Genomic DNA, 72089 nt, shown 5'->3' with positions numbered 1-72089 from the left:
TTCACCATTCCCTTGTGTGGTTCCTCCTTAAAGACCATTTTCAAGAAGTCTTTTCATATGCGTTGCAACGTTCCATGTCATGTGGCCCGACTCTTTAGACTCACAGATGGGTAAACCAGTGAGGAAAAGCAACTCCACAAACTGCCTGCCCCCAAATGGATAAAGGTGATTATTTAATCCAATCTTCCTTGACAAATATTTTAGTTTTCCTAGGTGGCACAATAGTGAAGAATTTGCCTGCCAGTGCAGGAGACACAAGCATCGGGGGTTTGATCCTTGGGTTGGGAAGATCCCTTGGAGAAGGAAATGGCAACCAAGTCCAATATTCTTGCCCAGAAAATCCCATGGACAGAGGAGCCTGGTGGGCTACCGTCCATAGGGATTTCCCAGGCAAGAGTACTGGAGTGGATTGCCATTTCCTCCTCCAGGGATCTTCCCAACTCAGGAACTGAACTTGCATCTCCTGCTTGGCAGGCTGATTCTTAACCACTGAGCCACCTGGGAAACCAAAATTAACATTAGATAAATAAAATTAGATAAAAGGAAACTTCAAAATAAAAAATAGCAAGCTTCAGTTTCATATAATACTCATTTACATGCAGTTTTATTTCCCCACATTTTAAGATGTGAATTGTTATACAGGTTATTTTCTTCCATTTGAAATGTCTCTATGATAAATAATACAACATAAATAAGTGGTAATATTTGGAGCCAAATGATTAAGAAATGTATGGTTTTATTATGAATATAAATAGGCAGAATTAAAACTTTGAAAGCTGAAGTGAAGTGAAAGTCGCTCAGTCATGGAATTCTCCAGGCCAGAATGCTGGAGTGGGTAGCCTTTCCCTGCTCCAGGGGATCTTTCCGACCCAGGAATTGAACTGGGATCTCCTGCGTTGCAGGGGGATTCGTTTCCAACTGAGCTATCAGGGAAACTTGTACCCTAAATAAAGCAAGCATAATGGCTTACTTGCCTCTAGAAAGAAAGACTAAACTAAGCCTCTTTTTAGGAGTCCGTGATCTTGGCATTATTACTACCCCTGTTTTATTGTCTTATCCATCCTGTAAGGCTGAATACAAGCTCTGTCTCTTTTTGGGCTGCTTCTATCTTAGAAATCCATTACTTGCTTGATTCATTAGTTTTGTTTTGGGTGTGTGTACGTGTTTGAAAATATGAAATACGCCTTGCCTGAAGACTCTCATTGCATCCTTCTTTGTATCAAGTACATATTCACCAAACAGAATGATAACCTTGTAAATGATGACAGTGACTTCGGCCTATAATGTGAAGTAAGGCTGTGTACAACTAACATTTTAAGTTGTGTGTTAAGTTATGTGGCAGCTGAATGTGGCAGACACATGAGAAAACACTGCATTTTCTACCTCCATCATGATAAAGTTGGGTTGGGCTTGGAGACTAAGTTACGGTCAGAGTAATTGACATGAGTTTGAGCAAACCCCCGGAGGTAGTGAAGCCTGGCATGCTGCAGTCCATGGGGTCGCAAAGGGTCAGACACAACTGAGTGACTGAACAACAACAAAACGCAGATAAAAGATCTTGCTTTCCTTCTGCTCTTTCCCTGCAACTGGAAGAAAAGGCTTTCAAGTGGGCAGAGCCACATGAAGAAAGGAATCTGGACTTTTCAGCCCTTGCTCTTCTGCTAGGGGATTGCCACCAGGAAAACCACTAGGTTTTTATAGGACCAAGACATGAGAGAGAAATAAAACACAATAGTGGTAAGCCATCAAAACTTTAGGGCCATTGGCTAGTATGAATTTTTATAGCTAATTCAAGCCTCATTAAAAAAGTGGGGCTGAATCATCATCATCATTATAGTTATTGTGATTATAAAGTTAAATAAATATAGCACCTTGTTTTAATTATTTACTTATTTAATAACTATTTAATGCCTGGCATTGAGAATTTACTGCAACCTAGATTTTATGCTAAGTAACTTTGTGTATGAGCTCATATTCGATTCCCCAAAGTATATAAACTAAGTGCTACATGCTACAACGTGCTATGTTGCTCCATCGTGTCCAACTCTTTGCGGCTCTATGGGCTGTAGCCCTCCAGGCTCCTCTGTCCATGGAATTCTCCAGGCAAGAATACTGGAGTGGGTTGCCATACCCTTCTCCAAGGGATCTTCCTAACCTAGGGATAGAATCTGCATCTCTTATTTCTCCTGCATTGGCAGGTAGGTTCTTTAACACTAGTGCCACATGGCAAGCTCCATATAAACTAAGTGGATTTTATAAATAGAGGAATTCTTCCAGACTGGTTGCCAAGTTATCAGGTCAGGATTCTGACCTAAATATGCCTATCTTCCACCTCTGCAATCTACTTGCCCAGCCCTTAGACTCTCACCTGCTAAAAGAGGAAGAGCAGAAATGGCCTGAACTACCACAAGGCAGTGACGCTAGAAACTGGTGGAATGAAGAGGGTGTATCAGTCAAATGGGCGATGTTACACACAAGGTAACAAATGATCCCAACCCAGTGACTCTGCGTGGTGAGCAGAGTTTTTGAAAAAAACACAGAGATTTCCCATCCAGACACTGACAAGGCAGGCCTCTCTGAAACATGTCACTGAGTGGGGATGTCATTCTACAGAAACTTGCAGCCAGCTACTCTGCTCTTTTCAATGAATCAATTTTCTGTTACTTGAAATTAGGAGAGAGGTGTTAACATCTCCAATGAGATGCATGCAAAGTTCAGAGAAAAAAACACTGGTTCAAATCCAAAACATTACAAACCTTTCTTCCATAAATAGCACTTTGCCAACTGAAATCAAGCATTAACTAGGCGATGACTCAGAAATGTGCAGAGTAGAACTCAAGTACTAAGAGGAAAAGCAGCAATTATTCTACATGAGGTAACTAATTTGTCAAAAGAGACATAAATGAATTCAGTTTCTCCTTGTCGACCATAAATATTTAGCATTTCTGAATACATCCCATTTGGACTGGTGAGTAACAACTATTTTATTTATCAAAACAAACTTGCCTTTCATCGCAGAGCTACTGGAACATTCACTAAATGCAATTACCTGCAAAGTGGCCAGGTGAACTTGGGCAGGTCCCTTCTTCCTGGGCATCATACATAAAATAGGATAGTTATTAGATGAGGTGATATGTAGATCTCTACCACACCAGGCTGGGTTACTTCTCACCATGGAAAAGCAGACAGTACCCCGTGTAGAGTCAGAGGCTTGGATTCAAGATTTACTCTGTTTTCTTTTTATTAACTTTGAATTAAAGGAACTATTTTTATTCCCTAAGCTTCAGTTTCTTTCATGTGTTGTTGCTCAGTCTCTATGTCATATCTGACTCTCTGTGTCCCCACAGACTGTAGAATGCCAGGCTGCTCATCTGTGGGATTTCCCAGACAAGAATACTGGAGTGGGTTGCCATTTCCTTCTCCAGGGGATCTTTCCAACCCAGGGATCAAACCCATGTCTCCTGCATTGGCAGATGAATTCTTTACCACTGAGCTACCTGGGAATCTTCCACATGTAAAGGAGTGACGCTAATGCTTACCACTTCAAATGTATGTGATAATTAAGACAAATATTTGAAATATGATGAGTGGAGTGGGAAGTCTTCCATATACCATGTGTCATGTTAATCTCTACAGATACAACGTTAGCAATAAGAGGCTCCTGCCTTCTGGATGTTCATCATAGTGAAAGGAATGAATGGATAGTGCACTAATAATGGATAACCTTTCTATAAACACTTGCTCTGTGCAGACTGAGTCACTCTCTTTCTTTTATTCACTCATTTAACAAATATTTGCCGGGAACCGGTACCAGGTTAGTACCAGGCACTGCTTTATCACTTGTCTTATCTTCTTACATCATCTTCTTGTGTTAACCTTCATAATAAGTCATAAGACAGTTTATCTTGCAAAGCTCCTTTCAACAGGAAGGGTTCTGAAGCTCAGAAAGTTCTGGTAGCTTTTGCCAATTCAAACGGAAAGCTAATAATTAGTAAAGTTGGGTTAGGATCTTAAGCTTTTTTGTATTTAAGATCTGTCATTGTTCACTCACTAAGTTGCTGTCTGACTCTGTGACCCCATGGATTGCAGCCCGCCAGGCTCCTCTGTGCATGGGATTTTCCAGGCAAGAATACTAGAGTGGCTTGTCATTCCCTTCTCCATTAAGATCTGTGTTTTTACCTAAAATTTAACTGGCCTGAAAATGAAGGCAATCAAGGAGGGTTTACAGAGGCAGATGGAGGAGATATAGGCTTAACACGAGAGGTCTCTGAGGAGACAGATGATTTCGGAGCCCTTTCAAAACAAAAGATCCAGCAAATGTAAAGATATGGAAACCAGAAACAGCATGACATGGCACCTGAATCTGAAATGTCACTAAACAAGTAGGTCTTTGGTTTATATGATGCAATTATTATTGTATGCAAAACTGCCACACAGTTGACCTGGCTCATATGTTACTTTCCTCTTCTCCCCTCCCTGTCCAAGCCTCTTCCTTCCTCCTTCTCCCAACTAATTCTTCTGAATTGAGGTTCGAAAGAAAAATGAATTGCCCATCCTAAGAGCTGGTCGAAGTGATTTTTGTGAGAATCTGGACAGCAGCCTGCATCAGTTTCAGTTCAGAATATGCATACTACCAAAAATAAACTCATCACTGTCTATGACTTTGCAGCTGGAGGGAACCAAGCAGATGACCATGAAAGCAGATCAACCTGCATAGACTACTTGGAGCACATAAAAGGGTCAGTACCAGGAGGCCCAGAGGGAAAGTTTGTCGTGTGTGTGCACTCACATGAAGCCTGCTTGACATTGTTCTGAAAGTTACAGTTCCTTCTTGTAACCACAAATACATTGTTGATGATATGGTGAATATTCAATCCCTGCTCCATTATCAATTTATCAATTAAAATGCAATCTTCAGAGGTGTTTTATCTAATTTTTTCCAGTTTTCTTGAGAAATAATTGACTTCCATCATTGTATATGTTTAAGGTACACAACATGATGGATTGATTTACATAACTGTGACAAATGGTACAAGAGTGGCTGATAGTCCTGATCAGATGTACGGGTTAGGGAGAGAAGGGCATACATACTACTTTAGTATGAGAATAGTCTTTGAGAAAATATCTAACCCAACTCCTTTGGGGAACCCCACCATGCTATCTTGGTTGGAATCTAAAGTGTACAGAGTCAAGGGTGAGAGAGAAAACAGCCCCACACAGACCTCAAGTGGCAACAAAGGAGTTTGAAATTCAGCCTCCGGGGACTGAGCAGCCTTCATAGAGTCTGAATCCGGAGAGGAGCCCATGAGAAATCCCAGGGGAGAAATAACTGGACGCAGAGACCCAGCTACTGAGGGGCTGCCTGTGAGTTCAGGTTTCAAGTAGGTGTGAAAAATCCCCCAGAGGGGCTTTGCTGAACCAAAACTCAACCCAGTCTACCTGCCAGGTTCACTGCCTGCTTCATTTGATGCTGGTGCACAAGATGGGATTCAGTTCTAAGGTCCCTTTTTGAACACTGTTTACAATATTCTCTTTTATGTTTCTTTTTCTGAAAAGAATGGGAGTGTGTGTCAGACCCTTTTCAAAACTTTGCAGTAAGCGTCCTCAGCTTCTTTTGCAACTTCATCCCTTCCCCCCCACCCCCCACCATCCTCTCACCACCCTCGGATCCTTAGGTTGTTGTTTGCCTCTAGAGGACAAGAGCAGATTGGGAAGGATGGACCAGCCTAGTGCTTTGTCCTAAAGTTAGAGATGCCAACTCATGCTGCCTGGGAGGGACTGATGCTGGAGCTGCCAGAGGCTATGAGGAACCGCAGCAGGGGTACCTGTGGATCAGTGCCTTCAGCCAAACTAAAATCGATACATCTCGGTCTAGGTTAACAACCCGCACAGCCCCCTCACCCATGTGAACTAGATAAAAGGCATTGCTAAGAATGTACTGCAGTATATACTCATTACCTGTTTTCATAAACAAAACATTCTCTACTCTCCCTCTATCAGGCCCTGGGTATCATTCTAGCTTTCTCCTTTCCTCTTATACCCAAGTATTCTTTTTTCTTTTTTTTTTTTTTTTTGATGCGGACCATTTTTAAAGTCTTTTTTGAATTTGTTACAATATTGTTTCTGTTTTGGTTCTTTGTCTGAGAGGCACAGAGGATCTTAGCTCCCCAACCAGGGATACGGCCCTATACCCTCTGCAATGAAAGGCAAGATCCTAACCACTGCACAAACAGGGAAGTCGCTCCTGAGCACTCTACATGCAAGCAATGTCAAACCTCTCACCAGCCCTCAGAACATCCTCTGTTTATAAAACTCTGTTTCCTGTATTTCATTCATTCGTTAATTTATGTATGTGCCAAGCAGTTGTTGAGGAGCTATTATATGCAAGTACGTTTTGGGGAGATACAGAAGTGAACAAGCCTTATTACTTAACAATGGCTTCCTCCTGGTGTTACATACTAAGGCTACCTACACAGTATTGTCAAGTAATCAACACCCTCACCCATCTTATTTTTCTCTAGGATATAGCAGACCACCGATTAGAAGGGGACCACCTCCTGAAGTTAAAACTGAATGACAGTTAACAGCAGGGAAAAGACAGAAAAATGTTCAACCGGAGAAGTACAGATGACCCAACCTATAATGTCAAGATATATCCATAGTACAGGTCATGTACTTTATTGATATGCAGAAAGACGATTGATGGTTTGTCAAAAGGCTCATTTTTCTCATTCCGTCCTTTCCTCATTCAATTTATGACCAAGTTCTATCAATGACACCTCCTTATCGTTTTCTATGTGAATTACTTTCCTCTCTATTTCCCTTGCTACCATCTTGATCACACCCATATCATCTTTTGCCTGGATTATTGTCCTAACTTCCTACCTACCATATATCTTTTTCCAACAGCTCATGAATCCAGTCTATCCTCCTCAAAGCTACCGAGCTAATCTCTCCAAGATGAAACTATCACTGAGCACCCTTTTTTTTGAACCTTTTTTGAATTCTTTTTTTTTTTAACAAAAGCGTTGCCAGCAGCAACAGCAACCTTGCGCTTTACAGCCAGACAGAGGCAGGGACTTTTCTTTTTTAACTCTTTATTTTGTACTGGAGTATAGCCAATTAACAATGTGTGATGGTTTCAGGTGGACAGCAGAGGGTCTCAGCCATACATACATGTATCCATTCTCCCCCAGGCTCCCTTCCCATCCAGGCCACCACCTAACATTGAGCAGAGTTCCATGTGCTACAGTAGGTCTCTGTTGGTTATCCATTTTGAATATAGCAGTGTGTACATGTCCATCCCAAACTCCATAACTATCCCTCCCCCCTGGCAACTACAAGTCCATCCTCTAAGTCTGTGAGTCTGTTTCTATTTTGTAAAAAAGTTCATTCTATCATTTCTTCTTTGGTTCCACATTTAAGAGATGTCAAGCAATATTTCTCCTCCTCTGTCTGACTGAACTTCACCCAGCACAATAATATCTAGGTCCATCCATGTTGTTGCAAATAGCATTATTCTATCCTTTTTAATGACCGAGTAATATTTCATTGTATGTATGCATACTATACCTTCTGAACGTAAAACTCTTTAGCTGTACCCTACTGCCTAATGAATACCCTAATGAATCATTTGTGTTTCAAACCGGCATACAAAGTCCTTCATGATTTATCCCCTGAAGCCCTGTTCTGTCTCATCATTAGAAAAAGCATTATTCATTTCTTTGTGCCATGGATCAACCTGTGGTTTAGGCCTCTAGGCATTAAGTCACTCTTCCCACTGCCTCAGACTCCTTCTTTCCATCTTATATCTGGCAAAATCCTAGTGACCTTTCAAGATTCCAATGCCGTTGTTACCTTATTTTGCCTTCTCAGACTATCCTTTGCCCAGACATATTGACCACTTAAGCTCCGGGTCTCCCTTCACCCCTGTAATCTGCAGATTTCACCAGAGTTACTGTGTGAATATATTGATAGCTATCTATGTATGTATCTATCTATTTTTCCATTCCTGACATGTCTATTCTCTGCTGTCCCAGATGCTGACCAGGGCCAGGTCCCATTCATCTCTATGACCCTAAACTTTGAAAAATGCCTGCTGCATAGTATTTGTCCAATAAATTTGTGTCAGTGAATGAAAGTAAGTATAAATAGATGAATAATGAATAAATGCTCAGCTTCCTCAATACAGTTAAACAGGTAAATGGGTAATGGTTTAGAAAGGTTTCTATCACAAGTTGTTAGAAGCATGTTTAAAATGTTTTGGGTGTTTCAACAGAAAATTGTCAGCATTCGGGGGGGGGATTCATTGATTCAGAATATCTCTAAATAGAACTGTTAGGATTCTGTATTATGTTTGGTTGTTTACACAGCTATGGCTCCAAATAGATAGATGATTGATTTCTTGAAATAATGGGCCATGCTTTCTCACAGTATCACTCACCCTCAGTAAAAATAAATATACCTCATAAATAATGTTTTTAAATATTGCTTTTAGAATGTAGGAAATATACATAGCATAAAATTGATGGTTTTAATCATTTTAAGTGTACAATGGAGTGACATTAAATACACTCATGTTGTGCAACCCTTGCCACCATCTTTCTCAAAAACACTTTTGTCATTCTAAACTAAAACTGTCCCCAGTAACCAGTGACTGCTCTCTGCCTCCTTTCCCAGCCTCTGCTAACCTGTTAAGTAGAACGGTGCTCACTCTGCTACTTTGTGTTTCTATGAGTCTGACTCTTCCAGGTCCCTCATACAGGTGGAAGCTTGCAATACTTATCCTTTGGAGACTGGCCTATTTCATTTAGCATATTGTCTTTAAATTTCATCCATATGATAGCATATATCCAAATCCCAATTGTTTTTAAGACAGAGTAATATTCCATTGTGTGTATATACCATATCTTGTTTATTCATTATTTGTTCTTCATTCAACTCTTGATGGACAGCCAAAAGGCTGTCTCCACCTTCTGGTTGTTGTGAAAAATGTTGCTATGATCACCGGTGTACAAACACTTATTTGAGTCTCTGCTTTCAATTCATTCGAGTACATACCCAGAAGTGGGACTGCTAGATTGTATGGTGATTCTGTGTTTAAATTTTTGAGCAAATTCCATATCATTTTCTACAATGGCTGTACCATTTAACACTCCCACCAGAAATGCACAAGGGTTTCAATTTCTCCATATCCTCACCAACACTTAGGCACTTAGTTCCTTTTTTTTTTTTTTTAAATAATGGCCATCCTGACAGGTGTGACATTATAAACACTTACAAATAAATGAAAAAACATACATGATCTACTGGAGTTTTCAATAGCGAAGACACAGCAGGAAGGCTGATAACAAAAATGTAACTTTAGGGTAATGGTGCCTTGTTAAAGCTCAAATTTGGGGGTTAAATTTCTGGCTCAGTTAATAGCTCAGCAGATCAGAGTGAAACCAGAATTTTCCCATTTCCCCATCTGTAAAGAGGGGTGAATGATATCAAGCTTACAATGTTATTTTGACAAACCAAATTAATGCCAGTACAGGTGTTCCTGAAAGTTTTTCTCCAAAGACACTTATTAATATATGATCACCCCAGTTTCAGCCAGTCAGGTGCTATAAAGTCTGTCCTGGGCCTGAACCTCAGACAAGAACAACACTCTGTATTTTCATTTCCACAGGAATGAGACAAGACACTGGCTGGAGTCAAGAGTGTGGGATCTACATTCTGAATCCTCTTATTTGGAGCAGGTGACCTTGCACAGGGCACCTCACCTATGTATGTTTTTTTGTTTACTTCACCTGAAAAACAGGGAACAAGATAAGTACCTACAAGCACAGTGGTGATGAGTCAATGAGATAATGTCTGAACAAAAGTATCAAAAGCCTGCAATACATAATAGCCATATTTGACTGCAAATTCCTGCTCTCTACAGGGTGAAAATGGGCATCAGTTGTTCAATCAGAGGAGCTAGCCCAGGCTTTCATTCAAACCATCCCACTGTGTTCCCTCTTTCCCTACCTGCCATGGAAGATCAATGAGATAATGCATGTGTATAAGTCCCTTGAAAGTGCTTGGGAAAGTATAAAGCACCATCAAATGCAGGTTGTTATTATAATGCTTATTAGGGGTCTGATTCAATGCTATTAAAATTCGACAGCACAGAGGATGGGAAAGGCAGGCAGATTTCCAATTGGATAAAAACTTTTATCAGCATCAGACTGTATCCAGAGCATGTTTTGTCCTTCTGATCAGCAATGAAAAGTGCTGTAATTAACTTGACAGCCAAGCAAAGCCATGAATTAATGGGAAGTCATTCTCTGAGGAACGTTTTTCCCCATGAATGGGGAAAAATGACTGAAATAATCAAGCAGATATGTTAGTCTTGGAAACTGGTATCAGGGCAAACTTCACTTGTGTGTATACCATTATCACCTCCTTCTATACAGGAAGATCAGAAGCATGATAAGATACAGAGAGTAAATGCTGTTGGAAGACCATCAGAAGAGAAGACGCAAAATCAATTGGGGTGCAGGAGGGAAACGGAAGGTCAGAGGAGAAGTGATATGTAGTAACCCAGCCAGTGAGAAGTGAAACCAGGCCTCGAATTCATGCTTCCTGGGTGTGTCACCAAAATAAATAAATGAATAAGCTTAAATTCAAATGACCTTGACTTGAATCTAGACTTTGCTACTTTTAAGAGTATGACCTCAGTAAAAAGTTGTTCTCTCTAGGTTCCATTCAAGCTTTATCCTTACAAATGTAGAAAAGCATTCCAGTTCCTTTTTGGTACATTTGATCTGAAATTGCTTCATTAAAGTCTTAATCAGTTACTATGTGTGGGTTATTTCCTCATTGGCTGGCCATATCTGGAATTAAAGCTTGACATAGAACCATGCTTTTTAAGCTGGAAGAGGCAATCCAATCACCTGAGGAGTTGGTAGAGATTCAGATTCTAATTCAGGTAGTTGGGGATGTTTCCTGGGGCTTTGCGTGTGATGTTGATGCTCCTGGTCCGTGGACTTCCCTCCAAGGCTAGAGGACAAAGAGAATGCAGAGAACCAACACCGACACAGACCTTTGGGAGGGTTATTTTGTTATCTGAATGATGCCGACCAGAGTCATGGAAATATGCTGTGCTATAACTTTAAACCCACATCCAGGAATCAAAGAGGACAAAGGTTGACAGAAGTTAAGACTATATCCCCACTGCAAATGCTCTCACCATGTTTTCCCAGCTCAGCCATCTTCCTATCACCATAACAATTGCCACTAGACAATAAATACAAAATAAATAAATATTTTGTCACTGTGAGACAAAATAACCTGAACACGTCTGTGACTTAATCTTTGTTCCTAATTAGAGGTAATTGTCCTCACACATTGATTTCATCATTTTTCAGGAGAGCTGTGTCTCCTCATGATCAGCAGACAGTTTTCTAACTACAAAGGATGTTCTGATGTCTTAATGGCAAGGAAGATTTCTGGATCTATCTGTGTGCTTCTTGTACTCATCCCAGCTGCCTTTCAGAATCTCCCTTGATCTCAAACTGAAAGGAGAAGGACACCATGGAGTTTGTAATGATGATGATGATGGCAACCATTTATTAAGTATTTTCAGTGTGTGATGCATTGTTTCAGTCATCCTACCATGTGATTTTGTTCACTTTTTGCAATGACACAGGAATAGATACCACTATTAGTTGCTATTGCTAACCAGTCTGCCTGAGATTGGCACTCTGAATGATCTGAGCCCGAAGTCCACACTCCTACCATCCACATCCTGAAAGTGTGAATGTGAAAGTGTTAGTCGCTCAGTCATGTCCTACTCTGCAAACCCAAGGAGTGAAGCCCGCCAGGCTCCTCTGTCCATGGGATTCTCCAGGTAAGAATATGGGAGTGGGTTGCCATTCCTTTCTCCAGGGGATCTTCTCAAACCAGGGATCAAACCCGAGCCTCCTGCATCACAGCTTCTTTACAGTTTGAGTCAAATTTGTAGCCCCCACATCCTGAAAATAAAGGTCAAATTCCTATTGCAAAGGTCTTCCATGACATTGCTCCATAAACCATGAGTTATAAACCTAGTCCTCTCTTCCTTAACCTTTGCCCTACCTGTCAAAACCCTATTCTTACCTCAACTCTCTGTTCAAGTGGAATTTCCAGAACATCCTCTTATAACCCTCAGGTTGGTGAAAATGCTTCTCTTTTTGCTCTAATGAAACTTCATGTAAGTCTCTGAATATTTTCTCATTCGGGACTCCCTTAACAATGCCTCAACTAAGCCCCCGTTTACAGTCTTCATGAATCCAAATCCAGCCTCTGCACTGCAACTCTGAATCAAACCTTGGAGATGGAGTTTTGGGTGAAGTAGAGAAGAGCAGCTTTACTGGTTTGCCAGGCAAAGTGGGCCACAGAGGACTAATGCCCTCAAAACTGTGTGTCCCAACCTGGGGTCAGGGGATAGTGAGGACTTTTTTAGTGATGGTTCAAAGATGGTGTGATCAGCTGGTGGTGGATGCTCTTCTGACTGTTGGCGAGAGATAAGTGGGAGTCAGCATCATCAACCTTCTGGTTCCAACAGATCTGAGGTCTGCATGCTGGTGGGCAACATACTATTAACTTCCCCCATCTGGTGGGGGTTTCAGAATCTGCAGAACAGCTCAAAGATATTGCTACCTGTAAGCCTTGAGGGGGAACACGTCCCCAGCCCCAAAGCTGCACTGCTGTTTCCTGACTTCTCCTCCCTTGTCTCTACAGCTCTTCCTTTCCCTAATTAGAAACTGTTCGGATCTGCCCTTTGGATCTCAGGGAAGGCAACACAGAAAGGCTTTTGTGTCTGGTGGGGGGTGGGGGGCCGTCCCACAGGGTCCCTGTTGTTGTTCATTCGCTCAGTTGTGTCCGACTTTGCAACCCCGTGAACTGCAGCACGCCAGGCTTCCCAGTCCTTCACCATCTCCCAGAGCTTGCTCAAACTCATGTCCATCTAGTCAGTGATGCCATTCAACCATCTCATCCTCTGTCATCCCCTCCTCCTCCTGCCCTCAATCTTTCCCAGCATCAGGATCTTTTCCAATGAGTCAGTTCTTCACTATAGGTGACCAAAGTACTGGACCTTCAGCTTCAGCATCAGTCCTTCCAATGAATATTCAGGATTGATTTCCTTCAGGATTGACTGGTTTGATCTCCTTGCCATCCGAGGGACTCTCAAGAGTCCTCTCCAATACCACAGTTCAAAAGCAGTTCACAAGGCCCTGCTTGCTATCCATCACACTTGAATAATATGTGTTTTATTATCTTATCAAAATGCAATTATTTTTTCCAAATGCTTCATTTTTATTGTCTAGTTATTTAACACATCTTTCTGCTTGCATATGTATCTGCCCAATGATCTAGGAGTACTTTGAGGGTGTGAGTCAGATCCGTCCACTTTATCTCTGTCTTCCTAAGGCTCAGCATTTACTAGTTGCTCAAAAAATACTTTTGTCCAATTTACAGATGGGAAAACAGAGGCTCATATCACCAAGTGAGTTAGGAGGTGGATCCAGGGCTTAAACTCATTAACCACTGGTTGTTCCCCTGCATTTCATACAAACACAGATCTGTCTACCATGCACACAATTTTAAAATTCATACTGAGAGAAAAGGAGGATACTAATCCACATATCATTAATGGGAATCCTACAATTCTAGAGAAGCCATAGAGGAGTACATGAGGGAAATTCCACTTGATAACACATTCTAAAAGCTTCTAAACCTTATTCTAGTGTCATGATTAGGAGGAACTGTACCAGAAGATGCTCAGAAAAGCTGGTGCTCAATTTCTTGTGAACAGGCCCTCTGAATTTTGTTTTCAGTTCAGTTCAGTCGCTCAGTTGTGTTCAACTCTGCGACCCCATGAACTGCAGCACGCCAGGCCTCCCTGTCCATCACCAACTCCTGGAGTTTACTCAAACTCATGTCCATTGAGTCGGTGATGCCATCCAACCATCTTATCCTCTGTCATCCCCTTCTCCTCCTGCCCTCAATCTTTCCCAGCATCAGGGTCTTTTCCAATGAGTCAGCTCTTCGCATCAGGTGGCCAAAGTATTGGAGTTTCAGCTTCAACATCAGTCCTTCCAATGAACACCCAGGACTGATCTCCATTAAGATGGACTGGTTTTGTATTACTTCCATTCAAAACCAATTTTGGGGAACCAAATTAGTAAGGGACAATTGTTTCCTTTTTCTAGTGCTTCTGAATTGATGAGGCCATTATCTGTGGCACACAATACAGGATATAAAATGCACATTTCAAGTGTCAGTCAGTCAGTCAGTTCAGTTGCTCAGTCGTGTCCGACTCTCTGTGACCCCCATGGACTGCAGCATGCCAGGCTTCCCTGTCCATCATCAACTCCCGGAGCTTGCTCAAACTCATGTCCATCAAGTTGGTAATGCCATCCAGCCATCTCATCCTCTGTTGTCCCCTTCTCCTCCTGCCTTCAATCTTTCCCAGCATCAGGGTCTTTTCCAATGAGTCGGTTCTTCGCATCAGGTGGCCAAAGTACTGGAGTTTCAGTTTCAGTGAAGCTGAATATTCAGAACTGATTTCCTTTAGGACTGACTGGTTGGATCTCCTTGCTGTGTATATTTCAGGTATAATTTGGGGCTTACACATGCAATGGTATTGCCACTAAGAAAATAAAATTGAGTTTAGAGAATATTTTCTTTTTGGTAAGGAGTCAGGTCTTTGGGAAGAAGTGTGTTCGATCCCTGTGTCGAAAGGTCTCCTGGAGTAGGAAATGGCTACCCACTCCAGTATTCTTTCCTGGAAAATCCCATGGACAGAGAAGCCTGGTGGGCTACAGTTCATGGAGTTGCAAAAGAGTCAGACAGAACTTACTGACCAAAACAACAAAACAACATGTTTTACATATTCACTCATTATTCAGTTATCCATTTGACAAACCAATAAACGTCTATTCATTCATTCAACACATTCAACCAAAAAATGTCTGTTGAGCTTCTTTTGTACAGGCACTTAGCAGTGGGCAGGGCACAGAGTGGCAACTGAAACACAGGAGCTACCTGCTTCTAGTTTAAAGGCTGGGAATCTAAGTGACTGCTTCTGCCTTCAGGGAAGCGAAAAATCACTCATTCTTTCTTTTATTAATTCCACAAGCACATGTTGAGAATCTACAGACATATCAGTTTTTGCCTGCTTGTGTTTATAATTGGCTGGTTCACACAACAAGGACTTTGTTCAAAGATCAAGGAACAAGCAGGTTGAACTGACATGCACATTCTCTATACACGTATGGTTCATCACCCCAGACTTTTTGCCAAGGCAGCATCTGTAAGGAGCTCGGGAACCTTAATCAAGTTGCCCAATATCATGCAATATAAAAGAAAGGGGGAAATGAATGACAGATATGGTGTGTCTACTCTGTACCATTTCTATTATACTATACCACTTATGTCAGCACATGACATTTTTCATACATTCAGTCCATGATTAATACGATAGTGATAGTCATCTTTTTACTTACTAGATATTTATTAGGTATTTTATATGCATTAACTGTTTTAAGATACAGCAGAAAGTGTGGAGCACTACACCAGGGTCACAGGTCTAGAGCTCTGAACCAAAGTCATAGGACAAAAATCTCTGGAATTAACCCAACCTGGTAGCAACAGCTTGCCATGAGCCTTTGGATTCAAACTGGTCCGTTCCCTGACCCCATATTAGGTAAAACACCCACCCTGTTACCCATGCTTAAGCATCTTAACCACCCTATTACCTATCCTATAGCATCCTAACCAATTGCCTGATGCCACTCTTCCAGGAGGAATTTGCTCTGTCTTGAGGCTATAAAAATTGGCTACTAGTCCATGAAAGAGGTCGGCTCTCCCTTGCGCTGGACTGCTGTTCTAACAACGTCTCCCACTCTAGTAAACTTTATTCTCCTCTCATTCTGCCTCATGTCTGGAACTTCTTTTCCAACCCGTGCACGGACCATGACAGAAGGAACACACAGCTCTCTTCTCAAGTGCTTCCATACCTGCTAAGAACTTGCCTTCCAAAGTCACAGCCTCAGCGCTCTTTAGAGGATAGTTAGTGCTGCCCTGAGGAGCTTGCCCACCTATCCTAGAGACGTTCCTATGGCTTTTAATTTCTTCACAATTCTCCACCCTGACTTTGTTCGGTCTTGCTGTCTTAGCCCTTTGGGGCTGATATAACAAAATACTACAGGCTGGGTGGCTTATAAACAACAGAAATGTATTTCTCACAGTTATGTTAATGGGAAGTCTGAGAGCAGGGAGCCGGCATGCTTAGGCAAAGGCTCTCTTCTGGGTCATAGACTTCTCTATGACTGGAAGGGATGGGAGCTTTGTGGGGGGTCTCTTTTATATTGGCACTAATCCCATTCACAGGGCTCCACCTTTGTGACCTAATCACCTCCCAAAAGCCTGCCTTCTAATACCATCACATTGGGCATCAGGATTCCAGCATTCGAATTTGGTGGAGGCAGGGACACAAACATTCAGACTATGACACATGCTAATTCATTATCTTTTCTCACATCTCCTAGTGACTGCGCCTTCTCTGAATTCTGGGGCCCTTGGATGTTAGCTTTCCCTGTCTGAGTTTCAGCAATAGTAATAAAAAAAACTATGAGGTTCTCCTCTGTGTCTGTTACTAAGTCCCCCCCTCGGATAAGATAGAGGGGGCAAGACAAAGGACCGTGGTGAAGCCAGCCAGAGACGTAGTAAGTGAAGCCAGCCAGAGACGTAGTAAGTGAACCGTGGAGAGGAGTGTCTGGTACAGTGGTACAGGGTGGTCTTTCCAAGGCTGAGGTAGCCACAGTTCAGATCTGGAAATTCACCCTAAGTTAGGGTTCTGGCAATAAGATCTACAGTCTCCCATTGGCCCTACCCTACAAAACATGAGTTTGAGTAAGCTCTGGGAGTTGGTGATGGACAGGGAAGCCTGGCGTGCTGCAGTCTATGGCGTCACAGAGAGTCGAACATGACTGAGCAACTGAACTGAACAAAACACTCACAGTAGACATCTTTTATGTACCCTACCCTCACAACTTTTACTCAACACTTGATTTCTCTGGCCATTGCTATGGCAACCATTTCTGTAAAGATGCATCCTAACCTCACTCACCTTCACCTACATGGGATGCTTGAGATGTAACTGCCTGTTCCGCCATCTCACACACCCATACCTAAAATTTCTATGAGGTTAACCCCTCCCAAGGTTATGGGCCCTAAACTGCTGAATAAAGACTCCACTTTCTCATGCTCTGTGGGACAAGTCTGGGGTGTGCTCTACATGGCTCCTCGGAGGTCCTCAGTGGGACTAGACCCTCTGGGTTCTCTGCCTGGAGCAGAGCCTCATTCCACAGCACAGGGTGGGACTGGCTTTCTCGCCTTTGCTGTTAACTCTCCCCAGTCCTTGCTCTCTCATCCCCTGAGGTCACTGCTCAAAAGATCTCTACACAGGCCCCTGTCTCTGGTTCTATGTTTATGAGAATCCAAGCAAACAAGTGAAACAAGATTTTGTAGTCTTATGAAATGGACATGTTACATGATAAAAAGTAAGGAACTATTCACAGGGCAAAACATGGAGAAAAAACATATTAAGAGAGATGAGAAGGCAGTCAGGTCAAAGGTTATCCTGGGGTACCAACTGACTTGTGGTGGCCCCCCAAAGTCTTCGGTTCAAATAAATGTGTAGAGACAGGAGATAAAACTTAGACCAATTGAATGGAAGACACAGATTTGAGTTCGCACTCCCCTACATAAAACCACAATTTCTGAAATATGACAGCCCCAGAGAAAGATTGACTTAAAAAAGGACACACCCAGATAAAAGAGATAATAAGAAAACTTAATTGTTTTTGCCTTGTCTCTTGATGGGGAGGGTAGACGGAGTACATTAGTCTCCCTTGAAGACTCATAATTATACTCTACTAATCATGAAATTTTAGGACTAGAATTAAACCTCTTTGAAATGAAGAATGTATTTTAAAGTGGCCCTAGATTTGTAAAACCTAGGTCATTGCATAATGCTGGGTCATCCTAACATGTGCTGTCTCTTTGAATTGACCCCCCTGCCTTTCCATTTTGGGCTGTGATTCATCTAGTCTTTTTCCAGTCTACCTAAAATCCACCCATCTTACATTATAAAAGCAAATTATGGATTTGGTAGATGGTGAGAGACATAAAAGTCTTTTGAGTGATGTGATTCAAATAGTGGAAATTTCACAGAATGGAATACTCTACAAACCAGTGCATTTACTCCCAGAAGATTCTTCTGATGTTTAATGGTGATTCAATTACAATAGAACAGTGCTCCATAGATTGGAAAAACAATGAATGAATAAAAAGCAATATACTTGAGATTAGTGTAGGACTAGATTCTTACTAGCCCCCAGCACAATCTATATTGATTTTCTTTTAAAACATGTGGCTTAGAAAGGAAGGTAATAACCAACTCAATTCAAACAGAGATGGAAATATTTTCACCTATTTTGAAATCAACCAAAGGAAAGCAATTCTCCACAAATACTCTCACAAATAGAGAGTGTCCTTTGACAGAGCTGGGGAATAAAACAGTGCTTTCCCATTTTCATTAGATTGGTGAGTGTGATTACAATTTTAAATCAAGACTGTGAGATGCCAGCTCTATAGCAAGGTGTCAATAAGGAACAGAATCCCATACATGACTCCCTATTTTACCTGGATGAATTTGTCTCCAAAGCCCCACATTAACAGTGCTTTAAAATACCTTCTGGGTGAGGATTTCCCTGGTGGTCCAGTGGTTAAGACTCCACCCTTTCACTGTAAGGGGTGTGGGTTCGATCCCTGGTTGGAGAACTAAGATCCCAAATCCTCAAATGCTATATGGCATGGCCCCCCATAAATATTAGCTTCAAGGAAAAAAGAAAGATGCCTTTTTGGTGAGACCCAGTATATGTCTTCTACAAACTATATCTGAGTAGTGAAAAGACTGAGATCATCATATTCTTTTTTCCCAGCTTTACTGAGACATATTTGACATATACTATTGTGTACCTCTAAGGTGCACGGCTGTTAGCTAGCCACACATGTATTGCAAAAGGTTTACCACTATAGCGTTAGCTGATATCTCCAGAAAAACATCTATTTCTGCTTTATTGACTATGCCAAAGCTTTTGACTGTGTGGATCACCACAAACTGTGGAAAATTCTTCAAGAGATGGGAATACCAGACCACCTGACCCACATCTTGAGAAACCTATATGCAAGTCAGGAAGCAACAGTTAGAACTGGACATGGACCAACAGACTGGTTCCAAATAGGAAAAGGAGTACATCAAGGCTGTATATTGTCACCCTGCTTATTTAACTTATATGCAGAATACATCATGAGAAATGCTGGGCTGGATGAAGCACAAGCTGGAATCAAGATTCCTGGGAGAAATATCAGTAACCTCAGATATGCAGATGACAGCACCCTGATGGCAGAAAGTGAAGAGGAACTAAAAATCCTCTTGATGAAAGTGAAAGAGGAGAGTGAAAAAGTTGGCTTAAAGCTTAACATTCAGAAAACTAAGATCATGGCATCTGGTCCCATCACTTCATGGGAAATAGATGGGGAAACAGCGGAAACAGTGTCACACTTTATTTTTTTGGGCTCCAAAATCACTGCAGATGGTGATTGCAGCCATGAAATTAAAAGACGGTTACTCCTTGGAAGGAAAGTGACGACCAACCTAGACAGAATATTAAAAAGCAGAGACATTACTTTGCCAACAAAGGTCCGTCTAGAAGGCTATGGTTTTTCCAGTGGTCATGTATGGATGTGAGAGTTGGACTGTGAAGAAAAAGCACCGAAAAATTTATGCTTTTGAACTGTGGTATTGGAGAAGACTCTTGAGATTCCCTTGGACTGCAAGGAGATCCAACCAGTCCATCCTAAAGGAGATGAGTCCTGGGTGTTCATTGGAAGGACTGATGTTAAAGCTGAAACTCCAATGCTTTGGCCACTTCATGCGAAGAGTTGACTCATTGGAAAAGACCCTGATGCTGGGAAAGATTGAGGGCAAGAGGAGAAGGGGACGACAGAGGATGAGATGGCTGGATGGCATCACCAACTGGATGGACTTGAGTTTGAGTAAACTCTGGGAGTTGGTGAAGGACAGGGAAGCCTGGCGTGCTGCGATTCATGGGGTCACAAAGAGTCAGACACGACTGAGCGACTGAAAACTGAATATCTCCATCTTGTCACATAATTACCATTTCCTTTTTAATCTACTCTCTTAGTAACTTTCAAGCATATAATAAGGTATTATTACCTATAATCACCTTGCTGTACTTATGATTCCCAAAACTTGTTAATCTGGAAGTGTGTACATTTTGACCAAAACCTACCCATTTCTCCTGCTCCCCACCCACCTGCCCCAAGCCCCTGGAAAACCACCACTGGACTTTTTTCCTCTGCTTTAAGCTTTGGATTCTACATGTAATGATATCTCTAAGTCTTCATTTACCTATTCCAGTTCTTAACTTGGCTTCACCTCTGGGTTCATGACTTCAAGCCCCCTTCTAAGATTTCAGGTTGTGATCCTTTGGAAGAATGAATGACTGTACACAAACTACTTCCATCTAAACCCGCCTATTACAGCTCATAACAAGACCGCTTTTTTAATGATATAATTCTTTGCGACTTACTCAGACTTATTTTATGACCTGATATCTGGTCCATTATTATAAATGTTTCATTTGAGCTTCAGGGAAATGTATGCTTTCTAATTATGGAGCATAATTTGGGCTCTGTCCTTGTCCATTAGCTTGAGCTTGTTGATACATTGCTCACAGCAGCTACACACTTATTAATTTTGCACTTCTTCTTCTATCAGTTCCCAAGAGAAATATATTCAGACTGTCTCTGTATTGGTGGATTTGTCAATTTCCACTTCAACTTCTATTGATTTTAGCAAGTGTTACAGCTTTCTAATGAAGTGCCACTTATAATCTTCATACACTGAAGTTTTAAATCTAATAATAAATTTTTACTTAATATATATTTGCATGATTTTAATATGGCTCCATCAATTTTTTTTATTGCTTAGGGTTTGCCTAACATATATGTCTCCATCTTTTTAATCTTTCAGCCTTCTTTATAGATAGTATGTAATTTAGTTCATTTCCTTTCTTTACTGGTGAATCTATTTTCTTTCTTACAGTGTATATTGGTAACTGCAGATATATTTTGATTTACTTTACCATTTTCTTTTGTGCTTTCTATACATTCTGCTTTTTTGAAGCTTTTTTTCCCCTTCCTACCTTCTTCTGAGTAACCAGGTTTTTTTATTATCCTTCTATTTGTTCAAAAGTATAGACTATATACCTTCTCTTACATTATACTTAAATTATTAACATACACACTAAAGAGATTCTCATCTAAATATATTTTTAACCTATCTCTTGAAAATTATAAGGACCCAACACACTTAAACCCTTGGCATACCTTTCCTTTTCTACATGTTGTCTTGGCCTGTGTTTAATTCCTCTTCATTTTCTGCCACAGAATTAATCATTCATAGTTCTATCATTGTATTATACAGAAGTTGCTTGTTTTGGTTGACCCTTCTGCTTGTTTCTTTACATATTGTTCTTGTCAAAACTTAGTCCTTTCCTCTGGACCAATTTCCTTCTATTTCAAATGTATCTTTTAGAGTAATTTCATTAAGTGAGGTTCTATTGGTGGTAGACGGACATAGCACCACTTACTAAGTTTCCAGATACCAGAAGAAAACTGGATTCAAAGCCCAGCTTTGCCAGTCACTGAATTTGTGCATAACTCCCCTATGCCTCAGTCTCTTCATTTGTGAAATGAGGACATTAGCAATACCTGACTCATAGAGTATTTTGCAGAATTAAATATATTACACATGGAAAGTGCTTAGAACAGTTTCTGGTACAAGTCTAACATCCAGTATTAGTTTTGAAGGATTGGGGCAGAATGATTCTTGAATAAAGGGCAAATATTCACTGTTGATCACTATAAGGCAAAAGGACCAGGATTTCAAATTAAAAGATGTGCATGGGAGTCCTGATCTCTGGCAGGACTTGTGGCTCTTAGGCTCCTGAGTTTCATCACTGTTCACGATGGACTCAGTGAATCTTGGTTACTGTGCAGGAAGATACCACTGTTTTCCAACAAGGCTGATTTCACTCCAGGCTGGATGTGTGTCTCCTCTAGGTTCTCACAGCATCCTGTTGCTTCTCTTTGGGAGGATTTATCATGCAGTTTTGAAATAACATCTTTTTTTGTCTGCCTTTCCCATCAGTTCGTTACAAACACCAAGTCCATGCTTTGCCTCAGTTCATTGGGAAAGAAACACTTCAGCCAATGCTTCTGACCCTTAAATCATTCCTTTTACTGACTCTTTCCCAAGAGACATAGAGTTGCCAATCAGAGCCAGGGCTTTCACTGAGCCCTCTCTGGTGAGGGTGGGAGACTATTTTTTAAATGTCAGGACCCTTGTGATTCACGTTCTTTCTCTCCCCTTCCCGAACTCCAGGAGCTATTTGATAAAATGTGTTTACTGAATAAATAAACAGATGCTGTGTGAAAGTGCTCTATAAACATTGCACGGTTTAACAAATGCCAGTTATACATAAAAAGCATGAAACATTAGGCATATGTTGTTGTAGATTTTTTGTCTCACACCCAAGGCTTCATCTTGACATGTTTCCCCGGATTTAATTCATTCTGGTGTTCCTCCCTACACATGGGCACTTCTTCCCTTAGCAGATTACTTGCAGGCATTATTAAAAAGCGTTATCATGTCTACCACAGCCCAACCTGTTTATATCTGCACAAACAGCAGCCTGCTTAGGGATGCTGAGCCTTTATCCTCACTGGGCATCTTTTTGTTATCTTCCTTCATCAGATAAATGTGCTTCCGGTAGGACTATCCCTTCTAACTCATCTGGTCCTGCTGTTTGGATAATGCAGAGTGTAAAGTCAAGAAATCATTCAACCCCAAGGTGGAAAGGAGTCTGATGAAAAGCTGATGCAGTTAACCATATCAATCACTATTTCCTGAAAAATATTTATTTATATAATTTGTAAATATCTATTCTATTAACACCCTATTTAAATGTGTATGGAGAGAGACAGAGACTCTAAGAGACAGAAGAGAGAGGAGAGCAAAAGAATCATATCTTGTTTAAAAACTTTATTAACTTTATCCTACAAAATGTATGCATCATTTAATCTTTCCAAAAGTAGGAGTATAGTCAAGGAGGAGTGGCCAAGAAGGCAGAGTAGGAAGACCTGGAGGTCACTTACTACCAAAGGCATGCCAAAATTACAACTATTTTACAGGGCAATTATCTGTGAGGACAACATGAAGATTAGCAGAAAAGATTTCCCAAAACTAAAGATATAAAGAAGGAACAACAATGGGAGGGATAGGAAGGGAGGAGAGGGCTTCCTTGATGGCTCAGATGGTAAAGAATCTGCCTGCAATGCAGGAGACATTGGTTTGATTTCTGGGTTGGGAAGATCCTCTGGAAAAGGAAATGGCAACCCACTCCAGTATTCTTGCCTGGAACGTACAATGGACAGAGGAGCCTGGGGTGTTACAGTCCATGGGATAGTAAGAGTCAGACACAACTTAGCGACTAAACCACCATCACCACCAGGAGGAGAGGAGACACGGTACAGTCAAGACCCCTGAGAAGCGACTCACGAACAGGAGGATAATCACAACTGCAGAGGTTCATCCCAAGGAGCAAGGGGTCTGAGCCCCGTACTGGCTTCCCCAGTCCTGGGATCCCACACTGGGAAGATAACCCCCAGAATGCCTGACTTTCAAAGTTAGTAGAGGGGGCTTGTTTTCAGGATAGCTGGAGAGTTATAGGAATGAGACTTTTCTCTTAAAGGGTGCATACAAAATTTCACAAGCTCTGAGACCCAAAGCAGAAGCGGCAACTTACAAGGAGCCTGGGTCAGACCCACTTGCTAATCTTGGAGAAGCCCCTGGACAGACAAGAGGCCATGGGGACTCGATTTCTCAACAGGGACATAGACACTGGTGACATCAATTTCAAGGAGTTCATTCTATCCTAAGGACTCTAGGGCTAGCAAGCACCATTATGGAGTTCTTCTAGTCTATTACTGGCCAGGACTTGGCCCCACCCACCAACCAGTCTACACCAATCCTGTGACCCCCCAAGGCCAAGCAGCCAGCGTCAGGGAACAGAGCCCCACCCATCAGCAGGCTCCCAGTTCCCACTGCCAGGAGGAGCACAAAACGATACAGCCACTGTGGAAGACAATGTGTCAGCCTCATACAAAACTGAGCACGCTGTGACCATTTGAGTCAGCAGTCACCTTCCTTGGTATTTACTAAAAAGAGTGAAAACTTATGTCCACACAAAAATTTGCACATAGATATTTATAGCAGACTTGTTCTTAATTACCAAAACTTGGAAACAAGCAAGATGACCTTCAGAAGTAGGTAAGTAGATGGATAAATTATGGTATATCCAGACACTGGAATAGCATTCAGCACTAAAATGAAATGAGCTATCAAGTCATGAAATGACATGAAGAAATCTCAAATTCGTATTGCTAGTGAAAAAAGCCAGCTTGAAAATGCTGCATGATTTCAACACTATGTCTGAAAAAGACAAAACTATGAACCAATAAAAAGATCAGATTATAAGAGGGGAGTGACATCAGCAACACAGCAGAGTGAAAAGCTACCTTTGTCTCTCCCCTTCAACCCACAACCAGTAAAACATCCACGGGCCAACAAAGCTGCCCCTGCCCAGTGCGATAGGATGCTGGGCAGTTCCTCACGTCTGTGCATTTAAAGGCGGGTGGACTTGAACACGCGGAGGAGGCGTAGAACCAAAAGCAGAGTGAGTGCTTGCCATGCCAGCCTTCCGACTGCAGTGACGGAGCCCACGGCCACAGTCAGCTGGGCGACGGAATCAGCGGGACCTGAGACCTCACTCCGCCAGTCACTGGGTGCCCCTGACCACAGTCCCCACGCCCTCACCACAGCAGCAAAGCCCACAAGCCTTACAACAGGGGACGTGGCCGTCACTCGCAGGAACTGCAGGCTTCTCTTCAACGTCCCCTCCCCCAGCAATGGTAGAGCCTGTGACTCACTCTGATTCACCAGGTGCAACCCCGGTGACACTTGCAGAAGCAAGGCACCAGCGACTCTGGAGGCACAAAAGGCAATAAAAGGCACAGAGCCACACCTCTGATAGAGGCAGCAGAGGCTGAAAACTGCAGACTCACCTAACTGGAGTCAGTTGGAGTAAGACAAAGCCAAGAAAAGAAAAAGAAAGGTGTGCTATTGCGCCACCTACTGGAAAATAAGAAAAACCTATTAGCTCTAACCTGTCACTACTTCAAATGCCCCGGCAGAACCCGAAGAACCTCAGTAACACTGGAACACAAAAACAAAACAGCAATTCTTTACGAACCAAACTGAAAATCAAAGAATGTTGCCCTCTATCTGATAAAGAACTCAAAATAGTTGTCATGCATAAACTCAATGAGATACAAGAAAACTCAGTTCGATGAGCTCAGGAATAAAATTAATGAACAGAAAGAAACACTTTACCAAACAGATTGAAACTCTACAAAAGAACCAAACAGAAAAACTCTGAAGCTGAATAACTCAATTGATGAGACAAAGAATGCATTGGAAACAGCAGATCATATGGAAGAGAGAATTAGAAAGCTTGAAGATAGAAATTTAGGAATGATACAAGCAGAAAGAAGAAAGATAAATAAGATATTTTTAAAAATTAGGAAATTTTATGAAAGTTCTCTAACTCTTAGAAACGGCATCACTGTGGTAATGGGTGTTCCAGAACGCTAAGACACAAAAGGGAGCAGCAAGTTTTTTTAAAGAATAGTAGCTGAGAACTTCCCAAACCTGGAATGGAAATGAATATGCAAGTTAATGAAGCTAAGAAAACAGTTAACTACCTCAAAGCAAAATAATTTATCAGAGACATTGAATGATCTTTCTTATAGATATAAAACTACAATGCAAAAAATAATTACATAGACAATTACTACAATATTGTTTAAAATTAAAACCCCAACTAGAAAAATTTGAATGTTCACTCACAGTAAGAGAATGCATAAGCAAGTTATGCTGCATCTATAGTGTATGTGTTTTTTTAAGTGAGTTATATTTATACACATTCACATGGGAGTATGTCCAGGAAACATTGTTAAGCAAATAAACAAGTCTCAGAGTAATTTATGTATAATGCCTCTATTTGGGGGCTTCCCAGGGGGCACCAGTAGTAACGAACCCACCCACCAATGCAGGAGACATAGGAGACACAGGTTCGGCCCCTGGATCGGGAAGATCCCTTGGAGGAGAAAATGGCAATCCACTGCAGTATTCTTGCCTGGAGAATCCCAGGGACCGAGGAGCCTGGGGGCTGCAGTCCATAAGGTCGCAAAGAGTCAGACAAGACTGAAGCAGCTTAACAACCACACCTCTATCTTAAAAAGGGGAAAGAGAAGCAAGAAGTCTCTGTGGCTATTGTATCCAGTATTTCAGCAAACCCAATGCACAATCCATCAATCCATGACGACACACTATTAACTTACACCACTAAGAAGGAACAGCGTGTACTGCTTCCTAAAACAGTGAGATAGCTCAAAGCGGCAGATGCATTCCAATTGCAGTGATGTTCAGATGTTTAAACCGTGCATCTTAGAATCAATGGAGTATGATATATTTTGTGAACAAATTAACTTTAAATGCCTATTATAGGCCACGTATAACAGACACTCGAGGTAGAACTGAGAACAAATCAGGTAAAGTTTCTTCCTTAAAGCATCTTGTTTTCTGTAATCCATGCTCAATGTTTCAGGAGCAGAAAGAAAAGTATGGAAGAACACAAGTCAAAGTAACATTCTATGAGGTAAATAGATCTGAGGGCTTCGGTACCTTACCACAATCATGTACTACTTTTGAACTTTAAAGAATCTAATAAAGTACATTTTAAAATGATTATTTAGGGACTTCCCTGGTGTCCCAGTAGTTAGGGCTCTGGGTTTCCACTGCAGGGGGCACAGGTTCAATGCCTGGTGGGGATCTGAGATCCCTCATGCCCCACGGCATGGCCAAAAAAATTTTTTTATTGATTATTTATTCATAGGTATAAGCACATCAGAAATGTTTTCATCTATCCTGACAATGCCTAGAACCAGAAAGTTGACTTGTATAGTCCCTTGCCACTCTGGAAAAGAACCAATCCCATATACCCATGCCCACATCCTGTACTGCAAATGTGAGAATTAGAGTCTTCCATCCTGACAGATTCTTAATTTAGAAGATGGTCACTATAAATCCACAAAGGGCTGAATTTAATTTCACAGCTAGGATGCTGCTGCATGGCATTTGCAGAGCTGGGGCGCTTGGCTGCCTTTTATGAATTGTCATTCTGCCGCGTTTTCCCCACTCGATAATGGCTCTCAAACTATGGTCTATGTCATGTTTCTCCTCACTCGAGGCGTGTCATTTCCTGAACGCCCAGACCTCTTCAAAAGTGCCACATGTCACCCCGACAAATAAAGGCTGCAGATCTCGGCGCGGCGGCAGCTGTTAAGACTGAGCACACTGGCCTCCGCAGAGCTTCTCAGCACAGTCTCCACTTGATCTTAGCCAAAAGGCCGAGAAGCGATTCAGCACGGTCTTTTAGTAGCGTTTTACACGCCAGTGGAAGACTGAAAGGCCTTCAGGTCTCTTCGGAAAGGAGAGCTATAGTTCTGACTATTCTGTAAGGTTTGGGTTGGGGGCGGGGGGTTAGGGGGAAGGGGGTTCTTTTGTTTTTATCATCACAGTTGCTGTGATTGAGCTAATGGAATTGTGACATACTGATGCTGACCTTGGAAGAAGGACTTGGGAGGCTAAGGGAGAAGGCATACTAGCAGTTTTTATTTAAGAATTTTTACTAGATCATTCATTCAGTTAGCACATATTCTTTTGTTCTCTTTGAAGGACACTTAATATGTCAGTTAAGAGTAGGGGCTCTACACAGGCATGAATTTTAGCAACTCTAATTCTACTCTTAAGAGAAAATTTTACATCTATGTGTTGGAAGCCTTGTGTAAGAACATGCATAGCAGCTTTGTTTCTAACAACCACAAATGTTTATCAAAACAAATGCTCAACAAATGCGTGTTGAGCTATATAAAAACAATAAACTATTGTTGTTATGCGGTTAGGTGAGTTACGTGGACTGGATAAATAAATTGTGGTGTGTGTGTGTGTATATATATATATATATATATATATATTTTTTTTTTTAATGAGTAGGAGCATCAAGTCCACAAGGCTTTGTGTTTGAATCTTAGTTCTACCCCTAATAGCTTTGTGATTATGGGAAACCAATTTAATCTTGACAAGCCTCACTTTGCCATACATCAGATGGGATTCACAATTGCATACATTTCAAGGTCACAGAAGAGTAAAGTAAAGCAGGGTAATATATGTAAAGCACTTAGTACCCAGCATATAATGAATGCTCAATGTATTTCAGTTGCTCTGTGGTAGGCACTAAAAAGCCAGCAGAACTTAGAATATGTAGCTGGAACTGTGCATACAAATGGATGGTTTAAATTACTCCCACTCTTTTGTTGTGAAAATCCCAAACCAAAACATTCAGGGGAATAACTGATCTAAAATTAGAAAAGCCTGACAGTTCTGACAGATGCCAATGTGAGGCGACTGAGGAACCTCTATAACTCAAAGCACATGTTTCTTTCACCAAAACAAACAAATAAGCAAAAACAAAAAAACACACGAGAAAATCAAATCACTGATAGTAGGATTAAGTCACCTAACCCAAAGCAAAAGAAAAGGAGCAAGGCAAGAGTTAACAGGACCATTTGAAAGGGATTTTAAAATAATATTTAAACCGAATTTTAAAAAATAATTTAAATTTAAGAACAGAAGATATTTTAAAAATTTGAAAACAAATGATATTTTAAAAATGAGAATTACATAAAAAATTAAGTATTTAGTCCATGAGTTAAAAAATAGATTAGAACATTTCAAGATAGAATTTAAGTAGGGAAGATAATCTATTAGAGGTGATAATTCTATGCATGTATCACATTTTTGCATATTCAGTAAGGAACAATCTGTGTGTTCTAGGACTATCTTTTCAGGAATGTTTATATGAGCAGGCAGCCCCAGAAAGATAGAGAAGCTCCTTCTAGACAGAATGTATTAATATTTTGGATAAGTAAAGGTAAAGACAGTGACTCTTTCTGGAGGGATTTTGAGATCTCTCTCCCTGGAGATATTTCAGGGTAATAAACCTACAGATATTTCCCTTCTTCTCTAGAGACGATTGCTTTCCTGCCAGAGTGATAAAACTCATGTCTTTCTCTGGAAAAGAAGTAAGGCAGGTTGATCGGCACTTTTTATGGTAAGATGAGTCTACCCAACTCAGGATTTCTCTTCTATAACACATCACCGCTATGTATGCAGGTATTATTAATACTTGGCCTTCACTGTGACACTCTATGGGAGTTGGGGGCTTGTTCATCCGAAGGTACAATGTAACTCTGATTGTTGCTTTTGCTGTAAATAGCAAACCATCTTTCTCTGACCCCTAGGTCTTCTGTTTTCTTACTCCTATGTGCATAAAATTGTGACGTTAACTTAATTGCAAAAGAAAAAAAATGTTAAATCTCAGACTCTTCACGGTTCTTCAAGTGGAAATCTCAAGATATCATGCAGAAAATAGCTCAGAGATGTAAGGAAAGGAAAGTTATTACAAAGATATAAAGAGACTGTGAAGAACAGATTGAGGAGATCCAAACACATCTAAAAGGAGTTCTAGGTCAAATAAATGAAAGAATAGGAAAGAGACAGTATTTAAAGATGTAATGCCTGAGAATCTCCACACATGAGTCCTTAGATATAAAGAGTTCACCAAGTCCTGAAAAAGATTAAAACAAACAATGAATTTCTGTGCAACTGCAGGCCATCCAGGCAGTGGTGGACTTGGATGCCATTATCTCTGGTTCTAACTATATTTAGCTAGGATTCAGAACCTGATGGAATCGAGGTGGCTCTGAACTCAGCTTTCCCCTTGGCTCTTGCTTACCTACAGCTCACACAGTGTGGATGGCTGGCTCCACTGGGGAAAGTCCAGCAGGACCTGAGAAAGAGGGCCAAATGGTATCCCTTTGCATTTCTGCACTCTTCATCTTATGAGTATTAGAATTACAACCTCTACTAACAATTTCTGCACTGTGCTCAATGTTTACAAACATTAAACTCTCCAGGCTACAGTCCAATACTAGGCAAAGAAAGCTGATTCAATGCCCAGACATCACTTAAAAGTCTTTCTGCCTCCAGAGTGTTCCCACTTATAGACTAATGACTCCACTCCTAGGCTAATCTATCCCCAAATGCTTCTGGTACAACTTTGGTCCAAGGACCAAATTAATAGAGGTATAGACTGTGTTTATAGGAAGAATAATCTATCATAAAGATGTCTTTTTATGCCAAGGTAATCAATAAACATAATGAAATCTCAAACAAAAGCACAAGAGATTCAATATGTTGTGTTATTGGGTGTAACTTAAATAGCTGATTCTACCATGTATTTGGAAAAGTTAGGAGCCATTAAGAGTCAAGCACTTTTGCAGATGGAAAAGGAAAACAAGAAGGAGGAGAGTGGAGGACTAATCATAGGTATTTTAAAGAAATTGACATGAAAATATTCAGTATATTATAGGAATGTGCAAGCTGACATGTGGATCAACTCAGAAATATCCCACTCAGGTAAGGAAACTCAACGTGTGGCAAAGTTGGTGTTGCAGGTCAGAGATGAAAGAAATGGAATTCAATAAAAGATGTTGAAGAAAAACTGGATACTTCTATGCAAAAATAAGCATGAATAGATTCCTACCTCACACCACACAGGAAAAAAAAATTGATGGATCAAAGATTACCATTAAAATGTTTAAAACTTTAAAGTATAATAATCTATTTTAGACAATTTAAATAAAACAGATTATTTTTAATAATCTGGGATAAGAAATGAATGCCTAAGAAAAATGCTTAAAATGAAAATCATAAATAAAATAATAAATATAGCTACATTAAAACAAAAATGCTCTGTGCAAAAAATTCACTATATCAGAATTGAAAGACAATCAGAGAATGGGAGAATTTATTTGCAACCCATATATCCTCAAAATACTAGAGTTCATAAAATATTTTTTAATGCTGCCAATTTAGTTTTTTTAAAGAAACTCAATAGAAGAAATGAAAAAAAGCATACAAATATTCAACTTACAATAAAATAACTTAGAACATTGATGAATATTTTTTAAATTCTTCAACTTTTCTTATATTCACAGAAAACATACTTTACAACAAAATTAAATAAAAATTTGCTCCTCTTAAACTGGTAAAAATATAAATCTAAAAAATAATTTTTTAAACAGTATGGAGTCAGGAAGTCATATGATACTGGAAGAAATATAAATAGTTGCAAATATATTGGAGAAGAATTTGGAAATATCTAGTAAAATTAAATATGCACCTAACTGTACAACCAGCTATCCCACTTCCAATTAAATACACTGAAAACTTTCATAAACACAAGGAAACACATCAAAGATGTTTAATGCTGCACTATTTATTAAAAAAAAAAGAACTTTAATGTTAAGTAGTGTGGGGAAATGACAAATATAATTTGAAATACTCAAACAATAGAATACAGTGTTCCAAGCTGTCGATTCCAAATGACAGAATTACTTCTATCCATGCACCTATTCAAATTATAATGAGTATTTCTCTAAAATCTAACATGCGTCCTGTTTGCATAGGTGCTCAATTGTGTCCAACTCTTTGTGACCCCATGGACTGTAGCCCGCCAGGTTCCTCTGTCCATGGAATTTTCTAGGCAATAATACCGAGGTGGGTTGCCATTTCCTACTCTAGGGGGTCTTCCCAGCCCAGGGATTGAACCCACATCGCTTGCATCTCCTGTACTTGGAGGTGGATTCTCTACCACTGCGCCACCTGGGAAGCCCACTGGAAGAATGAGCAGGGGACAAATTCTAACTTCTTCCTTCTAACCAGCCTTCTCCCTTATGCGTCATTTCTTGGGAGGCTTCCTAGCATGCTGGTCCCATGGTCATATGTTTTTGCAAATTTTGTGAAGTTCAGAAATTTTATCAGTAATCAGTTAAGACCAAGTCTTTCCACTCTATTTTAGCCTTTACATTTTCCCTGGACCACTGACTGGAATGGTCATGAGAAGGTTTAGAAGTTACTAAGGGAAAGTTGGAAAACTTATTTCTTCTGGGGAACATAATTTTGTAGTTCAGTCACCTACCTACATACATATCCCCAAGCAGGAATGGATTCTGGAACACTGCTACCTCTGTCGATGTTCAGTCGCTAAGTTCTGACTCTTTGCGACCCCAGGGACAGTCATGCTCCTCTGTGCTAGATCACCTGACATTGGCACATTCGGGTGTAGGGCCCGAGATCAGAGCTGAACATGAATGTGTCTGAAAGGTACTCACCACCGGAGGACGTGGGTAGATTAATCAATGTCGTCAACTCAAAGGGCAATTAAGATTAAGCACTGCACAAGAAAACTTGATTTACCTTGAAATATTACAGCTCATATACAAAGAAAACATAAATCTTCTCCAAATTGGACAACAATTCTCCAAGTTTACAAGACATTACCAAGATGAAGTAAAGTTTAAACAAATTATTCTACATATCAATAATAAAGAACCAAGTTATAATCCACTGTGTGGGAGAAAAGATTGAATTATCTTTCTAGTCTCTCTATAGAAAATGATATTACAAAAGCATTCCAATTTGAAGTGATAATCAAAGAATTTGCAGCCAAAACAGTAAGGAAAAAGTAATACAGAGATGAGTCAAGCCTTTAGTTAATAAAATGTTGTGTTATTTTTCTAGATTTTATTATTTATGTCACATTTGTCAGCTTAGTTTTTCTCAATTGCAATGTTTTATTTTTTAAATAAATATAAACTCTTGTGCTTCATTTTGAAATTTTAACATTGTAATTTTTTTCTATATTGACTTTGCCCGAATTGCATAAGCTTTAGATCCCACAGAATGTGAATTTTCTCATGGGAAAATAGTACCTCAGATAGCTGCACACCATCTATCGGGTAGTGTTAACTTCTGTGAGAGAAAGAAAAGAAATCAAAACTGTGATATATACAAACTGAAACTTCAGATTTAATGTTTTATTTAGAGACTTTATATATAAAGAATCATATTTATTTCTTTAAAAGTATCTGAAACAAATGACAAAATTCACATTTGTTAATTCCCAATGTAACTACGTACATTTTGTATTATTTTCTGATTTTTCTGCTTGTTGGAAATACTTCATGTTATCTGAAAGGACTAAAAAATTTCAACATATCTGGTGCACGGACTGAATACAGGGATACTAATTAGGAAGGTGTTGGTCTACATAAGAGATGCTAGTGCCCTGGCATAGGACAAAAGCAATGAACTTAAAAAGCAATGGGTGAATCTGAGAAATATAGGGAGTAGAATCAATGAGACTCAGTGACTGATTGTGGGTTGACGCTCAGATAGAAGTCTAGCATGAAGCCCAATTTTTGGTGGAGACAATTGGGTGAATGGTGGTACTGCTGGGAAGTTTTTTGGGCTTAAAGTGACAGATGATAGAGATGGGAGGAAAAATTTGTTTAGTTGCTAAGTCGTGTCCAACTCTTTGGCAACCCCATGGACTATATGTAGCTTGCCAGGCTCCTCTGTTTATGGGATTGCCCTGGCAAGAATATTGGAGTGGGTTGCTATTTCCTTCTACAGGGGATCTTTCCGACCCAGGGCTCAATCCCATGTCTCCTGTATTAGCAGCTGGATTCTTTACCATTGAGTCACCAGGGAAGCCTGGGAGGGAAAATAGATATGATTTTATCCTAGTCCTTTTTTCCCACATTATACATGAAAAAACTGAAAACCAGAGAAGTGCAGTCACTTGCTCACTTAGGAGATGCTATTTTCTCTTTGAGCATCCTTTCTCACCTGGACTTTTAAAGCATCTTGCAGTACAGTGTTTCCATAAAAACCGACTAAGCCTTTAGAGTTTTATGAACCTGTAATTCAAAAACCAAATGAGAAACCTATCAGCTATGTAACTTGAAAACACGGCTTAACCTTCCTCAGCCTAATTTCTTGTTTCTATCATGGAGTCATGATGCTTACTTACCCGAATTGCAGAGAAAATTATATGAGAACTAACTAAAGAACTAAACAATTGGATATTTCTTCAGCAAAATATTTCCACTCGATCTAATGATTAAAGAAAGAATTAGCAGACAATATTGCAAATGCATAATACCCACAAACAGATGAAAAGTAGTAGGTGGTGAACTTCTTCAGACATAATTTTGTCACTAAAAAATAAACAATTCTGATGTTATCATCATTAAAAATGAATGTAGAATTTCAAATTTTTTGCTAAATAAGTAGCAATCAATCCCATCTCCATTTATTTTTACCCACATATTTACCACTTCCAGTGCTTTGAATTCCTGTGGAAGATTTGATTTTTCATCTAATTTTATTTTCCTTCAGCATGAAAAACTTCTGTTAATATTTCTTTCAGTGAAGATCTGCTTGTGATAAATTCTTTAAGCCTTTTATTGTAAGTATTTTATTTAGCCTTTAGTTTTGAGGGATGTTTTATCTGATTATAGAATTCTAGGATGATAATTTTATATCTCTGGGAGTTGGTGATGGACAGGGAGGCCTGGCGTGCTGCGGTTCATGGGGTGGCAAAGAGTCGGACACGACTGAGCGACTGAACTGAACTGAACTGAAAAATATCAGTCATCTCAGAGAAGGAAACATATCATATGACATCCCTTATACGTGGAATCTAGAAAGAAACGATACATAGATCAACTTACTTACAGGGCAGAAGACTCACAGTCTTAGAGAATGAGCTTGTGGCTGCCAGGGGAAGGGTAGTTTGGGAGGTTGGGATGGACATGTGTGTGTCTGTGTGCTGTGTGCTAAGTGGTTCAGTCTTGTCCAACTCTTTTGTGACCCCACGCCAGAGAGTTTTGAGTACTGGGCTCCTGTGTTCATGGGATTTCCCAGACAAGAATACAGGACTGGGTTGCCAAATCCTTCTCCAGGGGATCTTGCAGACCCAGGGATCAAACCGGTGCCTCCTCCACTGACAGGCGGATTGTTTACCACTGGGCCACCATGGGTGCCCAATCTGTGTGTCTATTTATTGTCACCCGAACAAGGAGGGTGGCGGTTAACACTCAGACCTTAACAGGAATGTGGTAGAAGCAATATGCTGACAAAGAGACTCTTAATGTTGAAAGCAAGAATGCAAAATTGAATCTGTGCAATAGTTTCAATTACGAAAAACTTATGTAAGCATACAAAAAAACTTCAGCATGAGCCAATATAAATTCTTGCTCCCTCTGGACAGCTTTTCAAATTCGGGATTACTAATGAAGGTCTAAATAAAAATTTGTATTTTTAATTTTTTTGTTTGTTTATATAAAGTCTTTATTATTCTATAAAGACTGATAAGCATTTTAGATCTATACCAAAAACAGTAAAGAACCATCAAGAAGCTTCAGTTGCTTCAAAGTATTTTTGTAATTTAGTAACTTAATTAGGTTCAAGTTAATCAAGTGAACAGAAAATTGAATATATCTCAAGAACGAGAAAAGTCAGATCTTTCAGGATTAGTGCCAAAATAAAATTTTTCAGTGGGGAAAGGTACCTATTCACCTTATAGCTCTTGTGTAATCTCTTACTGATGGTTGATGTCACAACTATTTTAATCTCTGGATTTAAAGGGTAGGGAGAGAGAGAAAGGGTCACTTTAATGCTTATTATTAGCTTTATCCTTCAATATTATGCTTTGAAGCTGAGCTGAGACAAAATTCTAGCAAGCAGACTAAATGTTTATTATGCCTGTTACAGCAGATAATAGTAAGACAATAAACAGGAAACCAAGTGAAGTTTGGATATTCTTGGATACTGTTATTTCTTTGCTCCCAGACTGCCAGCAGAGGAAGAACACCAGTATCTTTATCCAGGAAAACACTTCCAAAATGGAAGTCCCATTTCCCATATGGCTGAGATTTGTCTTCTGAGTTCTGGTTAAATCAGTCCTGAATATTCATTGGAAGGACTGACGCTAAAGTTGAAACTCCAGTACTTTGGCCACCTGATACGAAGAACTGACTCGTTGGAAAAGACCCTGATACTGGAAAAGATTGAAGGCAGGAGGATAAGGGGATGGCAGAGGATGAGATGGTTGGATGGCATCATCTATTCGATGGACATGAGTTTGAGCAAGCTCTGGGAGTTGGTGATGGACAGGGAGGCCTGGAATGCTACAGTCCATGGGGTCACAAAGAGTGGACACGACTGAGTGACTGAAATGAACTGAACTGAACTTTCCCTTTTTAAGAACCTGATTTTCCTCCAGCAATTAATGGTAGGCAATGCACTTCTTGGGACTCAAAATTAATTCTTTACAAGTACATCAGACTAATCCCAACCTTCACAGATTTAGTATCAGAGTACCCATGAGGATGAGATAGGAGTGGTTACAGACCAACAGAGACCAAGATCTGCTCTGAAGTTAAACTGAGGAGACCTCCCGTGTTCCCAGAGTAGGTAGTCCTTGATTTTTCTTCCAAGTAGAAACTGGGAGGAGATTCTTACTTGGTAAGATGAGACATGTATGTGGCAGTGCTGAGTGTCTTTGGATTTACTTACAAGGAACTGTTCTCAAGTGTAAGATATCATGACCTAAGTTACTAGAGAGTAAGGGGGAAGCCCTGGGAAAGACCAAGGCCATGACCAAGGGAACAGTTCCTTCTTCAGGTGTGAGCTACTGATGTTTGGAATCATTATTTCCCCCAGCTGGGTGGTGCTGGTGTTCTGCCAATAACAGCATCCTGATTTCTGATGACAAATGTCTTTGCTAGGGCAAGGTCAAAAGAGAGCTGGGGAAAGTTGTGACTTGCACAGAGCAAAGGGGCATTACCATAGGGGCTTTGGGGTCCTTGGAGACAGGTCATTTTCCACACCTGGGATTCTGCCCACCCAGGGGCACCCTCTTCTATTTGGGGTTCCCCTGTAGCTCAGCTGGTAAGGAATCTGCCTGCAATGCAGGAGACCTGGCTTCCATCCCTGGGTTGGGAAGATCCCCTGGAAAAGGGAAAGGCTACCCACTCCAGTATTCTGGCCTGGAGAATTCCATGAAATGTACAGTCCATGGGGTTGCAAAGAGTCAGACACCACTGAGCATCCTCCACTTGCACTTTCCAGGGCCCCTCTCAGCTACCAGGGTCCTCTCTCTTAGACTCTGACCCACTCCAGTGGGTGGGTTTTGACATCATTAACTGAGATCTCTGTAGTGTCATCTTTTGGCTCTTCTCAAAATACTTCTCTCCTTGTTTTTAAAAGACATTATAATTTACAGCATTTTTATGTTCATAGCAACATTGAGGGAAAGGTATGGAAATTTCCCTTATACCCTCTGCCCCCACCCCCCACATATACATAGCTTTCCTCATTATCAACATTTCTCACCACAGTGGCACATGTTTTACAACTGATAAACCTACACTGACACATCGCAATTAACAAAAGTCTATAGCTTATGATTAGGGTTCAACCTTGGTGGTGTACATTCTGTGGTTTTGGACAAACATACAATGACATGTCTACTTCACTGTGGAATTATAAAATATTTTCACTGCTGTAAAATCTTTCTTTTCTGTGACTATTCATCCCTCCTCCCAAACCCTGGCAACCACCAATCTTTTTACTCTTTTCATAGCATTTCCCTTTCTGGAACCTCATATAATAGGAATCATGCTTTAGCTTTTTAATTATGGGGGCAGAGTGGCAATTTTCAAGCTCCTTACATGTAGAAATGAAAACATAAATTCTTCCACACTCATTTATATTTGTCTTTTCTATTTTTCCTTTAATGACATTTATGTCCATTTTCCCTAAGTGCAGACACAAATGTCTGATAAGTGATAAGATTTGTTCTTTACTATAATGAATGCAATTTCCAAATTTTATTTGATATTCTGAGCTGAAATTTTGATGAAATATATCACTATGTGGGATTTCTAAGCACTAGGACTATATGAAAAGTTATTTTTATTTTCTACTAATTTATTGTCTTAAAAGCAACAAATCAATTACCAGTAGATTTGTTAGTAAGTGCTTAGTGAACAAAATCTGCTTATACTTAATGTTATAGTAGAAACTGATTTGTTAAAGCATACAACTCAGTTCCTTTTGAGAAAAACTTGATGAAAAGCTCCAGGGTTAGATAAATCCAGCTAAACTCTAAATTCTATTTTATAGCAGTTGGCTTTTTTCCTTAAAAATGCCATTCTGCATGCTTCTATGCTTCAGAGAACAGCAATAGCAAAGCAAATACTATTTCTGCCTGAAAATTGTTTTCCATTATTCTGTAGTGTCTCATTAGGCCAGTTAACTTCTCTGAGCCTCAGTTTCATTGTCTGTCAAATGGGGATAATAGTATCCACCTAATTTTTAAAATTAAACAGGGTGATGAAAACAGAGGCATTTGATGTTTGAGAAATAATCCTACAACCAAAGGCTGATATTCTGGAAATAAGGATCATATTTGTTTGTTTTTAAACCTCCTTCTAACCCAGAATTAGACAGATTAAACTGTGAAAACTACTATAATCACACTTTAACTTATCCTTAAATTCACAGTGATAAAAATTACATGTCTACTTAACATGTATTCACCATAAATATTGTGGGAAATTTCTGGAAAAGAAGTAATTTTATCTCAAATGTTTACCATCTAGTTGGAGAGACGAAACACAGTAAAATAAAATAATTCAAAAACAGCTTACTGAAGAAGAGGCAATTTTGAAAAGATATTTTATGGAGTCCGACCTTAGTAGTTGAACCCCAGACCAGCCACTGACGAACCACGTTGATGTTAGTAACTGACTCTGAAATGGGAATTAGAAAACTATTTTATGGGACTTTCTTGGTGGTCCAGTGGTTACGACTTCACATTCCAATGCAGCAGCTGTGGGTTCTATCCCTGGTGGGGGAGCTAAGATTCACACATGCCTTACGGCCAAAAAACCAAAACAAAGAACAGAAGCAGTATCGTAACAAATTCAATAAAGACTTAAAAATGATCCACATTAAAAAAAAACTTGAAAAAAGAAAACATTTTTATAAAACTTATGTGAGAAATTAATGAGAAAAAAATTAATACCCTGGAAGGAAGTCAGGGACAAGAGACACTCCTTTCCCTCCCCGCCCTTAACCATCCTCGTCTCTAGTCCTAAATGGATAATGCTACTCTCTTAAATGATTCAGTGTACGATGCGGTATTAACTCTAGCACAGGGCTGCACAGCAGATGTCTGGAACTCATTCATCCTGCATAACTGAAACCTCATGCCTTTTGTACAACAACTCTTCATTTCCTCCTCCTCCCAGCCCCTTACCAACCAATGTCTTTGCTTTTATGATTTTGACTATTTTATTTTAAAAAAATGTTTATTTACTTATTTGGCGGTACCAGGTCTCAGTTGTGGCACACAGGATCTTGCAAACTTCTTAGCTGTTGCATGTGGGATCTAGTTCCCTGGGATCAAACCAACCCTCCTGCTTTGGGAAGGTGGAGTCTTAGACACTGGACCACCAAGAAAGCCCCTTGACTATTTTAAATACTGGATAAAAGTATAAGTATGATATGGGCTTCCCAGGAGGTTTAGTGGTAAAGAATCCACCTGCCAAGCAGGAGGCCTGGGTTTGATCCCTAGGTCAGGAAGATCCCCTGCAGAAGGAATGGCAACCCAGTCCAGCATTCTTGTTTGGGAATTCCCATGGACAGAGGAGCCAGGCATGCTACAGTCCACAGGGTTTCAAAGAGTTGAACAAAACTGACCACTTGCATACACACACACATGAACTTAAAAAAGTGAAAAGACAACTTATAGTTAGAAAATATTGACAAATTATATATCTGATAAGGTATATGTCTTATGTGCAGATAGGGGACATACCATATCTAGAATGAATAAGGATCACTTGCAACTCAATAATAGACATGTGACCTGATTTTTTAAATAGACAAAGAATTTGAAAAAAATAATAATCTAGTAGAATCCAAATGCTCTTTAAAAATCCAATGTATTAGGTAGCTAATTTTCTGCAAGCAACATGTGATAATGAGGAGAACCCGGGAGTTCAAATCCTGGCCACCAGTCTCAGCTTCACCACTTATAAGCTTCCTGTGTGGCTCCAACATTGCACTGGACTGTTTGACTATGGGACTCTCAATTTTGCTCTTGCTAAAATTGGGATGTTAATTCTGCTAGCATTGTTGTGAGGATCAAATAAATCAAACCGACTTCCATTAATGAAAGCATTTTGTGAAACGAAGAGCAGCATACATGTTCAAGAGAATCATTTATACTATTGAAACAGAACAATGCTACAACATTTCATAATCATTATCGGCCAAAATACAATGATTAGATTCTCTTTCCCTGAACAGACGTACATAAAATACTGTACACATTTCTCCGATGTACCTCAAGGTCCATAAACCAATCCATTAAAAGAGAATGATTCCTCTTTTTGGATACAAAAGAAGTGTTTTTCGTGAATTGTCTAAAAATATGCCATTTTCTCAGCTATGAAATGGACACTTTTTTAAACTTGTAATTATAACTGAATGTGATTCAACTTCTTTTACATTTCTCCAATCTGCAGATTTCTTCTGTAAAAAAGCTTTCCATTAATAAATTCAGTTCAGTTCAATCACTCAGTTGTGTCTGACTCTTTGCTACCCCATGAAATGCAGCATGCCAGGCCTCCCTGTCCATCACTAACTCCCAGGGTATACTCAAACTCATGTCCATCGAGTTGGTGATGCCATGCAGCCATCTCATCCTCTGTCATCCCCTTCTTCTCCTGCCCCCAGTCCCTCCCAGCATCAGGGTCTTTTCCAATGAGTCAACTCTTCACATGAGGTGGCCAAAGCATTGGAGTTTCAGCTTCAGCATCAGTCCTTCCAATGAACACCCAGGACTCATCTCCTTTAGGATGGCCTGGTTGGATCTCCTTGCAGTCCAAGGGACTCTCCAGAGTCTTCTCCAACACCACAGTTCAAAAGCATCAATTCTTCGGCACTCAGCTTTCTTCACAGTCCAGCTCTCACATCCATACATGACCACTGGAAAAACCATAGCTTTGACTAAATGGACCTTTGTTGGCAAAGTAATGTCTCTGCTTTTTAATATGCTATCTAGATTGGTCATAACTTTCCTTCCAAGGAGTAAATGTCTTTTAATTTCATGGCTGCAGTCACCATCTGCAATGATTTTGGAGCCCTCCAAAAAATAAACTCTGACATCATTTCCACTGTCTCCCCATCTATTTCCCATGAAGTGATGGGACCAGATGCCATGATCTTAGTTTTCTGAATGTTGAGCTTTAAGCCAACTTTTTCGCTCTCCTCTTTCACTTTCATCAAGAGGCTTTTTAGTTCCTCTTCACTTTCTGCCATAAGGGTGGTATCATCTGCATATCTGACGTTATTGATATTTCTCCCGGAAATCTTGATTCCACCTTGTACTTCTTCCAGCCCAACATTTCTCAGGATTTACTCTGCATATAAGTTAAATAAACAGGATGACAACATACAGCCTTGACGTACTCCTTTTCCTATTTGGAACCAGTCTGTTGTTCCATGTCCAGTTCTAACTGTTGCTTCCTGACCTGCATATAGGTTTCTCAAGAGGCAGACCAGGTGATCTGGTATTCCCATCTCTTGAAGAATTTTCCACAGTTTGTGGTGATCCACACAGTCAAAGGCTTTGGCATAGTCAATAAAGCAGAAGTAGATGTTTTTCTGGGAACTCTCTTGCTTTTTCGATGATCCAGTGGATGTTGGCAATTTGATCTCTGGTTCCTCTGCCTTTTCTAAAACCAGCTTGAACATCTGGAAGTTCATGGTTCACGTATTGCTGAAGCCTGGCTTGGAGAATTTTGAGCATTACTTTACTAGTGTGTGAGATGAGTGCAATTGTGCAGTAGTTTGAGCATTCTTTGGGATTGCCTTTCTTAGGGATTGGAATGAAAAATGACTTTTCCAGTCCTGTGGCCACTGCTGAGTTTTCCAAATTTGCTGGCATATTGAGTGCAGCACTTTCACAGCATCATCTTTCAGGATTTGAAATAGCTCAACTGAAATTCTGTCACCTCCACTAGCCTTGTTCGTAGTGATGCTTTCTAAGGCCCACTTGATTTCACATTCCAGGATGTCTGGTTCTAGGTGAGTGATCACACCATCATGATTATCTGGGTCATGAAGATCTTTTCTGTATAATTCTTCTGTGTATTCTTGCCACCTCTTCTTAATATCTTCTGCTTCTGTTAGGTCCATACCATTTATGTCCTTTATCAAGCCCATCTTTGCATGAAATGTTCCCTTGGTATCTCTAATTTTCTTGAAGAGATCTCTATTCCCGTTCTATTGTTTTCCTCTATTTCTTTGCATTGATCGCTGAAGAAGGCTTTCTTATCACTCCTTGCTATTCTTTGGAACTCTGCATTCAAATGGGAATATCTTTCCTTTTCTCTTTTGTTTTTCGCTTCTCTTCTTTTCACAGCTATTTGTAAGGCCTCCTCAGACAGCCATTTCGCTTTTTTGCATTTCTTTTCCATGGGGATGGTCTTGATCCCTGTCTCCTGTACAATGTCACGAACCTCCTTCCATAGTTCATCAGGCACTCTGTCTATCAGATCTAGTCCCTTAAATCTATTTCTCACTTCCACTGTATAATCGTAAGGGATTTGATTTAGGTCATACCTGAATGGTCTAGGGGTTTTCCCTATTTTCTTCAATTTAAGTCTAAATTTGGCAATAAGGAGTTCATGATCTGAGCCACAGTCAGCTCCCAGTCTTGTTTTTGCTGACTGTATAGAGCTTCTCCATCTTTTGCTGCAAAGAATATAATCAGTCTGATTTTGGTGTTGACCATCTGGTGATGTCCATGTGTAGAGTCATCATCCACCTTTAATTTCAGAAAGTGCACAAGTGGCAATGGCGATATCACAGGAATTCAAACTTATTACTGAGTTGTTGCTGCACATTTCAGATTTTGATTTTTTTTGTTTGTTTTGGTGCATGGCATGATATGAGGGATCTTAGTTCACTGATCAGGGATCAAATCGGTGCCCCTTGCTTTGGAGACAGGGAGTCTTAACCACAGTACCACCATAGAAGTCCTCAGATTTTAAACTAGAAAAAATTTCATTGGGGTCAATATTTTAAGATTTGAAAGGAAATGGGTTTTGGGGCCCTGATTTCAAGTTGCTGCTATAAGACTTTTTAGTTGTGTTACATCAGGCAACTCAACCTCTAAGAACCTTGGTTTGCTTAATACCTTAAAAGATGTATGAAGAAACTGAATAAAATAATGTACTTTAAGAATAAGGCACATATTAGAAACTTCATGAATACTCACTTGATCCCTCAGCCTTGGGCACTGGGTAAAAATCAATATGTAATAATAAAATTTCTGAATTTTATGACTTACGTACATAGAGTAAGAAATAGGAAAGGAAGCCTAAATTGATAGAATTCTGTTGGCAAGGAGCTCTGGACCATTTGTCAGAATAGCCTAGAGCTGCATTATTTCGGCACCACTAGGAAGCAATTAAAAAAAAAAAGTTGTTTTGAGTGGAGTGATCAAGATGGTGCAATAGGATGACCTGAGCTCCTCTCCTCAGACAGGGTCATCAAAATGACAGCTATTTACAGAGCCACCGTCACTAGGAACAACCTGAACATTAGCAGAAGAGGTTTTCTGCAATTAAAGGTATAGAAAGAACCACAGGGGACTTCTCTGGCAGTCCAGTTGTTAAGACCTTGCATTTCCAATTCAGGGGGCTCGGGTTCAATTCCTGGTTGGGGAACTAAGATCTCATATGCCATGTGGCAAGGGCAAAACACAAAACAAAAATAAATAAAGAAAGAAAGAATATCACTTCTTCTGACTTGTGGAGTAAATTTAAAAAAGAGAGAGAGAGAGAGCAAGAACCACATCTAGATGGATAGGAAAGGCAGAGACCTAGTATGGTCAAGACCCAGACCCTGGGTAGGTGACCCACAAAGAGGAGGATAATCACAATTGTACGAGTTAAACCCTAGGAAGTGAGGGGTCTGAGTCCTATGTGTTTCCCAGCCTGGGAATCCTGCACCAGGAACATGAGCCCCTAGAACATTTAGTTTCAAAGGCCAGTAGGGCTTACACACAAGGGAGCCAGAGGGCTGTAGGGAACAGGTAATTTACTCCTAAAGGGTGAGCACAACATCTCATGTGCTCCAAAACCTGACACCCTGGGGCTAATCTGAAAAGAGCCTGGGCCAGAAGTACTTCTGATCTTGGAGAGCCTTCTGGAGAAGCAGAGGACGACTGGGACTCCCTTTGAGACATAGATGCTAGCAGCAGTTTTTTGGCACTCATTCTACCATGAGGACACCAGTGCTAGCAAGCACCATTTCGGAGTTCTCCTCCCAGCCTACTGGCACTAAGGGCTTACCTTGCCCCACTTGCTGATTGGCACCAGGGTAAGCAGACTCAGGAACCAAGCAGAATCCAGCCCTGAGCCTAGGACCGAACCCACCCACCAACCCACCAACACCAGCCGTGGGAACCCCTTCCACTCCACAAAGCCCTGCTGCCAGCTGCCCTGGGAACTGGCTCAAAACACCAGTGGGCCAGCAGCCTCTGTATGAGGCAGACCCCACAGTGGGCAGACCCCACAGTGGTCAGCCTCACCACAAGAGGAGGACCCGTGCAGCCACATGGGGGCATCCCTAGAGCACACAGCTCTAGTGACCAGAGGGGCATGTGTTGCTGGGCCCCATTGGATGTGTCCTAATAAGGGCACTTCTCCATGATCAGGAAATAGAATAGTGAATAGTGAAAGTCGCTCAGTCATGTCTAGCTCTTTGCAACCTCATGGACTACTGGAGTGGGTAGCCTTTCCCTCCTCCAGGGGATCTTCCCAACCCAGGGATCGAACCCAGGTCTCCCGCATTGCAGGTGGATTCTTTGCCAGCTGAGCCACCAGGGAAGCCCCTCTTATGTAATATATGGTGCTTCCCAGGTGGCTCAGTGGTGAAGAATCTGCCTGCCAGTGCAAGAGATGCTAGAGACGTGGGTTTGATCCCTGGGTTGGGAAGGTCCCCTGGAGGAGGAAATGGTAACCCACTGCAGTATTCTTGGCTGGAGAATCCCAAGAACAGAGGAGCCTGGCTGGCTATAGTCCTTAGTGCTGCAAAGAGCTGGACATGACTGAATGACTGAGAACGCATGCACGCACTTAATATGTAGAAATAAAAACACAGAATTAGGTAAAATGAGGCAGCAGAGAAATACATTCCAAATGAAGGACTGAGACAAAAACCTCAGGAAAAAGCTAAGCAAACTGCAGTTATCAAATCACAAAGGAAGCAAGCAAAAGAAGGAACAAAAAGGAACTACAAAAGCAATCCCCAAGCCAGTAACAAAATGGCTATAAGTACATTCTTATCAATAATTATTTTAAATGTAAATAGACTAAATACTCCAATCAAAAGACATAGGGTAGAAAGCCTCAGGCAAACGGCTCATTACAGAGCAGGGTCTACTCAGGGACGCAGTATGAAGTTATGCCCTCTGCCAAGTCAGAAGCCTGGAGAATGAATTACGATAGAAATGATAATGATATATGAGGAAAACGGTCACAAACGAAGAAACTCAGCAGCACTAAAGAGATCCTTCTTTACTTGAATAATGTACTCATTCTCCAAGTAAATTAAAGAGGAGAAAGATGAGTGTGGTTGAAAACAAAAAGCTGAACTCATATTTTGGTGTTTGAAAGTGCTTAGAATAATAATCTTCTCTTTCTTAGTAAAATGACATAAAGATACAGGAGTCAGGCAGATGAACGTTTCACCTATAGTGATAAGATTAGAAAACTTGGTTTAGATGTGATGTTAAGAGGGTTTTTAAATACTTTCCCTAAAAGTTAAACTTCATTCCTGAAGCTATGAAACCATGGACCAGTTTTGTCAGGAAAGAAGCTCAGTGCTATGTTTGCTGCAGAGCCAAAAGACCACGGAAACATGTGGTCAAGAAAAACAGGTCCATGTGTGGCTATACCTGAACACACTCAGAGACAGACCTACAGGCATCCTTGATTCCACCTACTCCATCACCTCGACATTCCCAAAGACTGTAGTTACCCTATCTTTCCTGTCCTTCCTCCTAAAATATCCCAGATCCCCAATTTCCATAACTACGATCACTGCTGTAGTTTTGGTCTTTATCTGAACTACTGCCTTAGGGTTCCCTCCCATTTTTCCTCCTGTCCAACTTGAATCTTTTCAGCATCTTCTCCAGTCATGGCCTCTGTCTTGACATAGTCCCTGCGGCCATAGTGGCTGCAGTTGTCATCAGCAAAATTTTATACCAACCTATTTCATGCCTCTGTACCTGTGTATATATTGTTCTTTCTCGCTGGAGTACAATAACAGGCTTGCTTGATTCATTTGTTCTACCTCCTTTTTCTAAATCCATCCCAGATACTGCATCTTCCAATTCCTCCTGCTACACAGTCCAAAATTCCTTCTGTGCAATCCCTGTATACTTTCAAAAGGCCATTTCATTGCACTTGCTATGCTAGGCTCTAAATCTTGTGCCTTTCCTTGCCTCTTTCCACTATCAAATTTTGAGCTTCATGAGAATAGGAATCATGTCTTTTTAATGTTTATATTCCCAGCATCTAACACGGGGCTCAATACTGCTTGAGGAATTGAGTCAAATGAAATGTGTTTTTTGAAAAGTATGAGGCATGACTTCATTAAGAAAGTATAGTGGGGGTTTCCATCAAGCCTGTTACATAAAGGAGGAATTTTTTTTTCCTTGCTTTCAAATGCACTAGGGCTATAAGCCATCAACTTATTGCTGTGCATGAAAACATAAGCACAAGACTTTAAATTCCATTCTGCGGATGTTGCCATATAATTCAAATGAACACACACTTCGCTCCATCTGTTAATAACCCTTCCCATGTTCTTACTGCTGCAAACGTAGGGAAAGTGACAGGTAATGCTATGCAGTAATGTCACAAAGAGGCGAACGCATATATTACCTCCTGTCTTGGCAAGATTGAGTTTTCAGATATAGTCTTCTGTGCAGATTAAATCCACTTTTTTCAGGAGAGTTATGAACCCTCTGGGGCGGGAGAACTGAGCACTGAAACTCCAAAGCACTAATGAATTTTTCATGGAACTATCTTCCTTACTGTGAAGGGAAGAGGATGTATAGCTAACTCAGGATTCTCATGAACTTCTGCAGAAAAGAGGATAATTGGGGAGCCATTTTCAATTTCCCTTTGGATATGAATCTCTCTACTGGATCTCAGCTAAATTTAAAGTTCAGTTCTCAAGGATGAACCAAGAAGACTCTGGGAAAGTCCAAGCGGGTGGTGAGGAGGCATTTTCCATCTATGTGAGAGTTAACAAGTCCATTAGCATTCAACTCAGCACTGCATACAGCATGAGACATGGAGATACCTTAAAAGTGATAGAAGTGAAGTGAAAGTCGCTAAGTCGTGTCCGACTCTTTACCTCATGGACTATACAGTCCATGGAATTCTCTAGGCCAGAATACTGGAGTGGGTAGCCATTCCTTTCTCCAGGGGATCTTCGCAATCCAGGAATTGAACCGGGGTCTCCTGCATTGCAGACAGATTCTTTACCAACTGATCTATCAGGGAAGCCCAAAAGTGATAGAACCAAATCCCATTTGCAGTTCGGAAATTGAGATCCAGAGAAAGGTGAGATGGCAAGATAGTGTCCAATTCAAAAATCTCATGATTTCTTCCAGTCTAGAGAATTGCAAATGACTTCTGTAGACGTGAATATTTTTCTTATCTTTTCTCTCAAATGACAGAAATTCCAACTTCAACTAGAGCTCAAACAGCATGTGAAATGCATTATCTGAATAAATGTCCTGAATAAGTTCTCAGGCATGATGTGATCCATTTGATCCAACAAACAACCCCCGACCAGCATACAAACAGACACATTTTTTAACAAATTTTGGTCCCGTAGTTTGTAAATGATCACCCTCATTATCAAATTCAGGAAGAAATAAAAAGATACTTTGAGTGCAATTGAATTAATATTGCCCAAGGGTATTTTTCTTAGACTTCTTTGTAATAAGTGCTGGATGTCAGCTCATTTTCTTGTGATTTTCCTCTTTCTCTGCAAATTAGAAGCATACCATCTTGCTAAACGAAGGAAACTGGTTAGCTTGACTTCAGTCTATTGAAGATTTTATTAAACACTGCTCTCACACATTTTGTTCTAGATAAAAGAGATTCACTTCCTGATGTTTATGGACAATGTTAAAATGCATGCAGTCTCTTTAACTACACGGCCTCACTGAAAACTCACAAAGTCCTCAGGAGGTAGGGTTTTGCTTTTGTCTTTTAATTTTGTGCTGGGTCTCTGTTGCTCCGTGTAGGCCTTTCTCTAGTTACAGCGGGCAGGGATTACCCTCCAGCCGTGGTGCTGAAGCTTCTCCTGCGGCGGCTTCTCTCGCTATGGAGCACAGGCCCCAGAGCAGGTGGGCTCAGCAGTGGCTGCGAGGGGGCCCAGTTGCCCCACAGCACGCGGGATCTTCCTAGACCAGGGGTCAAACCCGTGTCCTTTGCATTGGCAGGCAGGTTCTTAACCCCTGGACCACCAAGGAAGTCCTGAGGTAGGGGTTTTATTTCCATCCCAAGGATGATGAAACAGAGATGCAATGAGTGACATTGCTCAGTTAATAAGAGACAGAACAAGAGTAAAATCCTCAGTGAGTAAAAGGCTTGGTCTCTCTATTAATCTCTGGGCTCAAATGTCACTTTCAACATTTTCCAGTTGTGTGAGTGTGAGCAAACTCCTTCCCCTCTCTGATTCTGTCAAACAACGCCCTTTTGGGCAGTTGTTGAAATTTCAGAACAACAATTCATGCTATCAGATCTAAGTGTATAAATCAGAAAAGTCCTTCTCTATCTTCCATGGAGTAACTTCCTGTGGCGGACAGCCTGTATTTTAGGCACTCGTGATTTCTCTCATTGGTGTCTTCAATCAATCAGTGACTTTTTGCATCATATAAATGGAAATAAAGGAGAAGGGTTGCATATGTTGTCAAAAATGTCTATGTTCTGCTTTATTTTCCCCTGGCAACTGGCAGTGGGAGAAGGGGTTTTGAAAAGGCCTTTGGGCTGCTGTTTGTGGCCTCTGTCACCTTTTTCTCTGCCTCTCCTCATCCCTGACCTCTGGTGAACACTAATACACCATGCATTTTTATATCGTTTTCATTTTAAGGTTATATACGTGGAGTCATGGAGTTTGTGACCTTTGAGATTGGCTTTTTTACACTCCGCAGAATTCCCTAGAATTCTCCAAGTTGTTGCTTTAATACAGTCCTTCCTTTGTACCCCAAAGGATCGGTTCCAGGACCGTCCCACGACACCAAGATCTAGAAATGCTCAGGTATCTTATATGAAACAGTTAGCCCTCCATATGGGGGCGTGATCCCTGTGAAAACTGCACCCTTCAGTTTGGTTATGTGTTTACTGCCACTTTTATTCCAACTCACATAGTTGAGACATTCTATTTCCAGTTAACATTTCCCTTACAGTTTTTTATTGTTTGTGTCAACTGAACACAATATGTTCACCCGCTGCCTTCAACCCTGACAGAAGTAATACAAAGCCTTATCATTTAACTTAGATTTAATTGCTTTCAAAGGAGTCTGATTATGAAAACACTCTCAGCTCATTATTTCCCGTGGTCAGGATGAATGATACGTCACAGTGTCACCAACAAGCTGGAAGGGGTCAGCGCTCAGCTGATAGCGATGTCATATCGACTGCAGTGTGGCAGGTGTCTGGACTCAGGGCCAACGAAACAGGCAGGTTGAACGACAGAAGCCATTGGAGGCAGAAAGAAACTTCAGTTATCTAAAGAGAAGATTTAGAAGTAAAGAAAAGAGAGCTGGAAGAAACTTGAAAGAACATTCAACTTGGCAATCTCACAAATGTGGAAAGTGAGACACAAAGAGGGAAAGAGACATACCCAAGGTCAAAAAACCAGTTTCTAGAAGAATTACTTGGGCAGTTACCCAGGCCATGAACCCTGAAGTCATCCGAGATTCGTCTTTTTAAAAGCATATTACATATCTTTGCCAATTCCATTTTCTTAAAGATTCAATGACTAGCTCACCGGTTCATCAATGTTCGTCTCAATTTCCTCTAACTATAGGTACTTGAAATAAACCAAGGTCAATAATGTCTCCTTATCTGAAAAATATCTTTTGACATTCCTCTTACTTAGTATTATTGCCTATTTCTTTTTTTTTAACTCAATCTACATTACTTTTCCTCTACTTAGTTTTTAGGAGGAAAAAAAAATTGTTTTTGTGACACCAAGGAACACAGTGATTATCTGTGTAATCCTTTGTACATGTATGACTGCTTTTATATTCCAGTCAATTGGCTTTAAATGAGCAGAAGATGGGGGACTTCTCTGGCAGTCCAGTGGTTAAGATTTCACCTTCTAATCCAGGGGTGGGGAGCGGGTTCAATCCTCGGTCTGGTAGTTAAGATCCCACATACTTCGAGGCCAAAAAAACCAAAACAAAAAGACAATAGAAGCAACACTGTAAAAAATTCCATAAAGACTTTAAAAATGGTCCACCTCAAAAACAAACAAACAAAAAAAAAAAAGTGGCAGATGAAAAATAAAAATTGCTATTTACCATGATGCCCCATGAGAGTTTTACCTTCAATACATATATACTGAATCTGATAAACTATTGACTTATAAATAAATGTCTGTAGGGTTCAAGCTGTAAAAACAACAACAACAACAAACCACGGAGCTCAGTAAAGCAGCTCTTTTCAGGGTAAGTTGTTCTTTACTGGAAAGGCAAGGGACAGAGATGGAAGAAGGGCTGAATGAGAGAAGATTGCTTCCCAGGCTAGAAACTGACTTCGCTCTGACAGTAAGTATCTGCTGAGGTTATGTTTTTGCTCCTGGTTATCCTACCCACCTCCACTCCCCACTTCCTTGGAGAAGTTTTACATATCTGCTCTTGTTGCCGTGTGACTCTGGGAGTCACACGCTCACAGTTCATGCTCACAGTGGAAGGACTAATTTATCTGTGACCCCCCTGATGTTGGGCGTGTGACCTGCTTTGGACAATTGATGTGAGTGGCTGGGACCTTTGTTAATTCAACCTGAAGGTAGTGTAATTCCCTATTAGGTTCTCGGTTCCTGCTTCCAGGTTAATGGTATTCTCTGAAGAGGGACTTTTTTTTTTTTCAGCCTGGGCCCGCCACATGAGAAGATAATAGAGAAGAGCAATAGCAGTCACCTTGCAGCTGCTGACATGTAATCCGAGTGAGAAATGAAGGTTCCTTGTTACAAGCCCCTGAGATTAGGGGTTGCATATTGCTCTAGCAAAGATGACTAATACATACATGAGATGAAACTGTTTCATTCATCAGCGGTCACAGATAATCTGCTTCTAAAGCAAAATGTATTATTTAAAGAAGATCCTTTGTTTGAAATATAGTTACTAAAATTCAGTTCTTTTTTACCCCTGATTTTCTATAAAGCAATTTTTCCCGTATTATTTTTCTTTAAGCAGTCCATTCTGTTAACTCATGAGATGTATGGTTTTCCTTGGATTTTTAAAAGATTTATATTTTTTTGGTTTATTTATTTATTTATTTTAATTGGAGGCTAATTACTTTACAATATTGTGGTGGTTTTTGCCATACATTGACATGAATCAGCCGTGGGTGTACATGTGTTCCCCATCCTGAACCCCCCTCCCACCTCCCTCCCCAGCCCATCCCTCAGGGTCATCCCAGTGCACCAGCCCTGAGCGCCCTGTCTCATGCATTGAAGCTGGACTGGCAATCTATTTCACATATGATAATATGCATGTTTATTTATTTTTAATTGGAGAAAAATTGCTTTACAATGTTGTGTTAGTTTTTGCCATACATCAACATGGATCAGCCATAGGTATACATCTGTCTCCTCCCTCTTGAAATTCTTTCCCACGTCTCGCCCCATTCTACCCCTCTAGGTTGTCACAGAGCAGCAGGCTGAGCTCCCTGCGTCATAAAGCAAATTCCCATTAGCTATCTATTAGTATTTTGCACATGGTAATGTACATATTTCAATGCTACTCTCAATTCATCACACCATCTCCTCTTGCCCACTGTCCATAAGTCTGTTCTCAATGTCTGAGTGTCTACTCCTGTCCTGCACATAGGTTCGTCAGCATCACTTTTCTATATTCCATATATATGGGTTAATATATGACATTTGTTTTTTGACTTATTTCAGTCTATGTAACAAGCTCTAGGTTCATCCACCTCACTAGAATTGACTCAGATTTGTTCCTTTGTGTGACTCAGTAATGCTCCATTGTATATATGCACCACAACTTCTTTATCCATTCATCTACATGGGACATCTGATTAAGTATTGACCAAGCTTTCAAGTATCTTCAATAATTCTAATATTTAAATGTTTTTCTCCTTACAAAAGTATACAAGTCTACTTGTATAGGAAAATTATAGACTCATTATGAAAACTGCATCAATGATTATATTAACTTAGAAAGATCTGATATTATGTCAATTATAAGCTTTGACTTATATAAATCATGAAATAATTACCACAATAGGTTTAGTGGACATTCATTATCTCATATATATACGAAATAAAAGAAATAGAAAAAAATGGTTTTTTTTTCTTGTGATGAGAAGGCTTAGGATTTACCCTGTTAACTTTCATATATAACACACCAAAGTGTTAATTATATTTATCATGTTGTACACCACATCCCTAAAGTACTTGTTTATATTATAATTAGAAGTCTGCACCTCTTGACTGGCTTCATCCAATTTTCTCTCCTCTACCCAACCCACTTTATTTTTTGGGGCCCCAAAATCACTGCAGGTGGTGACTGCAGCCATGAAACTAAAAGATGCTTGCTTCTTGGAAGAAAAGTTATGAACAACATTTTTAATACAGACAGCATATTAAAAAGCAGAGATATTACTTTGCCAACAAAGTTCCGTCTGGTCAAAGCTATGGTTTTTCCAATAGTCATGTATGGATGTGAGAGTTGGACCTTAAAGAAAGCTGAGTGCCGAAGAGTTGATGCTTTTGAACTGTGTTGGAGAAGACTCTTGAGAGTCCCTTGGACTGCAAGGAGATCCAACCAGTCCATCCTAAAGGAAATCAGTCCTGAATATTCATTGGAAGGACTGATGCTGAAGCTGAAACTCCAATACTTTCGCTACCTGATGCAAAGAAATGACTCGTTGGAAAAGACCCTGATGCTGGGAGGGATTGGGGGAAGGAGGAGAAGGGGATGACAGAGGATGAGACGGTTGGATGACATCACCGACTCCATGGACATGAGTTTGAGCAAGCTCCGGGGATTGGTGATGGACAGGGAATCCTGGTGTGCTGCACTCTACGGGGTCACAAAGAGTCGGGCATGACTGAGCAACTGAACTGAACTGAACCTACCCCACCCCACCCCTGCCTCTGGTAACTACAAATCTGATTTCTTTTTCTGTGACCTTGTTTGTTCATTTGTTTTGAACTATAGTTGACCTACAACACTATGTTACTTCCTGATACATAACATAGTGATTTTATATCTCCATAATTTCAAAATGATCACTACAATAAGTCTGCTTACCATCTGTCACCATACAAAGATATCACATAATTACTGACTATGCTCACCACACTGTACATTTCATATGGGTGATTCATTTATTTTGTAACTTGAAGTGTGTACACTCAATCTCCCTCGCCTTATTTCTCTCCTCCCCCCACACCTTCCCCTCTGGCAACCTGTTTGCTCTCTGCATCTGTGACTCTGTTTCAGTTTTGTTATATTTGGTCATTTGTTTTTTGAATTTCACATATAAATGAAATCATGCAGTATTTGTCTTTGTCTGATTTATTTTACTTTGCAGAATATTCTCTAGGGCCATCCATGTTGTCACAAATGGCAAAATTTCATTTTTTGTATATTTCATTCTATTACTATATGAATACACCACATCTTCTTATACAATTATCTATTGATGGGCACTTAGGTTGCTTTCAATTGCTTGGCAATTGCAAATAATGCTGCAATGAACATAGGGGTACATATATATTTTCTAAGTAGTGTTTTCATTTTCTTCAGGTAAATACCCAAAGTAGGATTGCTGGAGTATATGGTAGTTCTATTTTTAATTATTTAAGGAATCTCAATACTGTTTTCCACAATGGTTGCACCAGTTTACATTCCTAGCAACAATGCACGAGGGTTCCCTTTGCTCCATATCCTTGCAAATATTTGTCATTTGATTTTTTTTATAAAACCATTTTTACATGTGTGAAGTTATATCTCACTGAGGTTTTGATTTACATTTTCCTGATGATTAATGATGTTGAGATTCTTTTCATGTGCCTGTATGTCTTCATTGAAAAAATATCTTTTCAGTCCTCTACCAGTTTTTTAACTGGGTTGTTTGGTTTTCTTGACGATGAGTAGTATGAAGTTATTTGTATGCTTTAAATACTAACTCCTTACAAGTAATTAGCCCTTGCTGTTTATTTCTCCCATTCAGTGGGCAGCTTTTTCGTTTTGTTGAGAGTTTCCTCCATGGGGCAGATTCTCAATCTGATACAGTCCCACTAGTTTTTGCATTTGTCTCTCTTGCCTGAAAGGACACTGCTAAGACTGATGCCAAAGAGACTATTGCCTCTGTTTTCCCTAGAAATTTTATGGTCCATGTCTTACTTTTAAGTCTTCAACGTATTTTTAGCTTATTTTTGTATATGGTGTGAAAAAGTAATCCAGTTTGATTCTTTAGCATTTAGTTGTCCAATTTTACCAGCACAGTTAATGAAAAAGCTCTTTTGCCATTGTGTATTTTTACCTCCTTTTCTTGTAGATTAATTACATGTATGAGTGTGGGTTCATTTCTGGGCTCTCTATTCTGTACCACTGACCTATGTTTCTGTTTTCATTCCAGCCCTGCACTGTTTGGATTACTGTGGCTCTGCAGTATAGTTCGAAATGAATGAGCATGACACCTCCACCATTGCTCTTCTTTCTTAAGATTACTTTGGTCATCTGGGATATTTTGTGTTTCCATACAAATTTTAAAAATATTTAAAATTATTTGAAAGATGCCATTAGTATTTCGATAGGGATTGCTTTGAATCTAAAGATTGCCTTGGCTAGTATGATCATTTTAACAATATTAATTTCTCATTCATCAAGTAATTCACAAGTCACACTTTAAAAAGCTTCAGTGGAGTGTAATTAAAAGCACATTCACTGCAGAGTCAGGAACCTAGGTTGTAGTTCTAGGTTTGGACAAACCAGACGTCAGATTGTGCACAGCACTTCGCTTCTGGTTTCACAGTTAGGACAGTTCTTCATCCAAAGAATGAAGAAGTAGGAGTAAATGATTATCAAATCTCCCTTGGCTGGTGCATAATGACTGGTTTCTGATGATAAGTGCTCAGTAGTGATTGAATACATAAATAAATCAATGAACAAACAAATGTTTTTTCCAACTCCAAGATTTTATAATTGGCACACCAACTCCTTTTCCCTTTAAGGAATATGGGCAGAACTGCAGCTCTTTTTTCTTTATTCCCAGTGGCTTGCCTGTAGAGATGCTTAATTATTTATGCTGCCTTTAGGAAGTGCCACTGGGCTCTGCTGCTTTGGATGCTATTACTATTATTATTAGTCTCAGAGCTATTTCTTATTTCCTTCAGCACAATGAAGGTGGTGAAATAAGAAACTGCACTTTCCTATTCCAAAGCCCTTGAAGTGCTCAACTCAGCAGTAGTCAGACTCCTCGAGCATTTAATGAGAACTGTGGAAGACCTAATTTCCTTTGCTGTCCTTGGTTCTCTCGACCTAAGATTATCAGATGAGGAGCGGCACAGAAGGACCAGTGTGGCATTTTCATAGTCTCTCTCCATCACTTTTCAGTCCGTGTGAATTTCAGCATCCTATGTTTTCTGTGAACCTTTTGTCAAAACTGAATATACTCCGTAATTCCTTTTTCTTTTGTGCCAAAAAATATATATATATAAAATCTGAATTTGCTAGATATTTGCTTACTAGATAGGCCTGAAAAAAGTGAAAGTGCTAGTTCACTCACTTGTGTCTGATTCTTTGTGATCCCATGGGCTGTAGCCCACTAGGCTCCTCTGTCCATGGAATTCTCCAGGCAAGAATACTGGAGTGAAGTGCTATTTCCTTCTGCAGGGGATCTTCCTGACCCAGGGATTGAACCCCCGTCTCCCACCGTGCAGGCAGATTCTTTACCATCTGAACCACCAGGGAAGCCCACTAGATAGGTCTCAAATTTTGCCTTTAAAAAAATTTCCTGTTTCCTTGTCCTCAATTTTTCAGTATTTTTTTTTATCAGAATACTAATTTAAATGAAAGAATATTCTAAGGCTCCAAAATTGATGAATAAATTTTATTGTCTAGCCTGGTGTTATGGACAGTGTTTCAAAGGTTAGAAGCACTTACCTTCTATCATGGAAGCAAATGCACTCCAGTTTAAAAGAAACCATCCACACATCTGGTAGTCAGGTGCACTGACCTTGATTTAGTAACAAATTTAATTTACTCAGTATATGTGAACAGCTTGCTATTTGCAAAATTTCTACATTTGCACTAGCAGTCAGTGGTTGGTGCTCTCTGGTTTCATGCTTTAGTGGGAGGGAATGGCATGAAAGTGTTATTAATTTTGCAGAGCTGGCAAACACCAGTATAGATTGGTTAAAAAACAAACATGGATACCAAGAGTGAAAAGTATTTCTTTACAGTTGGGTCTTGAGTTAAGGTATGAAGCAGGAACAGAGCTTCAACAGGTAGATATGAGCTAGTGAACATTCTAAGAACTAATGAGAAATAGGATTTTTAAAAATCCTAGCATGACAGGCTTTCCAGGTAACTCAGTGGTAAAGAAATTGCCTGCCAATGCAGGAAATGCTGGTTAGCTCCCTGGGTCAGGACGATCCCCTGGAGGAGGAAATGGCCACCCACCCCAGCATCCCTGCCTGGAAAGCCCCATGGACAGAGGAGCCTGGCGGGCCACAGTCCACGGGGTTGTGAAGAGTTGCACAAGACTCAGCAGTTGAGCATGCAGGCACACGCCCATCCGTCTGTGGACGGCCAGCATTAGCTGAGCGTCTCAGCCTCTGGATGTTAGTCGCCTGCCAGCTTGGGGAATCAGGGAACTGGGCCCGCGTTTCTCATGATTCCTATATAGTCATTATCAAAAGACAGAAGTTGGCAAGTCCTCTGGGTATGTAGGCTCAGAGACAATATAGTCACTTCCGCTCCATTCTATTGGTCAAAGCAAGCCACAAAGACCTTTGCGGGGAAACAGACTTCACCTTTTTATGGAAGGAGTTTCAAAGTAGCATTGCAAGAATACAGAGAAGTATTGCCATTTTTGCAAAAAGTACATAAGTGCTCCTCAATAAGGGATTGAATAAGCAAATGATCTCACTATCAGAACAATAAATAACTACTAAAATTTTAAAGAATAATTAAATAGGGGAAAAGACCATGTGCAAAATTAAATAATACACAAAATATTAATGTACATATATATACAAAAGCATATGGTGATATGCACATATATAAAAATACATATACTCATTACCTATGTTCTCTAAATCCATATTTTCTAAATTCTAAATTTATATATTATCATGACTGTTAACAAAGAATTAACTTTTTCAATGTACAGTTTTCTAAAATGCACTCAAATTTTTTATTCATATATACTTGAACTTACCTGAACCTTGAGAACTAGTTTATAAAGATCAAAAATTTTAATATGGCCTTTGATTTATCTGTCAAATGATTTACCATGAAATATTAATAATCCAGGATTAATTTAGATCCTACTATACTAACACCGTTCAAAAGACAATAACAGATATTTTTAGCATCCTACAATCCATCTTTATCTCAATCTTTATCTTTTAATCTAGATATTCTCTGCTAGAAGCAAGAAGCTTACATAACTAGGATAACAAATCAGAGCAAATGTACTTTCTTGAGTCTGACTGAGAGTTAGAGAAGAAAAATATTAGGTTCTACCCTAAGTTCACTTGCTAGTGTTTACTCTTGGTTATATCCCACTTTCCAAATTATGCTTTCTTTCATTCAGTAACTATTCACCGAATAGTTTGCACAGTTTCTGGTTCTGAGGAGTTGACAATCCAGTGAGAATGCAAACAAATGAGCAAACATGGTATCTTTTATTATAGCATCTGTTTAGTTGCTATGACAGAAGGCAGCAGGTAGCACTCTACAGAAACCTCTGACTCAGACATAATTTTTATTTTGTGGGAGAAGGAGGTGCTGGAGGAACTTTAAGAAAGTTGACCTTTAAGAATACGAATTTGCACTATTCTTTCATCAAATAAGTATAGTCTGCCTACTTTGTGTTAGTAAAATTTGGGCACACTGTATTGGGCACTTTAAGTAGAGCAGTGAACTGAACAAAACTCTTTTCCTCATTCATTTAAGTAAACAAATAAAGGTATAATCACATGCCCAGGTGGTGCAGTGGTGAAGAATTCACCTGCCAACACAGAAGACACCAATTTAATCCCTGGGTCAGGAAGATCCCCTGGAGGAGGAAATGGGAACCCACTCCAGTATTCTTGCCTGGGAAATCCCATGGACAGAGTAACCTGGCAGGCTACAGTCCATGGGGTTGCAAAGAGTCAGACTTGACTGAGCACGCATGCATGCACCAAATATATAATCAGGTAGTAATACATGCCATGAAGAAAAGTGAGTGAGGGAACAAGTTAAGAGAAGATCTGGAAATGTTAACAGAAAAGCAGTGCAGGGAATGGTCCTGGGACATTCTTCTGCCTGCCTCACTCTCTCGTCCAATGTTTTGAAGATGCGGACTTGCCTGAAGGGACATTCAACCCATCAGGTATTTGGAGCTGGAGTAGTCACATTACTCTTCTTCTGTAATGAAAGTTGATTTAGCTAAAATAGTCTTTTTCACAAGACTCACCTACTCACTGTAAGTGCAGGATTCTTTTCTTTTCCAAATCTTTTTTTAAAGCTTAAAATTTTTTGGCTGCGTAGAGTTTTAGTTATGGCACTCAGGTTTCATTGCCCTGCGGCATGTGGGATCTTCTCTGGTGGTTCAGACAGTAAAGAATCTGCCTGCAATCCAGAAGACCCAAGTTCAATCCTTGAGTCGAGAAGATTCCTTAGAGAAGGGAATAGTGTTCTTGCCTGGGAAATCCCATGGATAGAGGAGCCTGTTGGGTTGCAGCCCATGGGGTCTGAATCGGACACTACTGAGCAAGTAATGCTTTCACTCTCTGGCATGTGGGATCTTAGTTCCCCAACCAGGGATGGAATTATATAGCATAATATTTATCATTTGATCCATCTGTAAGTGCACTAAGTTTAGTAGTACTAAGTTAATTCCCAGGTGGTAAAGAACCTGCCTGCAATGTGGGAAATACAGGACACTCAAGCTCGATCTCTGGGTTGGGAACATCCCCAGGAGGAGGACATGGCAACCCAGTCCAATATTCATGCCTGGAGAATCACACGGACTGAGGAGCCTGCTGGGCTACATACAGTCCATGGTGTCGCGGAGTCGGACACAACTGAAGCAACTTAGCATGCAATATTGTAAAATCATCACTTCTACCCACATCCAAAAGTTCTCATCATCCCAAACTGAAACTCTGTACTCACTGAATAAAAACTCTACATTCCTCACTCCTCCCAGGTCCTGGTAACCTCCATTCTACTTTTCTGTCTCTATGACTGCCTGTTGCAGGTGCCTCATGTAAGCGGAACATGCAGTATTTGGCTTTTAGCGTCCAGTTTATTTCACCTAGTTTATGTCCTTAAAGTTCATCTCTGTTGCAGCCTATATAGGATTTCCATTCTTATTTATGAATGAAAAATATTCCATAGTATGTATGTAACACAATTTGCATATCCATTAATTTGTTGATCATCACTTGAGTTTTTTCACCTTTGACTTCTGTGAATAATGGTGCTATGAACATTAATGTACAGATATATGCTTGAGTCCCTCTTCTCAAGTCTTTGGAATATATACGTTACACAGTTGACTCTCGGTCTTCCTTGGTGGCTCAGTGATAAAGAATTCACCTGCCAATGCAGAAGACGTGCGTTTGATCCCTGAATCAGAAGATCCCCTGGAGAAGGAAATGGCAACATGCTCCAGTACTCTTGCCTGGGAAATCTCTTGCCTGGTGGGCTATAGTCCATCGGGTCAAAAAGGAGTTGAACATGACTTAGCTACTAAAAAACATAGTTGACTCTCTGACAACACAGGTTTGAATTGCATGGGTCCACTTAGACATAGATTGTTTTTTTTTACAAAAAAGTATGCAGTAATTATTACAGTAGGTACTACATGGTCCTCAGCTGGTTGAATTCACAGATGCAGAACTGCAGATACAGAGGGGTGGCTGTGAAGCTATATTTTCAACTGTGGATGGTCAGCACCCCAACCCCTTGCATTGTCCAAGGGTCAACTGTCTATATAGCTCTGAGTTCTATGGTAGTTGTTTGTTATTTTTTAAGGAGTTCTGGTTGATGTAATACCCCACCCTTGCTTTTTTCAAACAAACAGAATTATTTGAAGGAAAATATAAAGGAATATGGCCTAAAATCAGATTAATTCTCATCATATTCAGTTTGCCTCACAAGAGGTCTCAGATTTTAGACTATATCAGAATTTCCCTATCAAATTATTTAAAATACATGTCTCTGAACTGTATCACCAGAGATCTTAATTAATACTATTTAACAAACAACACTCCAGGTGATTCTCAAGTCTATGAATCATGGACCACATTTGAGAACCACTGAATGACCTCTATAATCTATTTGCCAAGAATGATCTAGTGTATGGTTGAACACCTCTAGGAATGCTAAACTCCCTACCCCACATAGTGAATCCAATTCATCTGGAAACAAAAAAGATTTCTCTATTCTGACTACCAATATGCCTTGTATAAAATAGAATCATTGAGTCATAGAATATTATGGTTATAGGATTATAAAGCATTTTCCATTCCCTTTCACTGTATCTCCTGGGATACACTATAATGGAAAAGAAATATAAAAGAGAATGTGTATATATATATATATATATATATATGTATATATAACTGAGTCACTTTGCTGTATGGCAATAATTAGCACAACACTGTAAATCAATTATATTTTAATTTTTAAAAGGAGGTAAAAGGAAGAATTTTAAAAATCAAATGAGCCTAATGAGAAATATATCTTTACATAAATGTCTCCCATGGGAAAAAATTTTTCCTTTTGTCTTAAATAATCTAATTTCACATAAATATTTATATATGTAACTCAGTGATCTCATAACCACCTTTTTTAAAAAAGGTGACTTGGGGTTGTTGAACAGAACCCCAAATCTTCAAATAGCAGTCCTTTTGATCCCATCAGAGGTTGACTGTCTTTAGGTACTGACAACTTTTCTGTCTTGAAGAGCGTAGTCAGGCACATGCTCGATGCAGTGCTAAGGCTTGCCAGCTAATGACTTGGATCCCAGGGACATTAGCAGAAGGGTATTAAGAGGGAACCAAAAGTGCCATCCGGGTGAGAACCATGTCAGATTGTTTTCCATTTCTTAATTTCTCCTTATTCCTGATTTTCACTCCCCCGTCTGTTTCTCCATAGTGATTGGTATGTAAACCACTCAAAGAAAAGAAACAGTGTTGCTGAATAAGTTGTTTCATTTAAGTAAAAGAATAATGTTTGATAATTCACTTGTGAGAACCCCAAAGTTATTAGCATTAAAGTGATCAAAGCCTTAAACTCACAGGGTGAATTGATGACACGGTGGCAGAATTATTGATATAAGCTAGAGTTGGAAATGGGCCTCCTGGTGAGAGGAGCTGGAGCAAATCAGGGGATTTCTGTATGCAGTTTAAAGTCCCCCAGGGACTTCCCTGGCAGTTTAGTGGTTAGAACTCTATGCTTCCAATGCAGGGCTTGTGGGTCTGATTCCTGGTCGGAAAACTAAGACCCCACATGTCATGACGCCAAGAAAATTTTTTGAGTCCCTCAAGTTCAAGAACTTGGCTACGCTAAATAATAACCGTGCAAGAAAGGATGGCTTAGTGGAAGGAAAGTAGACGAGAGTCAGGAGCATTCAGCTTCAGAGCCCATCTGCATCTCTTTCTACTCCAGAGTTAATGCCTGATTCCACCGATTCTCACTTTCTTTATTTGTAAATGGTGAACTGCAAGAATCACTGTAGTTGATCTAATTCAACCATATTGAGCACAGGTACTACAAACTGGCATGTCATTGAAGGTACAATAGCGTCTGAGAGATTCCCCAACTTTGTTCAGCTTAAAGTTTAATAAGAGAGGGACTTCCCTGGTGGATCAGTGTTTAAGACGGCATACTTTCACTGCAGGGACCACAGGTTCAACCCCTGGTTGGGGAACTAAGATCCTGCATGCCTCACACGGCCAAAGGAAAAAAAAAAAAAGAAAAATATATATATATAGGCATATATGTATATAGATATGCATATGTATAAAATATATACATATTATGTATATACATATAAATATATATAGAGAGAAGTGCACAAGTTGTAAAAAATGTTTTCAAAAGTTTAATAAGACAGACAAAGAAGGGTAACAAAAACAACACACAAAGATCTCTCACAATAGAATCTGTGCATTAGATGACAGGGTAAGAATTTTGATAGATGTGCCACAGATTAAATAAGAAATCATGGTAGTTTTCCTTCTATCTTCTTACTTGGTTGAGCATGACAATAGCACAACAATTTAATAAAACCCCTGCTCAAGTTCTGACATATTTATTCTCAGAAGGCATTATTTCCCAATCCATCAGAGGCATGTGTGTGTGTGCGTGTGCATGTGTGTTAAGTGTAGTCACCATTTTCCTCATCTGTTAAACTACACAGTTGAATTTTCAGCTAGATCTGCCCTCTGCAATTGATTTTCATTTAGATATATAAAATTAGAAAACAAGACTATCCAAAAATTAGACGTGTCAATAGACTTTTACTAGGTAGGTGTGAACTGGAAGTCATCAGGTCTACCCACCTGATCTTACTGAAATAATCTCAGCTCAAGGAAGAAGCATGACTTACCAAGGTCAGTGAATGGTAAGCTCTTTAGCCATGGGTAGATCTTGAGTCTTTTGATTTCAGTCTAGTGCCATGCCAATCAAAGCTGTGTTGTCATAAAGGTCATTTACCCCAAGGAGGAGCCCCTTGGAAGAGAAGCATGACTTTATTAGCAAATGAAAAAGTTATGAACAGCTTATCATCAGCCTAATTTCAGATGAGGCCACCGACTCTTTCCAAGAGACTGTCTGCTAAGACTGTCTTGCTCTGGACAGAGCACGTGTGGAGCCATTGTGCAAGCAGAGGTACTTGGAGATTCTTTGAAAACAGCATCTTCACAAAACAGTAGAACCTCAAACTCTTTCATGCTGACTTGGATAAGATGATAGCTAAAAGCTGACTGAAGGGACAGCATCTCAGCACTCCCTGTCCACTTACCTGGGACCTTTGAGTACCTTCTTCCAAACCAATGAACTCCCTTATAGTCCTCGTCTATTTGTGGTTCATATGTGGCAGGAAGAAGTCCCAGAGTCCCCAGCTGCCAAGAAGTCTTGCTAAAGGAGGCAACATTGAGATAAGCTCTTTAGAAGTGAAGTAATCTCCTACAATCAGTTCACATATACTCAAAGACTTTCCTTCTGTTTTACACAATCACTAACTGGGGACATCAATAAAGACAGATGAGTAAATCTAGGTATTTTCGAGTCTTATCACACATATACAGGTCTTTCCTGATGGCTCAGCTGGTAAAGAATCCATCTGCAATGCAGGAGACACGGGTTCGATCCTTGGGTGGGGAATATCCCCTGGAGAAGGAAATGGCAACCTACTCTAGTATCCTTGCCTGGAGAATCCCACAGACAGAGGAGCCTGGCAGACCATATAGTTCATAGGGTTGCAAGAGTCAAACATGACTTAGCAACTAAACCACCACCATCACCACATATATTTATGAAGAATTTGGAGGCAAACAGGGAATAACAATAACTTATGAAGAAACCAAGGAAAATCGGAAAGGATCAAATGAGAAGCCACATCATGATTTGGAGCTTAAGTTTTGAAAACAAGCAGCTGAAAGGAGACTAGAGGGCTTCCCTGGTGGCTCAGTGGTAAGAAATCTGTCTGCCAGTGCAGGAGACACGGGTTGATCCCTAATCCGGGAAGTTCCCACATGACGCAGACGGACTCAGCCTGGGAGCCACAACTACAGAAACACACATGCCCTAGAGCCTGTGCTCCTCAACAAGGGAAGCCGCTGCCATGAGAAGCCTGCACATCACAGCGAGAGTAGCCCCTGCTCTCCACAGCTAGAGAAAAGCCAGTGCGGCGATGAGGACCCAGCACAGCCAAAAATAAATAAATTTATTTAAATAAAAAAACAGAAAAAGTATTTTAAAAAAGAAAGCAGAATAGAGAATGTTCTCACTGGCTCTCCTTGACCCTCACACAAAGCTCAATGTCCTTAGTGGGGACCACAGAGCATAGAGCACCTTCCTTCCAGCCCTTGTCCATCACTATTCCATTGGATGGATTGCAAATGTCACCACGGAAAGAAGGTCTCCACCTGATTTTAGTTTTCCTGAGCCTGGCTTCACTGTGTTGATATGACCCTGATTCGCTACTTTGCTTGCACATTTATTTCTCTGTAGTAGGTTCACATCTCCTAGGATCTGGTATTGTTTCTCTTACCTATAAACTTTTGGGTGAGTCCCTTACAGGCTCTAGGCATGTCCACTGCTTTTTTTTTTTTTTCCTGACATCTCTTTTAGAAGAACTTTAATCTGCTTCTGCTTTAATTACGGTGTCTCAAAGGATCTGCTGGCATTCTCCTATTCATGGCCCACTCAGCACTGCTCAGCTGATTTCTTAATTCCCTCAAAACCCTTTCCCATCCAAAGCTGCAGAATGTAACTCTGTGACTGTCAGCAGACTCTATTTGCCCAGCTAAACTTAGAATAGAACATTAGTTCTGAAAGGGACTGTGGGGGCCACTCAGTCTGTTCCCCAATGCACAGCATCTTACCCTGAGGAGAGGAGAAAAGGGAGACAGAATGTTACTGAAAGATGGGGTCCAGCTGCTCACCACTCAAAAGTCAATAGACAGGCTGGGTTGGTAGAAAGGAAAGTTTGCTCTATTTCAGAATCCGGCAACTGGCGGGGGAGGATGGATATCTGTCCAAAGGCCCACTCCCCCGCCTCTGGCAACCAGTGGGGCAAGAGCTTTTATAGACAGAAGTGGGGAATGGCTACATGCAGAAAATGCACAGTCATCTCTGACTTCAGGGGAGGAAGTAGCTACAGATGTGGTAGAAACAGCAAGAGAACTAGAATTAGAAGTGGAGCTCAAAGACATGACTGAATTGTTGCACTCCCATGGTAAAGCTTGAATGGATGAGGAGTTATTCCTTATGGATAAAGAAAGAAAGAAAGTGGTTTCTGGAGATGAAATCTATTCCTGGTGAAAATACCCTGAAGATTGTTGAAATAACAACAAAGGATTTGGGATATTACAGGAATTTAGTTAATAAAGCCAGCAGCAAGGCTTGAGAGGATTGACTTAACTTTTGAAAGAAGATTTACCATAGGTAAATCTGAAAATGTTACCATTCAGCATTGCATGCTAATTGTTCCTGAACAGAGCCAAGTGTTGCAAAAATTTTATTGTTGTCTTATTTTAAGAAATTGCCACAGCTACTCCAACCTTCAGCAACCACTATCCTGAGCAATCAAAAGACATCAACACAGGTAAAACCCTCCACCAGCAAAAGGATTACAACTTGCTGAGGACTTGGATGATAGCATTTTTTTTAGCAATAAATTATTTTTAAATTAAGTGGGCTTGCCTGGTGGCTTACATGGTAAAGAATCTGCCTTCAACTCAGGAGACTCAGGTTCGATCCTTGGGTCAGGAAGATTCTCTGGAGAAGGGAATGGCAACCCACTCCAATATTCTTGCCTGGAGAATTCCATGGACAGAGGAACCTAGTGGACTACAGTCTATGGAGTCACAAAGAGTTGGACACTACTGAGCGACTATCACTTTCATGTATACTTTTAGACCCAATGTTATTTAATCTTTAAGAGACTATCAGTTCAGTTCAATTCAGTTGCTCAGTCCTGTCCAACTCTTTGCAACCCCATGAATGTCAGCATGCCAGGACTCCCTGTCCATCACAGACTCCCGGAGTTTACTCAAACTCATGCCCATCGAGTCGGTGATGCCATCCAGCCATCTCATCCTCTGTTGTCCCCTTCTCCTCCTGCCCCCAATCCCTCCCAGCATCAGGATCTTTTCCAGTGAGTCAACTCTTCACATGAGGTGGCCAAAGCATTGGAGTTTCAGCTTCAGCATCAGTCCTTCCAATGAACACTCAGGACTGATCTCCTTTGGGATGGACCGGTTGGATCTCCTTGCAGTCCAAGGGACTCTCAAGAGTCTTCTCCAACACCAAAGTTCAAAAGCATCAATTCTTCGGCACTCAGCTTTCTTCACAGTCCAACTCTCTCATCCATACATGACCACTGGAAAAACCATAGCCTTGACTATACAGACCTTTGTTGGCAAAGTAATATCTCTGCTTTTTAATATGCTATCTAGGTTGGTCATAACTTTCCTTCCAAGGAGGATAGTATGGTGTAAACATAACTGTTACATGCACTGGGAAAACAAAAAAGTGTGCAACTTGCTTTATTGTGGTATTTGCTTTATTATGGTGATTTGGAACCAAATTCATAATATTTCTCAGGTATAACATGTACTTCTTTTTCATAATTGCTTTTGCATCAAGGGTCTCCAGGATACAAGACATATATAAATTCAATGGACATTTGTCGAAAACTTGCTGCATGCCAGGTATTGAGATAAGCTCTGTGGAGTTGAAATTCTATCTTCTGTCAAGGAGACATGTAAACAAATGCTTATTAGGATGACAGGTATTTGCAATATTTATTAGAGAAAGGAGTATCTAATTCCGCTGGGGGGCAGAGCCTGCGAAAATAACACAAATTGCAAAGGCAGAAGTTACGAACCTTTATTGACCTTTATTGACTCTTTTTCAACGTGCCTCACCAGCCCATCGTTCGACTTAGTGTGAGACTTGGTGAGACACTTAACCTCTCAATCTCACTTCCTTGACCTAAATATAAAAATATACAATGTCTGGTCTTGTTCCTTATAGAGAGGGTATTTGTTTTGACAGAAAAGATCAGGGAAAGAGCATTGTAGACTGTAAAAAGTTGTACACATGAAACAACTGTTATAACCAAGACCAAGTTGAATCAGAAATCACACCTGGACACAGGTAAACAGGAACACTGATCTAATAAACCAGGATGTGTGTGAGGACCTCACTCAGCAATTTTTTCATTTCAAGCAGCTTTTCTAGATTTACCTAATCTCCAGGCTTCTCCTAAAACACTGAAATCTCAATTCACAAAGGACCAAATATGCCTAGGAGATGTTTTCTTCCTGAAATGGAAATAACTTTATTGTTTTATCTGTTTGTAAAAGTGAAACATAGGAGTTGTTCCATAAATAAGTAGATCATTCAGAACAGAAAAAGGAAAAGACAGCTAAAAGTGACCTGTGATCATGCCATTTAGAAACATTATTAACATTTATGTAAATACCTTTGGGAACTCAGGCTGACAGGCAGACACAGTGGATTTTAACAAAATGCAACTTTTCTTAACATACCTGCATAATGAATGTGTTAGTTGCTTCAGTCATATCCGATTCTTAGGTAGCCGGCCAGGTACCTCTGTCCGTGGAATTCTCCAGGCACGAATACTGGAGGGGATTGCCATACCCTTCTTCAGAGGATCTTCCCAACCCAGGGATAGAACTTAGGTCTCTGGCATTGCAGGCAGACTCTTTACCATCTGAGCCACCACCAGAAACCACATAACTGCATATGTGTCCTTAATTTTTTAAACTTAGCATGTGGTGGAGTTGTTTCATGACAATTATAGAGTCTTGCGTTATCGTCAACTATGTAAGTTATCTTTTTGTAACGGAGAGCTAAGAAGTGGACTAACAGATCCAGCTGATTAAAAAGGAAAATATTAAGAAACATGTGATTTATTTGGCAAAATCCAAGAAGCATATTGAAATAAAATGACCTGATGGAAAATTCATGAGCTTTGAGTATGCAACCCCAGGATCTGCGTCCAAACACCAACACTTATCCTGTAGTTGAGGGGCCTGACCTCTCAGCCTTTTTTTCACACTCATGCAAAAGGCAGAGAGCAAAGAAAACAGCCACTTGACCGGTTGGTAAGTCATCTCCAGCCCCCTCGACTCTAGGCCAGTGTCCTGACAGAGTACAGGGGAGCAAGATGAAGAAAACTTTTGGCTCATCTTTATGAAGCACACAGTCAGCAAGTTAATTGTGATCCTCAAACAGTAAGTAAGTCTAGTTTCAAGTTACACAGAGTTTAAAAGTACAGTATATTAAGGCAAACAAGTGGAATCTAGAAAAATGGTACTGATGAACCTATTTGCAGGCCAAGAATAGAGACACAGATGTAGAGAACAGAGCTGTGGACACAAGGGGTGGGGAGGGCAGGATGGGGTGAATTGGGAGAATATGATAGATATATATATGTATACAGTACCACGTGTAACATAGATAGCTAGTGATAAAATGTGGCTAGCAAAAGTCAATGTACAGAATCAACATTTTTCTCTTAAATGAATCTGCCTGGTGCTGAAATAAATTAGGTACATCTTCCTATCTTCCACTTATCACAAGCAACAGTTTTCTCTAATGGTCCCCTCTACCTAACGTAAGTTGACATTTTTCCAGCCTCCTTCCTGCTAATCATTTCCGAAGCCAATTTCACATATTTAGGTTTCAGTTATGACAGTGCTACACAATTTGCAACCAGATTTTTCTTCTCAGTTTTACTATATCAACAAAAATGCTGCCCAATCAACCAACCCCCAAATCAGGGACGCACAAGAAGAAGAGTGTAAGTATCTTCATATGTCTGTAAGGTCAGGTGGCAGCTGGCTGATCTAGGCTGGCTTTGATGAAGGTTGGCTTCAAGTTATTTGGTAGGCATAGATCCACTCTGTATGTTTCTCTTCCTCCTTGGAGTTAGTAATTATCTAAACCATGTTTTTCTGTTTTTTTTTTATCATGGCAAAAGGCAGGAATGAAAAATAAGAACCAGATCACACAAACCTATTTCTGGCCTTTACTTGTGCCATGCCAGCTAATATCCAAAGTAAGTTGTATTAGCAGACTACTGTTACTGAGGCAAGGAAATGCATTTCTTCATTAGGGTGAGGGAGAAGGGAGTAGAGATTTGCTGAACAATATAGTCTTATTTGCCACATTTGTCAAATAATACTAAAGACTATTACATTCATCAATGTATGTGTTTTTTTACTGAGTTTATATTAAGTGCCAGGTACAGGGCTAAATGCTGAAGCTATAGAGACAAAGAAGTAATTATAATTTATTTGCACTAAAAGTTAAGTAATGTATTAATTAAAATCCAGAAAAAAACTTTACTGACAGATGTACAAAAGGCAGCCGCAAAAACAAAAAGATTTTTTTTGCCAAGCCTTAGAGGAGGGTGGATCAGAGAAACTTGGCCAGAGGAGGAGAATGGTAATCACTGAGCTAAATCTTGAGGGAGCATTAGAGGATAGAATGGTGAAAAAAACTGAAAAAGAAATTCCTTAGAAAAGGAACTACAAGTGGAAAAACATGGAAGTGTAAGAGAACTGCAAAATCTAGGAAATGACAGAAGAAAACGAAAGAAATTTGCTTACCTTCTAAATAGGAAATAATTTAATTTTGATAGAATGAAGCATCGCTACAGGATTTTAAGCACCCACTGTATTTATCTTTCTCCCTGATGCTATTACAATGAAACAATTAACAAATGCTCAATGGGTTTCAGGAGATGCACTCATTCATGTAAGGCATTATGTCTGCATACATTCTTACACACACCTGAACCCATCTGGTTATACTACCCTCTCCTTTGTCCTTGTTGTCATCATCATAATCAATTAGCATTTCATCTTTGCAGCTCTATGAGATAAGAACTATTATTAACCCCATTTTATAGGTTAGAATACGAAGGCTTCGTAAGGTTATATTTCTTTCCCAGGGACACATAGGAAATGAATGGAGAAAATAGGATTCACAGTTCATCACTCTGATTTTAATACTCTTCATTATAATGTCATATTATAGGTGGGAGAAAAGACTTAAACTATAAGATCAAATGTTTGAGAAGCATCACCAACATTGATTGACATTGGGACCATCAGCTCAGTATGGCCAGCAGAGAAACACAGATCGAGGTTTTGTACCGTGCAGCAAGAGGGCCAGCCTTTCTCATCAGGTCTTTGAAGACCTGGGAGGACAGAGAATGGAACATTTCTACTTGCCCGTGAATTTGGGAAACTCTTACCAAGCAATGTAGGAATGGAAGAAGGTACAACTTATTCAAAGGTTTGGAGAATGAAAAGCAAAGGCCACTCTTAAAAGAAGCTTGAATAACCCTATTTGGGTATAAGGAATAGAATAATGAGATCCCAGAGACTTTGGAATATTAAGCCCAGGGAATATTTCAATGACAGAATTTCAGATGCTCATTTGGTATTGTTCCCTTCTTCCCAGGCTTTTGCTGACTTCTGAAGGGCAGGGCAAATATCCTTTGTACTTATGTATGTTCAGCTACACAGAGGTAAAAGAATACACATGGATAAAAAATAATATATCTACAGCTTTTAAGCAACTCTTGACAAAGTGAAAAATGCTTTTAAAAAAACAACCTCCCTCTTTGGTCTAGAGGGTATATCAGAGATCCTAACTCATGAACCATATTACTGTTGTTATACATTGTGTATGTAATACATTAAAAATAAACCTGTGGCACCTAGTGAGACACTATTTTAATATTCCACGTGATCCTTGAGAGCAATATGTTGCCATGGAAACCTAAGTCTGTCTAGCCATTAGCACATTTTTTTTTCCCACACAGGAATTTGAATTAAATTAGCAATTATTCACTCAAAAATAGCATCAAGGATATCAAAGCAAACACACCTCACTAATGATTTGTTAAATTCACATAAATTATTTCTGAATCATACACTGGTCATGGTAATCTAGTATGACTTGTACATACATTGGATGCTTGGAGAGGAGACAACAGGAATGCAAACTTTTGTTATTTTGGATCAGAAGAGTGCATTTGATCAACAAAAAAACAACTTCTTCATGAACCTTCCCATGATTTCCCTTATTGGATAAAATCTTTCACCAGGACTTTGCTGGTGGACCAGTGGTTAAGATTCCATGCTCATAGTTCAGGGGGCACAGGTTCAATCCCTGGTCAGGGAACTAAGATCCCACATGCTATATGGTGTGGGGGGAAAAAAAATCTTTCACCCTACAGACCTCCCGAAGCACATTTTTTCTGAACCTCTCTTATCTACTGATCACCTTCTCTGAGATGTGTATCCGATAATCTTTTCTGCCCCAAATTTAATCTCCCTTCTTTCAGTAACAACAATTTCATTTTATTCTGGAGAAATAGTCCTGGTTCATGCATGTAGTCTCAGTGGGATTCTTTAAAGGAGACATGCTAACTTCTTGAAATGGATTCTACAGTTGTTCCTGTCTCAG

This window comes from Cervus canadensis, chromosome 12, assembly GCF_019320065.1.
Source record: "Cervus canadensis isolate Bull #8, Minnesota chromosome 12, ASM1932006v1, whole genome shotgun sequence".
NCBI lineage: Eukaryota > Metazoa > Chordata > Mammalia > Artiodactyla > Cervidae > Cervus > Cervus canadensis.
Note: the sequence above shows the minus strand (reverse complement) of the source record.